We start from the raw sequence: 72089 nt of genomic DNA on the forward strand, positions 1-72089 counted from the left end.
TTGACAATTGACAGTATTAAATAAATTCAATAAATAAATAAATATACGAAAAATGAGAAAATCGCTCATTAACCCACTAATTTTTTTATTTTTAAATCTATATATGTTATTTGTCCGTTGTTTGCTATTGTTTTAACCCTTGCTTGCTTAAGGCCCAAGTCCAATGTTTGGCGCATGTGTTTGAATGCTAGTTTTTAGATTCAAAAATCGAATTCGATGAAGGCCCGAGATCAATTCTTATATGCATGCTTGAAAGATATCTTTGGACTCAAAAGCAAGGAATTTTTTTTCCAAACAACCTTAAATATCAAGCCATTTAGTTAGTTGTCACGTTTCAAAACAATGTGGAAAATTAGCATCTCGAGTGTCTAAAACTCGATTTTCAAGATAAAACTCGAGTTTCTAAGTCTCGATTTGTAAGTGGTGGGAGGTGACGTGGAAATAAAATCCATATGGAACTCGAGTTTTTAAGACTCTAGTTCCACCATTTGATTTCCCTTCTTCTTCCTTGTGTCCGTTCGTGTTCTTCTGTGTTCTTCGTCGCTGGTCGCTCCACCTAGCGTTCTTCTCCAGCTAGATCGCCCAACGTCGCTGGTGTTCTTCTTCATCGCTCCACCCAGCGTTCTTCTCTAGCCAAATCGCCCACCCCGCATCTCTTCGTTCTTTCTTCAGATCTTCTGTGGGTTCTTCTCTTCGTCTTCGTCTTCAAATTTCTTTAGAATCATCTTCATCGTGTTCTTTAGATTCATCTTCTTCTTCTATGGAACTCGAGTCTTTAAGACTCGGTTTTGCTTTTTAGAACTCAAGTATTATAGACTGGAGATCTATGTGGCTAAATTGGTACACGGCAGCAGTGGAAATCGAGGCTTTCAAACTCGAGTTTTGCCATCAATCTCGAGTTTTGGAAACTCAAGATGCTAGTTTCCAGTTTCTAGTTTCCTTTCCAGCGTATGTTAACTTATCATATATTTTCCCCTCACACTGCTACTCTGCAAATATCCTCCAAAAGCAAATAGCCTAAGTCCAACTCTTAAGGCCCTTATAACCAATGATTGTATAAGATTAGTTAGAACTACAACTTGATAATGCCTTAAAATGTATACTTGTTATATATTTATGTGGGTGTTATCTCCTTATTACTATGCTTAATTTGTATAATTAAGCCATAGTTTGCATTAGTCCCTATTATTTATCTTTACATAATTTCTTAAATAAAATATCATTCATTACATGTAATTTTCTACTTTCAGGAAATTATGTGAAAAAAGATGAGTTTACAAGAGTCTGTAAGAAAATGGAGGCCAAACTAGAATTAAAGAGGAGCTAAAGGATCATGCTTAAATGTCTAAGGAGGTGCAACTAAAGTGCTTGGATCGTCTACCATAATTGGTAGCTTCAAATAAGGAAAGAAATCAAAGAGGCAGAATTTGAAAAGGAAAAATCTGATTTGAGTACTGATCCGTATTTTGGTCTTATCTCTCTCCTTAAAATTCCAATTGACACAAGACCTTATGGGTTGGAACCGTGACTTAAATATCTACAACTTTACAGTTTTAAGTTTTTTGAAATTCACAATTTTTGAAGGCCGAAATTAACTCACAAGTCACTGTTGTAAATCTGGACGAAAATTAAAATAGTAAAAGTTTTATTTTCTTTGAACACTTGGATGTTAGGGTTTTGAAGGAAGGCCGTGTAGAACAAATTTGGAAGAGAAAACCTTGTATTTTCCTTTCTCAAATGGCAGCCTAAACTCTTTGCTAGGGCTAGGGGTTATGCTTTTTCTATACGGTATGAATATTCAATGTGATTCTCTCAAAGATTTTAGACAATAACATATTTGATTGTTCAATTAGATTTCTTTTGATGTATTAGTTCTTCCATGCTTTCAATAAGTTCAATCATGTTTTTCTTATTTTTTAGATGAATTTCTAGCAGTTTCAAATAGAAATCACATTTTAAAGTGAATGAATTTTTCTGAAAACTATTCTAACTGCATTATTAATCAAGGTTATCATCCGTTCTTGAATTGTTTCAATTCAACCAAATCATAAGTTGTTAATTATATAAGAACAATCAATTATGAAATATATATTTTCTTAGATCACAAAGAATCTCATATCGATATAGAGAAACACCCCAATACCCTGGTATTTACATTATTGATTTAAATCAGTTTTTATTATTTGTTCTTGTTAACAATCACCAAGCAAAGGTACTTTTTTTCTTCACCCAAATTGTTGTTTAATTATATTGTTTTTGAATTTATCCTGCTCCTTGTAGTTCGACCTTGGTACTCCGAGAATTATATTGCTATGAGCTCCTGCACTTGGGAGTGAGCAAGCACAGTTAAGAATCCATTTAAATATCAAAATCCAATGACATTGTACTTGACTCATTACACTCAAACATTTATATCATTCAACAATGGATAGAGTTGCATCATAGTAACATAAATACTGCGAAAAAACAAACAATTTATTGTCTGCTTCCTTTTTTACTTTTCAGCTTATGAATTAGGAAAGGGACTGTCCAAACTCAATAGGTTTCCTCAACTTTGGACTTGTCCAAGTTCAAGTTATATGATGCATTGTAATGCGGAAATTGATATTTGCTTAATAATAAAAGACTTTGCAGAATAGTATAAGAAGCATTATTCATTAGTTCCATTCTTTGCATTATCGACATTGAAGCTAAAGGACCTAAAAGTAATTGAAAATAATTTTGAGTCTAACATTTGCAAGCTATAAAGTCATAAGAGCATTCACATCAAGAATGCTAAAAAATATAACTTTTAACATCTCAAAACATTATTTTATCTATTTTAACACCCCACTTATAATACATCCAATATCAAAGGTTTTATTATTATTATTTTTTTACCACTTCAATAAAATATCATCTCTTTATACTATTAATTATTTTTAATTTTTGGCACCTAGTAGCTCACTGTAGCTAGGTGCCAAAAATTTCAACATTTAGCATGTTTGATGTAGTAGGCATTTTGGTGTCTTAGTTGTAAAATTAGCATTTTTAGCATTATAGCATTCTTGATGTGAATGCTCTAAGGTTGTTTTTTTTATTAATCCTGAAGATGCCAAATTAGTTGGGATTCTATTCACACCTCAGAGTACATGACTACAATGGACAGTTACTCATCCTTTGAATACTCTTAAGCCATTGAGATAATTTGAAGTTATTAAGCATTCATATATGAAATTAAATTTTGTAAGGATGTAGTGTAAAACTCATGTTTTACGCCTCCAATCCTAACATGTCAAATTACTCATCCTTTGAACACTCTTGAGCCATTGAGATAATTTGAAGTTGTTAAGCATTCATATATGAAATTAAATTTTGTAAGGATGTAGTGTAAAACCCATGTTTTACTCCTCCAATCCCAACATACCACATCATCTTATCACATATTTAAGAATAAGCACAACCACCTCCAATCAATTATAATACTCATATATAAATCCAAACAATTGAGAGTTTACTAAGATGTTATCAAGTGTGGTAGGATATATTGAATTTTAAGTAAAATTTTTGATGTGGTAATTTCTTATTAGATGGAATAAAACATAAGTTTTTACACCCATTCTTACCAAAGTTTGAACATACATAATGGGGGTAAAATTATTGAATTTTTTTTTTACTTTTTTTTTATTCTAAAAATTAAAAAGCAATATGTCTCTAACAATTTTCTTAGGTTTTTAAAAACTTCTATTAATAACTGAAGAAAACACTAGTCATATTTGTGCTATATTCCAAACGAATTATTCATGTTACAAGAAACCCTATTTGTAACTTGACTAGTTCTTCTGAAATATGGCACATATGTCACTAACAATTTTATCAGGTTAAGACAAAGAAAGAAGGAATTAAGGAAACTGCGAACTTAGTTCATAGCAAAATAACTTTGGAAATTTTTTGAATGAATTGGGCTACTACACTTCAACATGAACAACAATAAAGATCATAAAGATGAATAGAGAAAATTAAGATCATAAATTTATGAATTTATTGAGCAAAACCCAAGGGATTTAATGAGAATACACGCACTAAACCAAGTGAAAGTTTGACCATCTTAAGGCCCAGTATAACCACCCGGACCCCCAAACAGTACTAGGTGCTGAAACTTAGCATCACCTGTATCTCCTTCATCCTTAGCTTGATATTGGTTGACATTAGAAAACGCTTTTGTACTGATAGCATTCACAGCATAATCAGTCTCATTAATCGTTTTAATGAGTCTACAATATGCATCATAATGAACTGTTCCTAACATGGACGACCCAGAGCCCATGGGAGGACTAGGCAAATCAGGAGGACTATACACCTCTCCTCCCCATTCAACATAATTAGCACCATCACCTAAAGACGTAAATATATTTTTTGGCTAGAATCCGAGTTCTCTTGCATCATTATCAACTTTTAAACGCCAGTTTCCATTAGCAGAATCCTACATTTTGAGGGAAATTTGAAAAACACTAAAGGTTGTGATTTTCTTCATTATTCTTGATGCACAAACTGGTTAGTACCAAAAAAAAAAAACACACACACACACACACATTTATTTATTTACCCAAAAAAAAGCATGAAATTGTAGTCATATTTGTTGGATATTTTTATAAAAAATATCATATTTATTTTAATACTCATTTATGTGAATTGAGGAAATCAATTACCCCTTAATGTCAGATACATTAATTGCTAAATTTTGAAAATTTAAATATAATTCAAAATTTGAATAATTATTGTCAATGGTTTTAATTAGGAAATCTCTGAAAATTAATGTGAATTTTAATACCATATATTGTCAGCTTTTAGTATACTTTCCATTCGAAACGTTTTGTATTCAAACGTTCTTATTTAAATATGACATAATAACGTTATATATGCAAGAATCATCAGCACTTAAATGTACAGCTATTGCTAAATTATTTTATGTTATAATAAGTTACCATATATACACAAATGTTTACTATTTGGTTTAATGGAAAGTGATCAAACAGCTAGCAATTTTTTTTTTAGAGTAAACCGTAATAACAGCTAGCAATTTTTGTAACATAAATTCAGAAAGAAGACTTTTGAAAATTTATTGTAATAATGGGTCATTAAATGCTTGGCTTTATGATCCTTCCTTTTTTGTTTTTTTTTCTCAACGTACAAAAGGTTCTGACTCATTTAAAAGTTTTAAAAAGAGATAGCAAACATTTTATTTATTGGCTAAGGACAAGCACAAGTCTGGCCGTGTTATATATATATATATATATATATATATATATATATATATATATATATAGAGAGAGAGAGAGAGAGAGAGAGAGAGAGAGAGAGAGAGAGGAAAAAAAAGTTTAATAGATATACACATATTTTAATTTTTGAAATACAAAGTTACAAACTTTTCAAGAACAATTTTTTTTCCTTAAACACTTCTCATCTATTGCTTCTTACTACTCACAAAAATATTCTATCTTTTTACAAAAATTTTTGGGAAAAGAAAGTACTATAGAGAGCTTATATCCTACGAGCAGTGTAGGCTCGCAAGGAGAATCAGCAAAGGTAGCTGGGCTGTTGTATCTTGGGGAAAACGTGCAGAAACTATTTGTATAATTACATCAAATATATCGTAGACGGCACGATTTGTCTCAAGACAGTGACTTGGTCCACGCCTCATCTCCGCCACCTTTTTTGGTAAAATCAAATTGTGTAATTTCCAAGGAAAATTCAGGTATTATCTCTCATTTATTTCCAACAATATTTGTTGTCTATCGTTGAAACTGGCTCTTAGACAATGTCAAGAGGCATATCTGGACGCACAGGTTTTATTGAATTGCATAATGTATTGAAGCATGCAAAGTTAGCTGTCTGTGGATGGAGATTTCAGTAAAAACAAAAAAACAAAACAAAAACAGGTGAGTAAATAATATCGCTACCTATTTTAATTAATAGAACATATGAATAGAAGAAAAGATTAATTACTTTTGTAAATGTGTACAATCGAGTACGATTGTCTTTGTACAAGGTTGGATTTACCTAAGAAAAAAACTAATAAGTATTAGATTAAACAATTATTTATGGATAGACTAATACACACACACACACACACACACACATATATATATAATAAAGTTGCTTCCTATTCCACACTTACGCTCCGTTTGTTTCAATGGAAAACTTTGTGTAAAGATAGTTTTCCTTGTTTTTCAGTGTTTGGTAGCATAAAAAAAGATGAGTCAAAGGAAAACTATCTTTGGTCAACATAAAAATTATGGCTTATTTTTGGAGAGTGTTTTCCATTAAATTTTTTTGGAAAACAACTCTATCTCACAGCAAGCTAAATAAGAGAAGTTATGAGGTTGTTTTTTAACTCATTTAAAATTGCTACCAAACATTGGAAAACGAGATAGTTTTATAGAAAATATTTTTTAGAAAATAACTCATTTTCTAGAAAACATTATTGCTGAAACAAACGGAGCATAAACCTTTATGCGACTAGAATTGTATTGAGTTCCCACAACTGTTGGATGATAAATGCTAATGATCGCATAACCTCCATGGTACTTTGTCTTTGTGTTTGTATCTGTTGTACCCACTATGGCATACTGTAGAATAATATGGAACAATATTTAAATAAGCCAATTAAAAATTACGCTTAAAACCAAATGTATAGTTCTTAAAGGTGCTATTTCTCCAAAACAAAAACAGAAGCAACTACAACTACAACTACAACACACACCCAAAAAAAAAAATCATAGTTTAAGGGATAAATAAATAATAAAAGAGAGAACCAATGAGAACTCACATAAGTGCCATGTTTATCAGTAGTGAGTGGATTATATTTTGAGGCATGTATCTCTATAGCTAATTTTGCTCTTTTGAGATCATCTTTCGTTGTTCACCTAATGGGAACCAAACCATCTAGACAACCTTAACCATGTAGCCAAAAATTAGATGGGTTATGTTAAATATTAGCATTGATACACCATGTTGAATATGCTAGTATAGATGCGGAAGCGAAAGCATAAAGTATAGAACACAATAACACACGAGGGTTACATGGTTCAGCCAAACGGCCTACATCCACGGAGGAAACCCTAAAGGGCTACATCAATAATATATTAGAGTGTAGTACAAATCCTGTGTTACAATGAATCATAACATGTGTATATATAGTAGACTAAACCCTAGACTAATAGACTTCTAGTACAAGTAGGAGACTTGGCTTGCACACAAAGTAGAATTAGGCTTGGGCTTATGCTAATGGGCTAATATATCTCTAACACCCCCTCTCAAACTCAAGATGGAAGCTTGATGAAATTTTGAGATTTGATAAGGTTGAGAAGATCCCTTGAATGAAGTTTGGCTCTGTGACGGTGGTTTGAGGAAGGCGATGGTCTTACAGTGTTGATGCGACTTCTATCGGTGGCATGACTATACCAGAGAGATTTGACGGCAACAGTAGGAAGCCAAAGAAGATGAACGCAGTGAAGAAACACCGAGGAAGACAAAGATTGCTCTTAATACACCGTAAGGACAGAAAACCATGGTCATAGAAAGGTGGCTCTGATACCATGTTAAATATTAGTGTGATGCCCTAATTTGATTGATTGTGTGATGTGTGTGGGTGTGTGATGAGTCCCACATCAGGTATTTACTGGGTAGATCTGAGCTTTATTAACAACTACAAGGAGTCTTAATTATGACTAGTCCTTTTGAGGTATAGGGAAGATATGGCTAGCACTTTTCCTTGGGTCGTTACATATGGTATCAGAGCCGGCTCGGTAACCTTGTGTGGGTTCAGAGATACTACTCCACAAAGTGGGCCTAACAAGGATGTTAGGGATTTAAGTGGAGGAGATTGTGATGCCCCAATTTGATTGATTGTGTGATAAGTCCCGCATCGGGTATTTACTGGGTAAATCTGGGCTTTATTAACAACTACAAGGAATCTCAATTGTGACTAGTCCTTTTAAGGTATAATGCAGATGTGGCTAGTGTTTTTCCTTGGGTCGTTATATATGGTATTAGAGCTAGCCTAGTAACCTTGTGTGGGCTCAGAGACACTCCCCCACAAAGTGAGCCCTAACGAAGACGTTAGGGATTTAAGTGGGGGAGATTGTGATGCCCCAATTTGATTGATTGTGTGATGGGTATGGGTGTGTGATGAGTCACACATCGGGTATTTACTAGATAGATCTGAGCTTTATTAACAACTGTAAGGAGTCTCAAATATGACTAGTCCTTTTGAGGTATAGTGTAGATGTGGCTAATACTTTTCCTTGGGTCGTTACAATTAGCATTGATACACCATGTTGAATATGTCAGTATAGATGCGGAAGCGAAAGCATAAAGTGTAGAACACAATAACACACAAGGGTTGTGTGGTTCAGCATAACGGCCTACATCCACGGAGGAAACTCTAAAGGGCTACATCAATAATATACTTGAGTGTAGTACAAATCCTGTGTTACAATAAACCATAACATGTGTATATATAGTAGACTAAAACCTGGACTAATAGACTTCTAGTACAAGTAGAAAACTTTGCTTGTACACAAAGTAAAATTAGGCTTGGGCTTATGCTAATGGGCTAATATATCTCTAACAAGTTAAATTGGGGTGAAGACTTTTGGTCTATGCTTCCTTTAGGTTGGGAGGGACAAATCACCTATATATTAAATACAATATTGAAGTAAGTATTACATACTTTTCTTTATAAAGAAAGCTAAAAACTTAGAAAAATTTGACATAGTAATGAAGGTTTACCGGCAAATCATAAGTATAGCTCATGCAATCATACGTATCCCCATACTTTGTCTACAAATCACAAAATATTTATTTTCATTATAATAACCGAAACATGATTTGTTAAACATAAATATACACACAAAAATAAATATAATGGTCGTCTCACCTGAATAGTTTTCTTTGCCAGCTTATTAATATGTATACCTCTATTGCCAAAAACTCCATTACAGCTAAAAGAGAGAAACAGTGTGAACAGAACCTGTAGGACAACGCTTCTAGTTCTAGCCATAGATATGTGATATGTATTCCGCTATACCACATTATGCCTATATATATATATATATATATATATATATATATGTATATGTATGTATGTATCAATCTAATTTTGTCAGGTTATGAAATTAATCTAATTTGAAAAGTCTACAACAAATATATACCTTAACAGTATTGAATAAATAAAATTTTAAAATCCCAAAATAAGAAAATCGATCATAATTACATATGATTTGTTTCCATAAAGTGCATGTTTTGGCTATTCAAAATCAAAAAGAAGTAATGAAGCCGTAAATTCTAATTTAAAAATAAAATCATAATTAGTGCATAAATTAATTGTTAGCATTTCTTAATTTTCTGTAATCTACATATATATATATATATATATATATATATATATATATATATATAAAATCTGTGGGGGCCCGAGGACCGAGGATGAAGATCAAGGAACGAAAGAGATCTTATTTATGATGATGGCCGAGGACCCAAAGACCAAAGGACGAGGTTGCTTGGAGAAGTACAAAGGGTAGATTGGTGATATATGGCCGAGAGAGTGAAAATATCTGGGTTGAGGGTAGATAGCATGTGGACTCTGCATTGATTGCTCTGTACCTAGTTTCCTGGCCACATTAAATGAGAAACGACAACTTTTATCAACCACATTAATGTGGAGGTGACCTGAACAGTGCAAAATCACAGCTAGCCAGTTCCTTTCTACTGCCTTCTACAAGCAATCGGACGAGTGTCAACATGAGAAAGGGGTTAGGTGGAAGATGAACGTTGGAGATGCAAGGAAGAGGGAGTATATATAAAGATGAAGGGGGCTAGAAATAGGAGGAGGACGAAGTAAAGAGAAAGAAAAAGAACTCTGAAAACAGTAGGAATAGTGATAGTTGAATGTAATATATTATCCTCGGGCAAGCTTGTTGGGGGGGTTTTTTTTTATTCCTTATATATTGAATGGTATCCTCGGGACATATCTGTCGGTTATTGTGTTGTTCTTTCTCTATAAATTCTTTGTTTTGGGCCTAGGGTGATTGGATCCACTTGCAGTTTTTGAAGTGAGCTTAATACCTGGTTGGAAATTTTGGTCCTTACAATTGGCGCCGTCTGTGGGAACAATAAAGCGGGAGGTTTTGTCTTGAGGATAAATGACAAGCGCAAGCCAAGATAGGGAAGAATTGGTTGGTTCAAAGAGGGAGAACCAATCTTTAAGCATGCAGCGGGGAGGTAATAGACTGCGCACCCCAAGTGTGGTTGTGGAGTCGTATCATAGTGATCGTCCAAGTAGAAGTCATTCTCACACTAGGAATCGTGTTTCTTGTGATGAAGAGTTGCAAAAGATGCAGTCAGAAATAGATCATTTGCGCAGAAAGCTGAAACAAAGGCGGAGTAATAGAAGGAGTCCTTCCTATTCATCTAGTGATGGCTCGGAGGTTGGAAAGGGTTGGGATGATCACCATGGGTCCAAATCCCCCCCTAGCGAATCCCATTCTATTTTTGCTTCTTTAGACAAGTTTAAGAAAGGTAGGGGTAAACAAGTAGGGGGATGGTCATATCAAGGCACGAGGAATGATGCTATGAGTAAGGCCTTGAGGCAAATTTCTAAATCATCTTTCGTAAGAAGGATAAACAAGGCAAAGCTTCCTCATCATTTCTCTCAACCTACTTTTACCATCTATAACGGGAGGACTGATCCCGTGGAGCATGTTAGCCATTTTAATCAGAAAATGGCAATTCATTCAAATAATGAAGCTTTGATGTGTAAAATTTTTTCTTCTAGCCTTAGGCCGGTAGCCATGCGTTGGTTTGATGCTTTAGAAGAAGACTCTTTAGCATCTTTTGAGGAGCTAACAAGAGCGTTCGGGGCTCGGTTCATAACATGCAGTAGGGTCCCTAAGCCTTTAGATTCGTTGTTATCTATGGCAATGAGGGAAGGAGAGACTCTTAAAACTTACTCAGATAGGTACTGAGAAACCTATAATGAGATTGATGGCGATGTCGAAGATGTGGCTGTGAGGACTTTTAAGGTGGGGCTCCCTACTGAACATGGTCTAAGAAAATCGTTGATGATGAAAGTTGCCTTAAATATACGCCAGCTCATGGATCACATAGATAAGTATAAACGAGTTGAGGAGGATCAAATTTAGGGTAAAGGTAAAACAAAAATGTTCCCGGAGAGAAAAGATCCTCGGGGAGTGGGTTAGTAAGGCAATCGCCCCAGAAGAGAGCCTCTAGGTCATTCATCGCCGATAGGGACTCCTTTAGTTAATTCATTGTTCAAAGAGCCAGTGTATCAGATATTGGAGAAAATACAGAATGAGCCTTATTTTAGATGGCCTAATAAAATGAGTAGAGATGCATCCCTGAGAAATCAAAGCCTTCATTGCCATTATCATCAGGATAAGGGACATACCACAAAGGAATGTAGGACGTTACGTGATCATTTGAGCCAGCTGGCAAGAGTGAGGAAGCTTAACCATTTCTTATGTCAACCGAGAGGACAATTTGAGCATCATAGGGATGGATCGCACTGTGGCAATACTCCTCGACCAGAGTTGGGCACCATAAACATCATTTTAGCAAAGCCAGGGGGAGAGTTTGGGACATATTCCAGGGTCATGTCCGTGCGGAGTGGCCTTGGAGATCATGTCGTGGAGACGGGTAATCAAATTGCTAAGAAGGTTAAGTTGTCGGAAATTCCTACCTTAGCTTTTTTTGAGGAGGACAAGGAGGGAACATGCCAATCGCATGACGATGCTTTAGTAGTTACTGTTCGGATCGGGGGGTATGATGTGAAATGAGTTCTAGTTGACGAAGGAAGTGGAGCAGAAATTATGTATACCGATTTGTTTAATGGTTTAAATTTGAATGCTGAGGACCTTGAAAGGTATGACTCACCGTTGGTAGGCCTTGATGGAAAGCCGGTGATTCCGCAAGGGATGATTAGATTGCCCGTACAGGTTGAGGACGAGGAAGTACAAGTTAATTTCATAGTTGTAAAGGTCTATTCACCTTACACGACCATCTTGGCCAGACCATGGTTGCATGCCATGGCTACAGTATCGTCGACTTTGCATGTAAAGGTCAAGTATCCCACCAGTGGACAGGTAAAAGTGTTATTTGGTAGTCAGTCAGTGGCCAGGAAATGTTTGGTATCTGCAATCATTAGGACAACTGAGAATTTGGAGATAAGGGCAGATTAAAAAACAATATAGCAATTAAAGAACCCTACCTTGGGACATGGTGCCAAGATGGGTGGAGATTCAGCTGAAGACCTCGAGATGGTATTAATAGGGGAAGATGAGGAAAGGTATTTCCAGGTGGGATCCCATCTGCCTGTTTTGGAAAAAATAAAGTTGGTAAAGTTTTTGGAGGCCAACATTGATGTTTTTGCTTGGACGATGTATGACGTCCCGAGGGTCGACCCTGAGTTTATTTGTCATCAATTAAATGTCAATCCCAAGGCTGTGCCCCGCAAACAGCCTCATCGGCGTGCGTCTCAAGATCATGTCGAAGCTGTAAGGGTAGAAGTAAACAAGCTGAAACAAGCTGGAGCTACTAAAGAGATTTTTTACCCTGAGTGGCTTGCCAATAATGTGGTAGTTAAAAAGAAGAACAGGAAGTGGAGAGTTTGCATAGATTTTACTGATCTAAACAAGGTGTGCCCAAAAGACCCTTTCCCCATTCCAAGAATCGATCAGCTAGTAGATGCTACTATGGGACATCCTCGGATGAGTTTCGTGGATGCTTTTCAAGGTTATCATTATCATTATCTGATCAGGAGAAAACAACTTTCCGTGCCCCCAATGGCAATTATCATTATCGGGTAATGCCTTTTGGTCTCAAGAATGCAGGATCCACCTATCAGAGAATGGTGACTCGAATGTTATAGTCACAGTTAGGGCGGAATATGGAATCTTATATTGACGATATGGTGATTAAGAGCAAGAAGGTGGAAGAGCATTTGGCAGACTTGGAAGAAACATTCTCAATCCTGAGAAAGCACAAGCTGCGTCTGAATGCCTCCAAGTGCTCTTTTAGGGCCAGTTCAAGGAAGTTTCTTGGTTAAATGATAACGCATCGAGGAATCGAAGTTAATCCCGACCAAATTAAGGCCATAGTTGGCTTACATCCGCCTCGTAATCCCAAGGAGGTGCAGAGGTTGACTGGTATGGCAGTTGCATTAAACGGGTTCATCTCTTGATCCGCGAACAGGTGTCGTCCTTTTTATCAGCTCTTGCACAAATGGAAAGATTTTCAGTGGACTGAGGAATGCGCTCTAGCCTTTGAAGATCTAAAGCAATATTTAGCTAGTCCACGGATACTATCTAGGCTGGAGAAGGAGGAGGTGTTGTACGCCTACCTGGAGGTCATTGATTATGCTGTCAGCCTTGTCCTCGTATGGAATGATGATGGAATCCAAAAACCTGTGTATTACGTTAGTAAATCTCTACAAGAGGCTGAAATGCGTTACTTACCCTTGGAAAAGGCAGTGTTAGCTATTGTACATGCTACGAGAAAGCTTCCGTATTATTTTCAAGCCCACACGGTAGTAGTGCTCACCCAACTTCCTTTACAAGCTCTCCTAAGGAAATCAGATTATACAGGCCGAGTAGCAAAATGGGGAACAAGGCTTGGAGCTGATGATGTCAAGTATATGCCCCGAACAACCGTCAAAGGACTAGTCCTTGCTAATTTTGTGGAGGAGTTCACCAAGGATAACCTTGAGAAAGAAGAAGTAATCTTAGCGGTGACATCTACCTTACCCATCAATGCTCCCCCATGGGAAGTGTATACAGATGGGGCATCTAACCTAAAAGGAGCAAGAATTGGGATTGTGTTGATTACTCCCGAGAGGTTAATCATGGAAAAATCATTACGATTGGGTTTCATAGCCACCAAAAATGAGGCCGAGTATAAGGCTCTTCTGGCAAGAGCTTAAATGGTTAGAAAATTGGGGGGAGAAGTGGTAGAATTATATTGTGATTCTCAGTTAGTCTTTGGGCAAGTCAATAGGGAGTTTGAAGCTAGGGATGAGAGGGTGCAAGGGTATCTCAGTAGGGTGAAGTGTGCTTTAAACAGTTTCAAGAGTTTTATAGTGAAGCAAATCCCTAGGGGACATAATGCTCACGCCGATTCATTGGGTATGCTTGCCACATATTTGGGATCGAAGCTTCCTTGGGTGGTATTGGTAGAGGATATGATAAATTCCAGTCTCCCCAGCACATCGACAGTTGGTATTCACAGTATTCAGGTGGGACCGAGTTGGATGGACCCTATTGTAACCTTTTCAAAACAAGTTATACTGCCCGAAAACAAGACTGGGGTAGAAAGGTACACAAGAATGCTACTCGTTATTGGCTCTCCAAGGAGCAGAAGTTATACAAGCGTTCTTATTCGGGTCCGTATCTTTTGTGTGTACATCCTAAAGCAGTAGAGCCCATGTTAGAAGAATTACATAAAGGCATATGTGGGAGTCACACTGGTGGGAGCTCCCTAGCTCATCAGGCTCTAACCCAGGGATATTGGTGGCCAAATATGCAGAAAACCTCTTAAGATTACGCAAAAAAATGTGACTAGTGTCAAAGGAATGCGCCAAAACATTCATCAACTAGGGGGAGTCTTAAACCCATTATCCAGCCCATGGCCATTTTCTCGGTGGGGCTTGGACATCGTTGGACATCGAAGATGGCTCATCGTCGGCACAAATTACTTTACTAAGTGGGTAGAGGCTGAACCACTAGCTAACATTAGAGATGTAGATGCAAAGAGATTCATCTGGAAGAATATTGTTACTCATTTTGGAGTCCCACATACTTTGATATCTGATAATGGCTTTCAATTTGATAGTAAAGCCTTCAGAAGGTACTGTGGGGATTTGGGAATAAGGAATGGGTATTCGACACCAGCTTATCCTCAAGGAAACGGTCAAGTTGAGGCCACTAACAAGGTCATCTTGGCTAGACTGAAGAAGAGGCTAGATGATGCTAAAGAAAGATGGGTAGAAGAATTGGCTCATGTGTTATGGACGTATCGCATTACCCCCCGTAGATCGACCGGTGAGACGCCCTTCTCAATGACATGTAGGATGGAAGCAGTAATCCCTCTAGAGTTAGGATTTCCAACCTTGAAATCTAAACAGTATAGTTTTGAAGGCAATCATCGCATGCTCCTCGATAATTTTGATACTGTTGAGGAAAGAAGAGAAGTAGCAAGCGTGAAGATGGCCAACTATCAGCAAAAGCTCAAAAAAACATATGACAAGGGGGTGAAATTAAGGCCATTAATGCCAGGAGATCTTGTATTAAAAAAGATAGTGGGGACAGCAAAAAATCCTGCATGGGGTAAAATGTAAGGGCCTTATAGAGTCACGTCTGTAGCAGGTATGGAGGCTTATTACTTGGAAGACTTGGATGAAAATGTAATCCCTCGCCCTTGGAATGTAAACAATATGTGGCGTTACTATTATTAATAATATAATATCCTCTTTTGTTGAATACTTTGCTAATATGTCTTACTTTGCCATTCTTTGTTGGTGCATTAAAGTAATTATTATTACGGCAGAGTCTTCTAAGTGTTAAACTGAACCTAGGCCTTGTTCGGCCCCTCGGGCCACAAGCTTAGGGAAAATTAACATGTTGGCAAAATCTTCTAAGTGTTAAACTGAACCTAGGTCTTGTTCGGATCCTCGGCCACAAACCTAAGGAAAATTAACATGTTGGTAAAATCTTCTAAGTGTTAAACTGAATCTAAGCCTTGTTTGGCTATTTTGACCACAAGTTTAAGGCAAGTTAACATGCCACAAAAGCATTCTAGGAATAAGGTACAATTAGGTCTTAGCTTAATTTTTGGGGGTCATAGCCCTGGAGCGTAACAAAAAAGCATATTCTGCAGATTCTAAGTCTAGTTTCAGGTAAATGTTATGTACTAGTTTGCAAAAATTTTATAAGTTAATGTACTAGTAAAGTTGTGGTAATGTGATAAAACCCCACGAATCAATTACTGAGCAAGAAGGACAGGAACAAAATATGTGAAATAAAGAAAATGAAGTCCATGAAATAAAATGTATGTACAAAACTGTCTATAATAATAAATAGCGTAAATATAAAATAATAATAATAATAATAATTTCAACGGATTGTTTTTGTTGTTAAAACTAGAGACCGATACAACGCAACAAACAAGGCACCATTAATTCATTGGCCCATTATAAAAAATGTCATTAAGTTCCTCAGGCTAAAGATTCAAGCAGTTGATTGTTTTTCCTTAGTTTCTTTTTTCTCTTACTCTTTGTCTTTTTTCTTCCTTTTCGACTGCACAACCTTGACCACACCCTCTTCATTCTCCACGATTATCAAATCAGTTGTTGGTGGCATGTCTTCTCTTTTTCCTTTGCCTTCCTTTAGCAAAAGCGGAGGAAGGATGTTGATCTGGGGGAACCGTGAAAGAAGGAGGAATGGAGCTAGAGTCAGCTGGAAGCTTTGGAGGAGTGGGTGCTAGTTGTAATGCGGAAGGGTAATATACTTTGTCTGGAGCCCAAAGCTTAGACTCAGTAGATACTCCCGCAGCATCCAAGGCATGGCCCCACACTTCCAAGCAGAATGAACGAGCAACATCCCTGGGCTGAGCAACAAGGCTCTCTGCTGTTTTCTTCATGCTGGCATCATATGCTGCTTGCTCAGCCTCAGCTTTCTCTTGGTCTTTAGCCTCTAATTGTTTCTGCGTTTGTTTCAGCTCTACCATCGTAAGAGACAGTCTATTTTGGGCTTTTTTCTGGGCTTCCAGTGCATCGACCGCTTGTTTCTCATAGCTCTGGAGTGCAGACTCTGCATTCCTATGGGCCTTTTCAACCTCTGACAACTGGGCAAGGGTGTCCTTCAGTTCTTGCTCCGCCTCAGTTTGAGCCTTTACTGTAGCTTCCAGACTGTTTTCAGCCTTTCTTGCTGAGTCCAAGGAATGATCTACCCACTCCTCAACCATAAAAGCGGCTTGGACGGCCTACCAAGGACACAAGTTGTTAAAAAGAACAACAATGTGTATGTTACATCTAAAGAAATAAACTTGTGCTAGTACGGAGATATGATGTATTACCTTAGCTAGGTCTTGTTTCAAAAACAGGAAGACTTCTCTTTTCCGGAAAGACATTAATTCAGCCATATCCTCAGATAAGCATAGCGCTTTCTCCAGGCATTCTGCCACCAAACTTGAGCTACCCTTCTTAGGGTCCCTCAGGTTGGCATCATCAAGCACTGGATTACCTGAGCTCAAAGTGAAGATGGGTCTCCAAATTAAAGCCTTTCTAGATTGGTCTCCGCTCGTCTCTTTAGAAGTCCCAGTGTGTGCAGACTTCTTGGGCTGCCCTTTTTCATCTTAGATTTCCTTAGCGGGTGGCTTAACAGTCTCTTCTTCCTCGGTTTCTACGGAGCTTTTGCCTCCTTGACCTCTTTTCCTTTTCTTGTCTATGACCTTAGCAAGTGAGGCACGTGTCACAACCAGAGTGACTGGTCGGGGTAGTACTACTACAGCTGGGGAAGAGTCCCTAGCATGGGCTTTTAGCAGGGCAAGGAGATCTAGTTCTTTCTCTTGAAAACCCATGTCTCTCGAAGAGTGAGATGCGGAAGTACTAGGAGTATCTTCGCAATAAACGACTTTGAAATCTTTTTCTGTCACCTCAGGATGAATGGGCTCGGGTGCAGTCTTATTTTCCTCGTACTCAGAAGAGATGGGGGGTTCTTGGGAATAGAGGAGTCGGGCTGCTAGTGGTGCTGGAAGCTGGGCGTCTTGGGTCCCCTCTGAAAGAGGTTCGGTCAATAAAAAACCTGGTACAGTCACGTCAATTACCGCCAAGTGCAAATCCTTGGCTCTAACAACGTTTTTTGGGCTTTGAAAACACTTAGTAGAGGGCTTGTAGCCGAGAATAACGTGTGCCACTCTGAGTTGTCCGCCTGTATGCAAAAATATCTCCGACCTGAGGATTCTGTTTAGGTCTTGGAAGTTTACCAAATGTTTAGCTGAAGCAGTGTGATATTCGTCTGCCACAAAGGGTGAATACCGTTAGTGAAATTTATCGAGTACAGAATCATTATGTAATAAAAAATCCCAAGTCTTGCTTCGGTCTTTGGGAACCCTACCTGTCTCCCCTTCTTGGGTAGGGCAGTGTAATCCATCGTACCAATGCCCCGAGACAATAAGGAAATCCTCGTCCATGCCTTTGCTCGAATCAGGCAGTCAGGAGATTAGCCTAACGGTGGGAACCCTACACTTCATATAGTACTTAGTTTTCTCTCCCTTTTGGCAATTGTACACCCAGTTTACGTCGTGCCAAGTAAGGTTAGTCCCCATCTTACGGTTTATGGCATTTGCACACCCCAAAATCCTAAAGATATTGGAGGAACATTGGATTGGGGTTCATCTATAGTTTAGGAGGAAATCCCAAGTCACCCTCCCCATGGGAATTTCCATCCCACCTTCAATAAAGGCGATCATAGGAATTACTACAAACTCGGGAGGCCTTGGTAGGACTAACCACTCTCCTTCTTCACAGTGTTCAATTTCAACAGCATCAGGAATTCTATACTGAGCCTTAAAAATTGCCCTCGCCTCATTGGTATTTACTAGCTTAGCATATCTACCCATTAAATTTTATAGAAAGAATAAAGGAAAAAAAAGAAATCACAAAAGAAGAATCAACAAGAAAACCAACACACCTCTGAATGAACGCTAAAATTGCTCCTTGGGAGTTTCCTTTCCTTCAAAATGCTCAAAATGAATCTCAGCCAGCCCTAGGTCTTGTTTATATAGAGGCAAAAATAAGCGGTAATTTTCCCGCTCATAACTAAGGGGAAAATCAGAACGGTACAATTCTGATCGAGCCGTAGAACATGGGGAGACAAGGAGCCGCCTGACACCATAAATGACCGATCGTGAATTCCAAAGCGTCAAGAACATGTCACAAGAAGCGAAAGGACGTTACCACGTGAGAAAACAAGTGGCACATGGATAGCTTTTTTGCAAAGTTAAAACTTGGCTTTTAATCTAGAATAAATAGCACAAGTTTTAAGGGGCTATTGTGGGGGCCCAAGGACCGAGTATGAAGATCAAGGAACGAAAGAGATCTTATCTATGATGATGGCCGAGGACCCGAAGACCCGAAGACGAGGTTGCTTGGAGAAGTACAAAGGGTAGACTAGTGATATATGGCCAAGAGAGTGAAAATATTTGGGTTGAGGGTAGATAGCATGTGGACTCTACATTGATTACTCTGTACCTAGTTTCTTGGCCGCATTAAATGAGAAACAACAACTTTATCAACCACATTAATGTGGAGGTGACCTAAATAGTGCAAAATCACAACTAGCCAGTTCCTTTCTACTGCCTTCTACAAGCAATCGGACAAGTGTCAACATGAGAAAGGGGTTAGGTGGAAGATGGACGTTGGAGATGCAAGGAAGAGGGAGTATATATAAAGATGAAGGGGGCTAGAAATAGGAGGAGGACAAAGTGAAGAGAAAGAAAAAGAACTCTGAAAACAGTAGGAATAATGATAGTTGAATGTAATATATTATCCTCGGGCAAGCTTGTTGGGGGGGGGGGGGTTTCTAATTCCTTATATATTGAATGGTATCCTCGGGACATATCTGTCGGTTATTGTGTTGTTCCCTCTCTATAAATTCTTTGTTTTGGGCCTAGGGTGATTGGATCCACTTGCAGTTTTTGAAGTGGGCTTAATATCTGGTTGGAAATTTTGGTCCTTACAATAACAATAGGTAAAGCTGAGAGAAAATCAAATTAGATTTCAAATTGAAATTCAATTAGAGTCTAATTTTGCGCCACTTGTCCACCTAATCTAAGTTTTTAAATTTTTGTGCCAAGTAAGTTAATTCAATGTAAAAATTAGATTTCAATTAGAATTTCATTTTACGATATGTGTCCCATCTAATCTAAGTTTTTTAATTTTTGTACCAAATGGGTTAATTTAGTGTAAAAAACAAGGAGTCCAATATAAGTAAACCATAAAAAACATAAATTTTTGAATGATTTTATATTTATGAGTCTTTTTTATTTAGAACTAAAAACAATTCAAGTTTATAAATCATATATATATATATATGTATATATATATATATATATATAAGTAAAGACGAGAGAAAATCCAATTAGATTTTAAGATTTTAAATTAGAATTCAGTTAGAGTCTAATTTTATGCCACGTGTGCTATCTAATAAAAAATTTTAAAATTTTGAACCAAGTTAGTTAGTTCAGTGTAAAAATTAGATTTCAATTAGAATTTAATTTTATGGCACGTGTTCCATCTAATTGACGTTTTTTAATTTTTGTACCAAATAAGTTAATTTAGAGTAGAAAATGATGAGTCCAATATATATAAATTATTAAAAAAAACATAATTATATATCTAACACTATATATAAAATTAAAGGAAGAGAGAGTTTGAATTATTTTATATTTATGAGCATTTTTTTATAACTAAAAACAATTCATTTCGGCACAAAAATTATATATATATATATATGTAAAACTTAGAGAAAATCCAATTAAATTTTACAATTGAAGTCCAATTTTGCGCCATATGTCCCAAATTATTTATTTTTAGAGTGAGTTTTATTTCTTAATTTTGGAATCAAATGTTGGACCATATCATAAATATTCATTCAAGTGAGTTATTGTATAGAAAACCAAAGAGTCTAGAATTAATGAATATAAAAATATTTTATAAATGGACAATTTACATTTTCTACCTAATAACATTCATACAAGACTTTTTAAAGAGTTAAAAAATATATAAGAATGACTATAAATAATATTCAAATTATATATGTAAGATTATTATACTATACATCTTAATGTATATCTTTTAAGTATATCCATGCATATGCATGGGGTTACAAGCTAGTATAATAATAAACTCGGCCAAACTTATTTCACAATCCAAAACGAATTTGAATTCAAAACAGATATAGAGGCCACAAAGAAAAAATTATTAAACACATAGGCATTAATTGCCTTCAATTATGCCCCAAGATAATTGATATTAAATGCATAATGACTAATTAAAAAACAATATGAGTGCATTTGGATACCGCTTATTTTGCTGAAAATTAAAAATAATAAAAAAATAATTTTCGATTACTGTTTACACTAAAAAATATTGTTCATGTCCCATGAACAATGCACTAGGCGTTGGTTCAAAAAAAAAAAAAGGCTGAAAACGCAAAACGTGGCCATGAACGTGGGATCCAAACACTCACTACGTGTATCTCTCTCTCTCTCTCTCTCTCTCTCTCTCTCTCTCTCTCTCTCTATATATATATATATATATATATATATATATATATATAACACACTTCCTAATATATATACTTTAACAGTATTGAATAAATAAATTTTAAAAAATCCCAAAATGAGAAAATCGCTCATAATTGCATGCGATTTGTTTCCATAAAGTGCATGTTTTGACTATCCAAATTCAAAATGAAGTGCATTTTTTTTTCTAATAACAATAATAATATATATATATATATATAATAGACGAAGTTGAGAGAAAGTTGGTTCCTGCATTTAAGGACGTGTTGACAAATAGGATAACTGCCTACTTAAAATTCAAACACGTATATAGTTTTTAAAACATACAGCCGCCCGTTATAACGCTTGGCTTTTTAAACCCGACCACGTTTGCAATTAAAAAAAATGTGTAAATTAAATAACCGATTTGTTTTTTTTTTTTTTTAAAACACCGTTTGACTGCCTTTTTAGGTATGTTAAAAATAGAGAGGCAAAGAACGGAGAAGGAGAGAGAGATCGAGAAATCAAAAACTACACGCTCTAAAACTGAAACCCAAAACACACAATCATCCATTCTTTCCATTTGTTAACACAAACGGCCAAAAGAAAAGATTTTCCCTGCCGATGAAAAAAAAAATAGAAGCCCATTGAAATATTTCCACAGTTTGCAATCAAGAATGGAAAGATGTCTCTCACTTTCCTGACAAATTTCTTCATCTAACTGTCCGTTAATTTCTTTCACCAGTGAGTTTTTATCTTCGATTTAAGTTTGTTTATTAATTATGATTAGGTTTTGATATTTTGTTTGGATTGTTTTTTATTTTGGTATTCAAATTAAGTTTTTCTCTTCACTTTTCAGTTTGACATTTTCATCTGCACGCCCTCAAGTTCAACCAGGTAACAATTTCGAATCAATCAGATTCCAGATCGCTTAGATCTACTTTGATTTTTTTTCATTTTTGTCGGATCTAGGGTTTATCATTTGTTCTTTGGATGAATATTTTGCTTTTGTTTATTGGTGATGTTAGTACTCTACTTTGAGTGTTCCGATTTCTATGTATTTCTCCCTCAATTGTTCACATTCTAGATTTCGGAATCGGAAGAGCGATGAAACAAAGAGAGGCCGAGAAAGAGAGAGGCGATGAAATAAAATTGTGTGTGTGTGGGCCGTGCTTGCGTGCAAATTTGAGTAATAAAATTGCTTAACATAATTTCATCGTGTGGTTGTCTTAGTTTTAAAATATAGTCACCAAGTTGCAAGTTACAGGAAATTAGAAATATTTCTAATTGCTCCAGTATTTCTACAAAGTGAAAATTCGGATCTTATTCTAAGTTGCATGTTTAAGAGTGATTTGGGAGGGCAAAGAGTATTTGATCTCAATCGGTTTTGATTGTGTTTGTTTTGTTTGTGAATTTAATCTAGGTATATTAGATCGTGCTCCACTTATTTATTTGGGTGAGTTGAAGCATCCTTTCCAAGTGTGACTAAATGGTTGGTTGTCTCTACAAACGGTGGGTTGATTCCATTGAGTGCTTTTATTTTTCTATTGCATTTCAGTGACATTCAATTACAAACTTTTAGATTGATTTGCACTTACAGTTGATTTGCATTTGACTTTTTAAATTGATTTGCATTGCATTTAGGTGGTTTGAATTAGAATTCAACTAACATTTTATATATAAAGCTGTATTTATATGAAAACCATTATACTAAATTTAGGTTATATTCTAATTTAGAATTCAGATAGTTCAAATGTACATTTTTTAAAAATAAAAATTGTTCTTCTTAAATGTTGTTAGACAGTATATTTATATATTGGTTGCTGCATCATTATGTCATAGAAGTCTTTCCAATTGAATTTTTGGCAGCCAAATCTATTTCCCTAATTTTGAATATCACATGATAACATGTATAAGCTGCAATATCTATAATGTATGAATGGTGATTGAAGTCTGCAAGGTTTTTTATAGTTACCACAAAGTTAACAAAAAAAAAGTAGAAAAATTGTTGACATTTGCTTAGAAGTTGTGCAAACATGATTTTTTTGCAAAACTATAATATGGAAATTGGTTTAATTTGGTTTCTATTTAGAGGCTGTGCAAATTTATTTAATTTTTTTTAGTACTAGGTTGTTGCCTGCTATAATAATTTGATGTTAAGCAAGACTTTGTTGACGGTGGTTATGTAAGAAGGATTTGGTTCTAGAAAGACTGAAGCCAAAAATAGGTAAATAGCAAGCATGATCCTTATAGAATCCATCATGTAGAAAAACACATGCTACATCTAAGTTGAGTAATATACAGAAGCAGAGGTATACACATTCTCTCAATAAGAACCCACCTAAACTATCAAAGCCCCACAAGGTAATTAGAGTAGGCAAATAGAACGAAAGAGATCTTTATACCTTCGTCTATGCAGTTCCTTCAAAATCACTTCTCAATTATATTTACGATTGGATGAATCTTCTAGGAGTTCATTTTTTCTTTTTCTTTCTTCTTCTTCTTCTTCTTTTTCTTCTCTTTTTTTTTTTTTTTGGTAATTTTTGTCAGATATGAGTTTAGGCTAACCTTGGTTGTTTTCTTTTTGAATTGTTTTTATACTCCAGCATACTTCAGTCACCCCCGCTTTGATACTTTTTAGATTTTATGGATTTACTTTATCTTGGATAACAAATGCAAAGAAGGATTCTGATTTATAATATGTTTCTTTTCTCTAAATATACCAGTCCCAAGACTTGAGTACCCAAAACAATCCAAAGGCCCTATGGATTTAGGAAAAACACTAAAACAAAGTAGAAATCTAGGAAAAATGACTATTGTATATAATCTAAATAATCTCTACATGCTTCACTAGGATCATACTATGATAAAGTTGCCACAATTCTTCCCATTTGCCCAAAAGTAATTGTTTGTAAGATGCCCTAGAACACCTGCTGGAATAGGCTTATCAATTGGTTGTGAAGCAGTAGCATTAGTCTTCTGAGAAGGAACATTGTTTACTTCTGGTCTTTCAGTCTGACTCTTCTGAGCAAGTTGGGCATTGATATGTATTAATGTAATACTAGAAAAGGGTTTACCTGTCGAACAAATGGTTGATTTTCATCTCTCTTGCTTTGTCCTACTTATTACTAATGATTTTTATCAAGCTCATATACTTCTGTTAGTTCTCTTTCCAGCTTCAAAATTTTCGGGAATACTAATTGAAAATAAGTTTGATGTGTGTTGTTTCTGAACTGCAAGGTATTAAACATTTGTTTCTGTACTTGCCGTCATGCTAGCAAAAATAGGGGTTTCAGCCAGTTTTACCTATTATTGGATTTGAACCAATGACTTACCGCTTACTATTCAAGGGGGGGTGGAGCACTAAGAAAGAGAAAGCGTTCTCACTATTTGAAATGAAGCAGCAGCTAGCACGCTAAGATCAGAAGGAAAAATAGCAACTACAGAATTCAATTTAATTTTCAATTCCTGTTTTCCATCCTACCTGTTCTGCTGTTTTTGAAGAGTAATTGAAATTGTAGAATTTGAAATCTGAAAGTGTAATGTACATTGTGTGTGCAGCAGCCAATGTAGCATGACCACAAAGCAGAAGCTGCAAAGGGGTATCAAAGATTTGATTGATTTACAGATACTTCTTTTTATTATGGAGTGATTTATATATAGATACTTTATTAGTCATTATGAGAATGAAATAATACTTAAAAATTTGCTATAAATTCTACTGCACCAATAAAATATGGACATCTAATCCTGGTTAAAGACCATTTTAAAATCTGTCTATCAATGATCATATGGAATTTTCAACTTAGTGTTATTTTCACCATGTTTTTAACATGTGCAATTAATCAGTTGGATGGTGTGGAATGGTAAATGTGGGTACGGGTAGAGAGAATATGATATTTTGTATGTGTGTGTGTATATATATATGTGGCTTGCGGAAAATTGTGTTCATGCTTCTACCTGCACTTCAACTTTGTAGTTTCCCACAGGTTCAAAAGATTAAAATAATAGTGTGTTGAATGAATGGACCAAACTCCATATTTTGGGCAAAAATCCAGGTTGAAAGAAGGGTTATAAACATGGTATTAATTAGTAGTGCTTTATCATTAATAGTAATTTTTAAAGTTTGCAAAATGAACTATTTTGATTGCCATGCCAATCTAGACACTAATGTGTTATAAATTTGGCATATTAGCAACAAAAATATGGAATTTATGATTGGGCCTGTCGGGATAAATTGATTAAGCCCAAAGTTGATGAATCACCCATGGTCATGATTATAATTATTTTTTATTATATTAAAAATAGTTTTTTTTTTTTTTGAAAAACCCAAAAATACAATTTAAAACCTGTGAAACTTTCAGGAAAGAACCCGCAAAAAAAGAAAAAGAAAAAAACCACGAAAATGAACAACTAACTATTACATTTGTTGATGCTAAGTTACGTCTGTCTTTTAGAAGAACACCTACACATTAACATCATTATCTGAACAACTAACCATCAACCCCCTTCCCTATTTTATCATCACATTAAGTATAATATGCTAAGTTGATTGTTTTCTAATTCATAAAATGATCCCGCGCATTGCAAGGGTTAAACACTAGTAATAATAAAAAACGAAGTAGGTGCATGGAGCCATAAATTCACATGCTATAATTTAGTAAAAAAATCATAATTAGTGCATAAATCAATTGTTATGTCTTAATTGTTTTTGTAATATAACAAGATATTCGGCCAAAATTATTTCATAATTCAAAACGAGTTTGAATTCAAAACAGATATAGGGGCCACACGGGAAAAAAAATACACGCATAGGCATTAATTGCCTTCAATTATGCCCCGAAATAATTGTTATTAAATGCAAAAATAATAATTAAAAAAAAAAAAAAACCCTTCCAAACGTATACTTGTGACAGTATTGAATAAATTTAAAAAATTTCAAAATGAGAAAATCGCTCATTATGCCACAAGGTAATTGTTATTAAATGCATAATGACTATTTTTTTTTTTCATTTTTTCAAAACAAGCCTTTCAAAAATCTCTCTCTCTCTCTCTCTCTCTCTCTCTCTCTATATATATATATATTAACCCATTAATTTGGTCATTGTTTGCTATTGTTTTGAGGCGAAATTACAATATTGGTCCCTCAAGTTTACCTTGTGTGCGCAATTGGTCCTTTAAGTTTGAAACGTACGTAATTGGTCCCTCAAAATTATAAAATGAGCAATATACATTTTTTTACTAACTGCCATTAACGGTGTTACTTATGTGACTAACGGACAATAACTTAACATTTTATTTTAATGATGTATCATATTTTAATTAAAAAATTACAAATTAAAAGTACACATGATAAACTTTATTTTACAACAGTACCAAATTAAAAAACAAACTCTTTTTTTTTCTACCAATTGTAAATATATCAAAATTCGTGAGACCCACTGATGTGAACACAAACAACTTCTTCTCTTCTAAATGACTTTTTCTTTTCTTTCCTTTTTTTTTCTTTCGGCTCTTTGCACAAAACCCACATATTGTCTTCTTCTTTTTCTTTTTATTTCCTATCTCTCTTGCACGAACCCACACACTGGTGGTCTAAGGTCTTCTTCTTCATTTTTTGTTTTTTTGTTTTTTTGTTGGTGTTTACTATTTTGCTGTTTTTGTGGTCTTCTTGTTTCAAATAAAATAAAACCCAGTTGAATTTAACCCCACCAACAAAACAAAATTCATAAAAATAGAATCTCAAACCCAGAAAACAAAACCCATTTGAGTTTAACCCTCACCCACAAAACACAAACCAAATGAAACATTTAAAGAAAATAAAAGAAAGAAACAACAAAAGAGAAGCAAAGATGCTGCAAAGTGCTATATGAGACATGTCCTGCTTTTTTGCTGCTATGCCTCTACTGGGATTCCGTGGATTTTGTTTCATCCCGTGGAGTGTCTTCAAATGTTTAGCTATTTTAGTTTACTCTGTTTTTGTATTTTGCTGCCGTCTTGTGTAGTTGTTGTGTTAATATATGTCTTGTTAGTGTGTGTATCTTTATCAGCCCGGTCGGGCTGTGAAGTTCGTGGTGTTGTAAGACTTTTTAAGGTGTTTCTATTTACATTTAATAAAATTCCAATTTACGCAAAAAAAAAACAAAAATATAAACAAAAAAAAAAAAAAAATGTTGGAATCTGTTTCTGTAATTTTAATTTGTAATTTTTTAATTAGAATATGTCATATCATTAAAATAAAATTTCAAGTTATTGTTCGTTAGCCACATAAGTAACACCGTTAATAACAGTTAGTAAAATAACTTATATTGCTCATTTTGAAAACTTGAGGGACCAATTGCGCACCCTTCAAACTTGAGGGACCGATTACGTACACATTGTAAACTTAAGGGACCAATATCGTAATTTCGCCTTGTTTTAACCCTTGCTTGCTTAAGGCTCAAGTCCAACGTTTAGCGCATCTTTGAACATTGGTTTTAGAGTCCAATGTTAGGCGCATGTTTGAATACTGGCTTTCAGATTCTAAAATCGATTACAGTGAAAGCCCAAGTTCAATTCTTATGTGCATCCTTGAAATATATCTTTGGACCCAAAACCAATTAGGGTAATAGCCTAAGTCCAACTCTTGAGGCCCGTGTAATCAAAGAATTCAAAAGAGTCAAAATGATGTATGAACTCTAACTATAATATATATGATCATGCTTTGTCAAATTCACATAAAGTTTGCAGTTATTTTTCCTTCAACTTTACCTATAGTTCATAGGTACACTTATCCCCCATCAAAAAATCAAAATTCAAACCTAGTAGTCAGAGGATTAGCCCAAGAGTCAAGTCCACACCTTAGCCAAACTCTACAAACCCAACATCTAAGTCCGTTCCCTTTGTTTCTCCTAGCTTAGTCCAAACCCAACTAACCTACAAAATGTTAAGCCCATAATCCACTCTGTAAGCCCATTGTCCTCCTTTAAATAGTCAACTGTGCTAGTCAGCTTGGATAATCAGACAATGATCTCTACCATCTTTTTTTTTTTTTAGATAGTTTTTTATCATTAGATTAATACACCAATCAGTTTTTTGGTGTAGGCAGTAATAGAACTCCAAATCTCTTATTCAACTATTAGAGACTTTACCAGTTGAACTAACTGAAACTGACATGATTTCTACAATCTAAAAGACTGCTTGATTCACCTAGATTTCAAGAAATGCCTCAACATTAGTATAAGAACCTAAATGAGAAAGAAGAAACCACGACACCCAACAGTTGCAGTTCTTCAGGGACGGACCTAAACTAGGGCAGGGGGGCCATTGCCCCCCCCCCCCCCCCACAAAAAAGATAAGCTTTTTTTTTAGAAAAAAAAAAAGAAAAAAAAAAAAAAGAAGAAGAAGAAGCTAGTGTATATATATGTGATGAAATTTTAAATTTTGGTCCTAATAGCCCCCCAATTTAAAAAAAAAAAAAAAAAAAAAAAAACTGGTATACATATGTAACTTGAAAAATTAAGATTTATCCTTAAATATATATTTGGATCTCCTCTGAAATAGCGTCGAGTTCCATTTTGATAAATATGTTGAAATGTTTAAGAAACACTTATTTTATATGTTATACTTTGTTGACATTTTTATAATATCAAATATTTAAGAAACACTTATTTTATATGTAGTATTTTGTTGAATATGAAATAGATGTTAGTTTTTATTTTCATAAAAAAAAAAAATTTGTTTTAAACTCCCCCCCCCCCCCCCCCACTTTTGAATCCTTGTTCTGGCCCTGCAGTTCTTCAAAGCCAATACGGTTCATTCGATCACATTTATCTGTACAACAATCCTAAGCCATGAAGGAAGTTTGATGAGCTATATATGCCTTTGGACAAGGTTTTTGAACAACTCAAAGTCAAATCGTTATTGAGCCTATTGGAATCAAGACCCACACCAAACCCTTTGCCAGGAAACGCTAATCAATTTAGATGATTGGTCACAACACTAATAGATGCATCCACTTAAGATATGCCATTTAAGATCTCGTTGACAAAAACACTATCACTTCACCATTACTATGTCAATCTAACTAATGCTACAAATACAAACTTTTTTATAACAATTTTACAAAACTGCTAATGTGACAAATTTTTATTGGTTTTCAATTAGGCTTATCACTATCATCACTTTTTTTATTTTCCAATAAACATCCGTCATATCAGCTGTTTGTAAAATAATTCATAACTTTAATATTTTTCTTTAAGAAAATTAAGGATAAAGTGTTTGTAAAATAATTCTTAATTTTCCATATGTATTGATGTTCTCTAATATATATAATACTCTAATTTCAGTAATTTGTGGAAACTTGCCCAATGAACAATCCGCTTTCTTTAAAATACTACCTTTTATCATAAAAATTGAAAATTAAAAGATTAAGAAAAAATTGGGCTGAATTCTGTTTTTTAATATATAGAATGTATATATTTTTTAGAGAGTATAGAACATTTATATATATATATACATATATATATATATATATATATATATCTTAAAATAAAAGCAAGTGGAAAAAAACTACCACATTACCTCGTAATAATACAAACTAAATAAACATCTTATTATTCTTAGTCACTTTCTTTCTTTCCTTATTCTTCTTCTTTTTTTCTTTTTCTTTTTTTCTATTTTTAATGGGGTTGAAAGTTGACATTTTGCAATTTCCGATGAAATATGGAGAAACAGAAAGATCATGAGATGGTCATTCTTTACATTAGGATTTGTGTGTCTATTTCTTAATTGGCAAGTTCCGAAAACAGCATTGAAACCCATATATTAAATAAATAATAAAAAAAGACTTTGATTTTGTTAAGTTCTAAGTACTTAGGAACTAATGTATTAAAACTCTTGTAGGGACATTGGACCCAATAATTTATAAAGGATGGCCCAAAAAAGTCTATTGGGCTAAAAACCCAATCCGAGGACATCACATGATCTAGGAGTACATGAATGTACCTCATAAAAAAAATGTGAGGTAAAGATGTGATAAACGAGTGAACAATTATGTCCGAGGAAGATATTAGTTCTCGGATATTAAAGCCGAGGTCATAGGAAGAGAGGTTTAATATCCCCAAACTATGTTATAAAAAAAACCTATGGCTACGGGAAGACACGGTACACGTGGAGGACAATAAAAGAGCAGTGGAATATCTAAGGTAAAGCTGCTACCACCGCCCACACATTAAAAATTCTGCAATTGATATACTGACTGCATTAATGGAAGAAGGAGACCTGAGCATGAGGTTTGGAACTTGGTCCCTGACCCTAGAGGATTTCGGAGAAATTTGATGGGACAAGTATCCAAAGCCAGCGTTACAACCATGAGGTGGAAGATGATAAAGAGAAGAAGAGGAAGTATAAATAAGGGAAAAGACCATCGGAAGAGGAAAGGCTTTTTCTTGGGGGAGAAGAAAGAAGAGCATATGATAATCTAGCGATCTATAATTGTAATCAACCTTGAGAAACAATACTATAAACTATCCTTGGATTATGTCCGAGGAAGAGCTTTCATTTAAATTCTTATAGTTAAATTCCTTGTTTGTGCCATCGGGCCCAAGACCCATGCTTTCTTTGTTGTTTGAATCACCCTCAAAATCTAGATTTCAAGCCCACTCTCTACAAAATTTATTGTAAAAGGCCTTTCAAGCCCATTCCCTTTGATTGTGGATTGGAAGTTCGAATTGTGTCCTTACAACTCTAATATGTATTGTTGGCATATCATGATCAAAACAAGTGTCTAGTTATGTTTTAGACTTGCTCAAAGTATGTGATTTATGTAAAGTTGGAATCGAGTTAACTACAGAAGTTACTGTGCATTTCTGCCTGACTCGATCGATCGAGAATTAGACTCGACCGATCGAAAGTCGTGCAGATTGTTATTTCTGCAGAATTCCCAACTCAACCCTAAGCTCATATGACGTGTAGAGTTTTATGTTTTGCCCTAGGTATAAAAGGCAAACCCTAGTCACGTTTTTGATGTTGTCCATATTGCTGTTTGTGTGAATCTCTTGTGAGATTAGAGAGGTGCTTACCTTCACACAAGCTTAGGATTATCAAGAAGGAGATTTCTTCGAGAGCTTGATGATCATTCAGTTGCTGCCATAAGAGCTTAAAGATACACAAGCGGGAGTGCTTGTATTTGCTAGAGAATCCAAGAAAGAAGGAGTCCGTGGTCTCGGAGCTTGCACGTGGTCCTGTCAGTAACTTTTTACTGGTGGATAGCAATAGGATGTTAGTGGTCTAAGTCGCTATTGTACAACTTCAATTCTTTCATAGTAGATTCAGGTTTACCTTGAGGATAACTGGGTTAAATCCTCCCCATATTTTTTACCGGTTTGGTTTTCCTGGGTCATCATATCTTTGTGTTTTTATATTCCACACTTTACATTGATATGATTATATGATTGTGTTAACCTAGATCTGGAATTTGGACTAAGTAATAACTTGGCTTGTTAACTAGGTTAATCCAATTGTGGTTTAAGGGGGTCTAAATAACTCTACAAGTGGTATAAAGAAGGCCTTTATACCCCCTTCTTTTGCATTTTATTTCATGTTTCATGCATAAATTCATGCATTTAAGAGAGCTTTTCAAATCTAAGCATTTTTGGAGTTTTTTGATGATTCAAGTCATATTCTCTGAAATTGATCAATGGGTTTTTGTCATACAATGCTATAATCATGATCTATGGTGTTTAATTTGATCAATTTGGTGTTTTGTGAAGAATTGAAAATTCTAGGGCTTGTTTTGATCCGAATTGGGGATATTGTTCAAATTGAGTTTAATTGATGAAATTGGCTTATTGGTTTGATGTAATTGATCATTCTAAACTGCTATCTAACTTGTGTGATGATCAATTGGTCAATCGAGTAACATTTCAACAAGTGGTTTTTCAAAATTTTGGAGTTTTTGTTTTAAACCCTATGCTCAAGCCAATTTTGTGATTCTAAACTCAAAAATTTGAACTTGTTGTCACTGCATTAGAACATGCATCATGACATTTATCTGTTCATGCATCATATAGATTTTTTTATTGTGCTAACTTGCAGTCTGCTCTTGTGTTTTTGTTTTTGTTCTTTCTCTTGTGTCTCTGTTTCTTACTCTAGCACCATGCCTAGGAAGACTAGAGCCAATAGGTCATCCACCTCTACTTCTGACCCTTCCTTTGAGAGTGACAGATTCTTGAGTGCGAAGCACCAAGAGACTTTTGAGACCTTTAACACTAAGAGAAAAATTTGGGCTGAGCGTAGAGTTCTGTTAGATGAGATTAATCCTGCCATTAGGGCAAACTTTGAGCGTCGAGGCTGGTTGTCTCTTTTGGATTTTGATTCTCCTCCTCCAGTCATATTGATTGGAGAGTTCTATTCGAATCTCTCTATTCACCCCTATAATTCCGGCACTCTTGTGAGGAGTTGGATTCGTGGTGATGAGTACACCATTACCCCTTCGGTAGTGGCTAATGCTCTTGGGGTGCCTCTTGTTCAGCATCCTGTTCACCCCTATGATGTGTCTCCTCCCCTAGGCGACATCATGTCATACATCACTGGTACTTCTATCTGGTGGGGTTCTGATCCTCGGATCACTTCTGCTGAGCTCACTAAGTCTACCTATCTTTTCTTTAGGATAGCATGTCATTCCTTGTGGCCTATTTCGCATCTGCACACCATTCCTTTGAAGCGATGTGCATTTTTGCATGCTCTTGTTACGGATGCTCCTATTAGTTTTCCTCATTTGTTTCTTCGTTCTTTGAACAAAGTTTATAGGAGTTCCTTTACTGCTCATGCTCTTTTTCATCCTATTTTAATTCATAGGATTTTGTTGTTTTTAGAATTGTCTGACTTCCCTGTTTCTGAACCCGTCCATGTTATTGCTCCCATAGGTGCCACTTTTCTTAGGCAGAGCGCTACTCAGATGAGAGAGCGCTCTAAACGTCCTAGAGTTGAGTCTTCTGGTACCGTACCCCCTTCTTCTTCTACAGGTGTTCCTTCCGATGAGGAGTCTGCTGATCTTGTAGGAGATGCTGCTGCTGATGTTCCTCCACCATCGACTTCGGATGACTTTGACATTCGTCGTACGCTGGTGTCGTGACCGTTTAGGCGGCTCATGGTCAGATTTGGGTAGACATTCTAGACGAGATCTGTGCTTTGCGAGCAGACATGGCACTTCTTAGACGTTCCTCTTCACCACCTCCTTTTGATGATGGATTTTGATTTGTCCTTTGGCATTCCGCCACAAAAAGGGGGAGTTGATTGTATATCTTGTTAGGGGGAGTTTTGGAGAGGTTGGGACTTTGTTCTTTAAGAGCCTATGGAGATTAGATTGTATCTAGGTGCTTCACTGTGTACTTATTGTTTTTGGCTCTTGTAGTATTCTTGTTAGGGGGAGTTTCTTTTTATTTTTGGATATGTTTCTTGTTTCACTGTTTATAGACTTATGATTATGAGTTATTCATTGATATTTGTCTATATTTTGTGTTTTGTAAAATCAAGATTTTTATGTTTATTTACTTGTATTTTCCATACATACGTTTATGCGTTTTGTTTAGTGTTTCAGGAAATATACAAGTTGATTCAATTGAGCTGCTGTCTAAACTTGCAACTGATGGATAGTAGTTAGGATGAGATTTGTTAAGATGAGCATATTTTGTAAAAGGCTTTTCTTTGTAAACTTTGAGCTTTTATTTGTGTTTTGTCACGGATTGCCAAAGGGAGAGTTTGTTAGGTTCTAAGTACTTAGGAACTAATGTATTAGAACTCTAATATGTATTGTTGGCAAACCATGATCAAAACAGGTGTCTAGTTATGTTTTAGACTTTCTCAAAGTATGTGATTTATGTAAAGTTTGAATCGAGTTAACTGCAAAAGTTACTGTGCATTTCTGCTTGACTCGATCGATCGAGAATTAGACTCGACCGATCGAAAGTCGTGCAGATTGTTTTTTCTGCAAAATTTTCAACTCAGCCCTATGCCCATATGACGTGTAGGGCTTTATGTTTTGCCTTAGGTATAAAAGGCAAACCCTAGTTACGTTTTTTATGTTGTCCATATTGCTGTTTGTGTGAATCTCTTGTGAGATCAGAGAGGTGCTTACCTTCACACAAGCTTAGGATTATCAAGAATGAGATTTTTTCGAGAGCTTGATGATCATTCAGTTGCTGCCATAAGAGGTTAAAGATACACAAGCGGGAGTGCTTGTATTTGCTGGAGAATCCAAGAAAGAAAGAGTCTGTGGTCTCGGAACCTGCATGTGGTCGTGTCAGTAAGTTTTTACTAGTGGGTAGCAATAGAATATTAGTGGTCTAAGTCGCTATTGTACAACTTCGATTTATTCATAGTGGATTCAGATTTACCTTGAGGATAACTCGGTTAAATCCTCCCCAGGTTTTTTACCGGTTTGGTTTTCCTGGGTCATCATATCTTTGTATTTTTATATTCCGCACTTTACATTGATATGATTATATGATTGTGTTAACCTAGATCTGGAATTCGGACTAAATAATAACTTGGCTTATTAACTAGGTTAATCCAATTGTGGTTTAAGGGGTCTAAATAACTCTACAGATTTTATATTAGTCTTATTCGTACTCTAGTTGCCATCATAAAACTTTCTAGAAAAATATCAAGGAAACAAGGACTTGGTATGAGATTGATTAAAGTCTTTATTTATACCTTCCATTCCTCCAAATTTAATTAAAAATTCAACGTGCTTAGCTTTACTCATTTAGTCATTTATAGATATTGCAACATATTTGATTAAATTGTAAATTATATTAACCTCTAGATTTATTGAAATAACACTCCTTTCAATCATTTGTATTCTTTTTAGAAGATTCCAAACATTTGTTTAAAACTATAAATGACACTTCCTCTGTTAGGTTCTAAAAGTTTAGAACAATTAGCAAATTGTAAACACAAATTTGTCTAGATATAGATCTTAAAGTCTATAGGTATTTTTAGACAATGCTCAAAGTGATTCAAGTCAAGATTCAAGAACAAGTAAGCTACAGAAAGAGGATCTCAAAATTTGCCTAGTTCGACCGATCAAGAGATAAGCTCGACCAATCGAGAGTCGTATCTGCAGAATTTTAATTAAGTCCAAACAGCAGTTCAAGCCCATTAAGGATTAGGGTTTCTTCTAGTGTATAAAGGAAACTTTAGACACATTTTATTTTGACTTGGGAGGTGCTCTTGTGAGATCTAAAAGGTTCTGTGCCTTCCTCTATCAAAGTCACCACCGGATATCACTCACATCTTTAGAACCGGTAGATCTGAAGTTGCTGCATCAAGATCAGCAATAATTAAAGATCTAAACCTTCAAGGGTGGTCTTGGAGTCACAAAAATGAGAGTTTGTGTTTTTTATCACAAGTGTGGGTGCTTGTGTTGCAAAGGCCTAATAAAGAAGGAGTCCGTGGATTCGGAGCTTACACGTGGTCATGTCAGTAAGTTCTACATGTGGTAGTAATAGGATGTTAGTGGTCTAAGTTCTATTGTAAAAACTTCAATTCTTTATAATGGATTTGCTTTTTACCTTGAGGATAGTTGGGTTAAATTCTCCCCAGGTTTTTCACCGGTTTGGTTTTCCTAGATCATCATATCGTTTTGTTATTTATTTTTCCGTTACTTTACATGATATAATTGTTTTGTTTTAATATAGATCTGAATAATAAACCTAAGTATTCACTTGATTAATTAATTAAGTTAAACAATCTAGTTTTTACAGGAATCTAAAACTAACATCCTCCTTAAAGTTTCTATATATAATTGTGACAAATAAATAATCATTTTAAAAAAAATATTCCAACCTTAATTATGGACTAAAATCATGACACTTTCCCATTGAGTTTTTTTTTTTTTTTTTAATAACAATTCGATAATCTATATTGAAATAAAATTTGTTATGAGTTTCACGAAGGAGATAATATGATAAAGTTTTTTATATTAAAAATCATCATTAGACATAATTCGTTGAACATAACTTTGATTGAAGATGTGCTAAGTTATTTATTTATATATTTATTTTGTATATGTCTATAGCAAATTAGATAATTTAGTATACTTATTAGTGTTTAGGAAGTTGGTAAGTTCTATATAATATATATATATATCTTGTATAGATATTTATATTAGAGTTGATAATTTATGTTTATAAATTTTGAGTAGTATTAGAAATTAAAATATATGAAATATATGAATAAACATATAATAATAATAATAATAATAATAATAATAATAATAATAATAATAATAATTATTATTATTATTATTATTATTATTATTATTATAAGGAGAATTCTAATCGAAAAATATTGAAAAGGAGAATTGAAAAAAGGGGGAAAAATTAATATTCTATTTTGAATGTTTTGAAGGAGAGATGAAAATTGGATGTAAAAAAGTATTTGATATTATATTTCTAGTATATCCTTATATTGAATTATTTTAATAAATTTTGAAATGATAAAAAATTTAAAATTATTGGATTAAAATGATAGGCCCAAATAAAAATAATAATCAACTCTCTCTTACTTTTTTTTTTTTTTTCAATTCCATCTTTTTCTATTTTCACTTCAAAGTTTAAACAAACGACAATATCAATCTATTTTCCATTTCAAACCATTATTTTCATCTCTCTCTCTCTCTCAAATGCACTTTTAATTATATATTATAAACAAATACTAAGATGTGTATACCAAGAATCTTGTAACTCAATTAGTTGGTATATCCTGATATTTTCAATAAAAATATCTAGAGTTCAAACCTCTCATTCCCATTATAAGTTGTAACTATCAAGTAGTAAAAAAAAAAAAAATTTACCAAGATGCGCATATATAGGCTTTTTAACATATATATTGACTAAAAAGTTATTCCTATTGTAAATATGAAACTAATCACAAAGTAAACTAAGCAAATTATATAATAAGAGGATGAATCAAAGTCAATCTCTAATGCAGAAAGATAAAAAGGATAAAAAATTAATTGTGAGCTTATGTGTGATTCTATAATTAAGTTTTAATAATCGACTAAGTTGCAGTCTATAAGAAACCCCAAATATCATCAAAATTAAATATTTTAATATCATTGTAGTCATATTAGTCTCTTTTATCTACCACTTAATGGTGGTGACAATTATGACACAAAATCAATATATTATGGATAAAACTGGCATATTTGAAACATGTGGGACTATTTTAACACATAAGGCAAATGTTAGGGATCAAGGTAATAATTAACCTTAATTAAATTTAAATATTTTTCCCTTTTTGACTTTAACAAATATGTACGACTGAGTCAAGACTGTCAAGTTTACTTATGCTTGTCAGTAAACTTAAAATATATTTTATTTTCTTTTGTTTATTTTATTTTTATAAGAAAAAAAGATATAAAAAAAAGTGTGTATATATATATATATATAAATTAAAATTTTAATAAAATTTTACTAATTAAACTAATTACAACTCACTGCAAGTTTCAAATCAACCTAGCTTAAATTGATTGTTAGCTACATCCTACGTAGACAGAGTCAGACCTGGAAGAGACCTCTAGTATAGGAGTCATCATCCGAGATTGCAAAGGTGAAACTGTTGCAGCCCTCTGCAAACCTCTCCAGGCCCACTACTCGGCTGAGCTTGTGGAAGTCCTGGCCATGGAACAAGGTGTTTTGCTTGCTCAAGAACTGCAGCACCACCGTGTGATGTTTGAGAGTGATGCTACCACAGTGATCAATGCAATTCATGATTCTGCCTTTGGAACTCCTGTTGGGGCCATTGGGCATATCATTCAGGACATTTCCCAAGCCCAAGCATCCTTTGTTTTCAGCTCTTTTAGGCACCTCAACAGGGCTTTCAATTATGCAGCCCATGAGCTTGCCCAGTTTGCTCAAAGGACCGGCACATCTGATGTATGGAAAGGAGTTTACCCCCCCCCCCCCCCCCGCCCCTTTCTTAGAATCAATTGTACAAGCAGATATGCTGCTCTGATGTACTTCTCTTTCTGTTTGAAATGAAATTTTACATTCCCTCTCAAAAAAAAAGACAGAGTCAGACCCATGAAGAGATCAATGAATGCAATAGTCCCCTAAATATTTTTTTTTAAGTCGTATGCGTCTCTATGTGTGTGTCTGTGTGCCCTCTTTAGATGGTGTCTAATCTCCATTGAGGTTTCCAGTCCAATTATCATTGTGTTCCACTGTTGCAAAGCTCATCAATGCCTTATGTAGTACCAAATTCAGCAACTCACTCAGCAAGGCTATTAGGCTAGTCTAGATGGTTTCTACAACTACCAAGGAAGTGGTATTACATAGGGTTATTGACAGGTGTATTTTATTCTTTCAAACAAATGTATTGCAAAGATTCTTATAACTTATATAAAATTAAAAATAAAAAACTTGGTAATGTTTTGAATTGAGACATCTATGGATTAAATCCTATCTAGCCCCTCCAATTATAAAATTATATATAAAAAAAAATAATATTCATATATCAATACCACATGTTCCCTAGACTTGTGTTTGTATAAAACTCATAATAGATTTTTCTTAAAAAAAAAATTAACGTATAACATTAACTTCTAGTGATTACTCTTTATTATCAGATTAAAACACTCATAATATAAATTTAAAGAATAAATTTTTATGAAATTGTATGTTAAAATTAGGTGGCTATCGTTTGATGTTCTTTGTGTTTATTTTTCTGATTTAATCTCAAAAATAAATTAATTTCGTAATCAATCTTTTTTTGATACAAGATATAATTTCTACTCTAACTTAATCTAAGTGTATGTGTGTGTGAAGTTTCTTTCAAGAGACTTGAACCCCGGCTCTTGGCCCCCACACCCTACAAGTACTTATACTTGTGAAATGACCACCGCACCAAGGATACGCAGTGGTTATTATAATCAATCTTTAATAACTATTATATTAGTATGTTATTAATTAATCTCATTAACATTTTATTAAATCTTCTCATAACTCATAAGTAATACTTTGCTCTTCCAATGAGTCAATTATCTCTTTCAATAGTTTTCCTTATTACGGATATATTAAAATTTCCTCATACTTATTAGTTTGATAAAAGTACATAATAATGTTTTTTTATGGACAAAATTTAGTTACAAAATTGGTTGTAGTTTTAAGGTACAATCTTACTCAATATTTTTTTATTGGAGATGAATTTTAACAAATCTAACATTAGAGTACATTTTCTTCTTATATATTCCATACTTGCAAAATTTCTAAAAAATTAAAGATCAATAGTTTTGTCAGCAATAAATTGTTTAAATTGCAAGTTTTTGTAATCTAAAATTATGCATAAAATATAAGCTGATAGATCATATAGTAAATAATATTCAATTGACACAAAATTTGATATGTGTATTAAGAGCATAAAGAACATGTATCTCAACGGTTAGATTTTCAAAATATGTAATAATGTTTATTTTATTAAGTTACAGTTAATTTTGTAGTTAAACTTTGTCATCTTTTTAATTATTTTTTTAAATGTAAAAAAAGTAATTGTAAAAAGTACATATGATATATCTACCTACTTCAATTCAAAATGAAAATTACAAGTGACTTGATAATTGATGTGTAAGAAAGAAAAATCCCTCTAAACAGGACCTAGACATTAAGGCCCCCCATAAAGAGAGAAGGGGGGGGGGGAAGCTCCTCCCAACAACGTTTCTAAAATCCCTATATGATCATAAAAGATTTTTAAAAATATATAATAATAATAATAAAATTTACATTTTTTTCCCTGCCTCTAAGTAAGAAAGACCTCAAATTAAATATTGAGACAATAGAAGTCCAACCTAATTAAAACCCTAAAATACAAATGTTATGAGTGCATAAAATAACATTAACAACCAATAATGTTATATATAATTAGTCTTCCATGGAGTAGATTATATATAATTAAGTAAAATTTCAATAATGTTAAATTAGTTATAATTTAGTGATTTACCCACCTATAGTGAAACCTATAATCAACTTGTCACCTATAGTTCAAAAATGACATTTTACTCACGTAAGGTCAACTTAAAGCTCTGTTACCCACCTCATCACTGAATTGTTAAAAAAATCACAGAATTGTTTTAAAAAGAAATCATAGAAATCAAGATCCAGGGTTTTGTAATAATTCAGAACAACTTTAATTGTTCAACAATCCATCTCACATATATATTCAATACCTCTTGTAATCAAGATAAAAAAGCCATGGTGACCATAAGCTTCATGGAAAGGAAACCGACACACACGAGTATAGTTAGAGCCGAGAGAAGTGTGTAGTGGAAATGAAAATCTCTCTCTCTCTTTTTGTAGGGAGAGAGAGCTACTTAAACTTACCCAGGCCTATTGGCTGCCTTGTAAACCAAAATAATGTGGTATTGTTTTGTTAGTCTGGCTTAGTGTGGTGGTATAAGCAATACCTATGAAATAAATTTAATTTTTTTTCTCTATATCTTTTGTATATTTGTTGGTATCTACTCTCAATATTTATTGCAATATCCTACATTGCAAGATCTTTCTCATGGACACCAAGAGTAGCCAAATTGGAGTCTGGCAAGGCTTTCAAATTAGTGTAAAAAATTAGAACTTTTTTTTTTTGGGGAGATAATATAGACAGAAGACACAGGGGATGGGATATGAGGGAGTGGGAAGACAAGACTTACAACACTTGAGAATAATAAAACCAAAATCAGAGCTAAAAAAAAATGCAATTTTTTTCATGTCTAAGAGTTGAAGCTTCAATCTTCTATACTCTTGGACATCAAACCTTGTTTCTATATGTTTTTGTTATGTTTATTTAAATATCTCTGTGTTTACTATATGTTTTTGTTATGTTAATATTATTTATCACGTTCTATGTTATATCCATGCTAGACACCATGCATGTTCTACCATTGGCAAAGCTAGAAGCTTTGAACAAAAAAATGCATTTGAACTTAAAAGTCTCCATTTTTCTTATCAAAACTCTTTCCTTTGATTAAAAGCTTCTAGCTTTATGTTTTATTTAAAACCTTGGATATCAAAGGAGCATTTTTTTATGTCTAGAAGCATTAAACCCCATGAAAGTTTAACTTCTTTCCATTAAAAATGTCTCTTTGATATGGAAACTTCAATCTTTGTTCTTGACTGATGACAATGGTATCATTGCATGGGAAGCTTGCATTTTTATTGCACCTCTTGCTTGGTTATTCTCCCATGTTCATGAAAGGTTGCACTATTGCTTTGTTTTTTACTTATATGCATGAAAGGTTGCACCTTTGGTAAGTGAAATTATTGTGTATTCTCAGAGTACTATAAATGCTTATTCCCTTCTTTCACATGAATGTTGAGTCTTACTAATTAAATTTATGGTAGGACCCATCATTTTTGTGAGAGGAAGGAGTACGTATTTATGGTACTCTAGGAATACCTAATAATTTTCCCCTTTGGTAATTACTTCACTGATTATCTGATCATATTACTTTCCACAAAGGGATTAACTTCCTAAATTGCATAATGTTTGCGCTCAGAGCAGGAAATGAAGAGTCTATCACACATTTTAATTACAAATAATACAATAGTGTCAACAAAAAGAATAAACAAATTTAACAAGCATTCTAATATTTTTTGAAGTTTGAACATACATGATGGATTAACATTTTATTCGTTTTAAGTTTGATATGAGCCCGCAAACTATCAAACTGATGAGAATTAAATTATTTAGAATATGAGCTAGAAATTATCCTAAGTAGAAGGTCAAATATTTTTGGTCAAAGATAAGTTGACTTATCATTGGGATGAAACTAGGACTCAATCTAGCCGTCAATCAACAAGTGCATTTTGAACTTAAACATGAAAAATGAGGTAATTTAACGTTGACTTGTATATTGCACGATAATTACATTAATGGGTCTGGTTAATGTGGTAAATTTTTTTAGAAAATTGAAAAAGATATTAATACTTTTTCAAAAGCTGTTAATACTTTTTCAATTTTTAAAATTTTTTTTTCTAAAAATGAATAATTATTATGTTATTTAAGGCTACACATTAACAAATTCCTACATTAATATATATTTGGACGGGTCATCACTTTTTTTTTATAGAAAATTTTAATTTATGACGTTGCTTTTTAATAATAACTTTTTATTATTAGAGTAAGATAATAACCAGTTTTTAGTATAAGTGACGATTGCGTGTCTTCCCATTTAAAACATGCATACAACAATAGGTAATAAACTATGTGGTTACTATTATATTGGCAGAACCACTACCAATATACGAGACATCTAAGATTTTGTCCGCATTATACGAGACAGGACAAGACAAGCCAAAAGCTCCATTGCCTTTTCTTTTTCCTCTGTACATTAACGCACAGAGAGAAAGAGAAGATCATCTTCTTCTTCTTCTTCACCGGATGATATCTTGCTAAGAGTGTTATCACACTCTTTCTCTCTCTCTATTTGAAGTGGTTGTTTGTGTTTTAAACTTCACTCTATGTTCTCTATTTGCTTGCCTTATAGTATAAGAATGTGATTTGTGACCAAGTTTTCAATTTTACATATATTTTGCATTTCTTCGCTTGGAAGTTTCTGGATTGTTCTATATCAAAGGCCAGTGATATTGCCTTTCTCTTTTTTCCTTTATGCTCGCACTAAATCGTTTTACTTTTTTTTTTTTTTTTTGGTTTTTCAACACCTTTTACTGTTTTAAAGAGTTACGGCTAATCTAAAACTAATCTGCTTGGAAGCTTGCTATAATTAGTGGTTAGAGAATTTTTTTTATTTTTGGGCCTTGAATCCTCCAATTAACTATACATTACTGCACGGACTGTAATTGATCAAACTTATATAGTGTGATTCTGAATTTTTTTTTTTCACTCTTTTTCTTAATTGATGCTCAATGCCCTAAATAATAAATTCACTTTCAGGTTAATTTTTGAAGTGGTCTTCTATTTGCCTACATGCTTTTAATAATGTAAACTGTAATTATTGAGACCCATGTTTTCAATTTTACTTGTTGCAAATGCTATTAGGATGTTAGCTACTTTTGCTTCTCATATATAACTCTGCTAAAATTTTCTTTAAATTTTTATTCTAGATCAGAATTACCCATGTTAGTTATTTAGTTTTTCTTTTTGGCTTGCTGTAATCTTTATTTAAAATGGTCTCACTGTAAAATCCTTATGCCATATTTGATACTTTTGTAGTACTGTTTGTGCAGGTATAGTTCTTTGTCTTGGTTTTTATTTTATTTTTTAAGTAATTACTTTGATTGCATGCTGGATCAAAGTTGCATTCAGGATATAGTAATAGGCATTGGTTTCAATGTAATTTGGATCTTCTCATGAGCTCCACTCTGTGCAGGTGTCAAAATATTTTTCCTTACAACTATCTATGCTCTACTTGGATGCCCCCTTGGGTATGTGCTGTGGTACCGGCCTCTCTATCATGCTATGGCCTATGAGCTTAGTATTTCTTAATGTAGAGAAACAGAAGGATTTCTTGTAGGCTGTCTAAGTTGTAGAGAAATAAGTATTTCAGTCCTTTCTTCTTTGTTGGGGACGGAGATGCCATTTATTCTAAGGACTAGTGGCAATATTGCTTTGTCTTGACGCTGTTGTTTTTAATTTGATTTTCATTTATCAACATTTTCCATCTCTTTGTGTTCCTGTGTGCATCTCAGTGTTTTTGTGCACGTGTGCCTTTGCATGTTTATGTATATTGCATATCTAGTGGTTTGAGCTGCGAACCAGCATTAATGTATTGATGTTTGTGTTTAATTTATTGTAATTTATCATTTTTAGTGAAGATTAACTTTGAAATTTCTTGAAATAAGAGGTTTTGTTCTAGGAATTTTCAAATTATTTTATTATCAGGAAGATTCTTTTAGTTCTGTAAACAGTAATTCAGTTTCCAACATATTGGTGTCTACTGATAATATTTTTTGATTGTGGAAGTAATAGGATAGAGTAGTTTGGTTATCTTAATCCAAGTAAGGAAAAAAGGGAGATACTGTCTTGCAACTTGTCCATTAGTGTTCCAGGCCATTTACAGAAAGTAGGTGCTTTAAATACTCCTTACTTGAAGTTAGCAGCTGCATGTACTCCCTCCAATTGATTTTAAGGGGAGATGGCTGTCCAGTTGCCCTACGAATCTCTCAAGACAGATATGGGTCCCAAGACTTATGTTGCATATGGAGTTGCTCAGGAGATTGGCCATGGAGACTGCCACTAAACTTCATTGCAACATGTCTGATTTGGCATGGTTGGTCATGTTGAAACTCCTGCTAATCACTTTGTTTTGTTTGTCAAAGGAACACTTCTGTCTGATTGAGGTACAGCATGAAAATGTGTATTTTGTTGAAAGGGGAATGGGGGTTGGATTTTGGTGGGGCTCGGATGTTTTATCCCTGGGCCCACCAAGAACAAATCCCCCAAATTGGGCAGAAAAAAGGGAGAAAGAGGGGTGTTAGTGTGAAATGACATTTGTACCCGCATTTGCTATTAATCCTGCATTCCTGCTGTGTGGTGCCTCTTTTTACTTGCTTTTGTCTTAATTTTTCATTCTCATTGTTTGTCTAATTAATTGTTGCTGCCACTTTGTGGAATGTATAAGTATAAATAACACAGTTAACTTTTTCTTTTTCTTTGGTTCTTTTTAGTTGTTAGATTTTTTATTAAAAAAGAAGATGGCAAAACATACTTTGCTGCATATATGTATATATTTTATAATTGATAACATTATGTATGAAAGCTTATGTGTCTCATGCTCAAATTTTGGAGTCCATTGTGATGTTTTAAATTGATTTTAAATATATATATATATATATATATATATTTGTTTCCCTATTCATATAAATAAAGTTAATAATTTTCTTTTCTTTTCTATTCAGTCATGCATAAAGGTTGCACTCAATTTTGTCTCTCCGGAAAATGTTGGTGTGTGCATCTGCCGTTCATCGTTAGCTTATTTGTTTCACCTTACACCTTTTCATTCCTGCACCTCAGTGATTGCTGGTGACAATGTGAGCTTTCTTTGTAGTGGCATCATCATGGTTTTGTTTCTAGGAATTTTCAAATTATTTTATTATCAGGAAGATTGCTTTTAGTTCTGTAACCAGTAATTTAATTCCATCATATTGGTTCCTTTGTATTCGAAAGAGTATCTGTAGTGATAGCATAGAAACAAATGTCACATTTGGTGTGCTAATGAAGCTTCATATTGGCACAATGAAGCTTCATATTGGTTTTTTTTATTTTTACTGCTATTGCACCCCCAATCATCTTTCATGGGAAGTCATTGACTTCAGTTCTTGTTTCTTGAACGATTAAACTGGCTGGTTGCCATTAATAAAGCCTACAAATATATTTGCTATGTAGTATGTTTTGAAAGAGCATTGAGTGAATGAGAAAATAATTCAAGCACTTTAGTTATTGTCTCGCACATGTTAGTGAACAGTGAACATATGTGTACTTGTAGTCAAAAGGTATAATGGTATAATTTTGTTTAATTTTAACTGTGAAAAAGTAAATAAGTAGTCAACTCGTTTTTGCTGAGAAATGAGAATAAGATCCTTTACACTGACCATTAGGTAAGGCAAATAGTATGGGAACAGGATTCTGCTATGGCATTTTAAGGGTCTCAGTCATCTTTCTTTGTATAGGGAATTGGATTATTTTGTTGAAGTTGCTTTCATCAGATTATTGATTTATAAAAAGCATGCTGAGACATCCTGCTGATGCAGTGAACTAATTTCAATCATTAAGAAATTGTAGCATCTAGAGTGTACAATGTTTCGTTACTTTTCATTAGTATCTTTCTAAATCAATTTAGGCTTGTTGATGAGCATAGGGCTTGCAACAGTTGTTACGATCACATTTCAGTTGTTTCTGGCCTATATACATCACAATTTACCAATATAAATTTTTTTCATTCTTATTTTCGCAATTCAAGGGAATCCTTGCAGCAATTGATGTCTTCTTTGACCATGCCTTGGTTGGGGTAAGTTGTTTAATGTATTTATGGCATTATGGCTTTTGCTTTTTGCCACTGAAATTGCAGTCATGAAGATGTTCTTATGGTTTAGTAGGACAATAGTCAATGAATTGTTTTGTTTACTCTGTTCAAAAATATGATGTAGGAATAGAAGTTTTCTCTTTTGTTGAGGTCCATATTTTCAAGTGCTATGTAGTTTGAAAAGGATATAATACGTCAGCCTTATATTTTATCGAAAGTACTGGGGCCTTGCTCTTATTTCTAAAAATTATTTAGATTTCCCATATGTATAGTAAGTATTGCTTTATGAGAGCTTTGTAAACTTTTTCTCTAATTTTGACACACTCAAATTCGTACTCTCTGTCCCCTACATGTACCACACATTCTTTCCCCTCCCCCCAAAATGAACCATAATGCTAATATCCAACTTAACAAGTTGTGTTAATTTAAGTTGGATATTAGCATTATGGTTCATTTTGGGGGGAGGGGAAAGAATGTGTGGTACTTAATAAAGTTTTTATGTTACTTATCAAAAAAAAAACTTCATAAATTATCCAACACACTCAACTCAACTCCAACCTGGAACTTGCTGCTAGGCTGTTAAAGCTTTGATCCTTTCCTTCATTTTAAAATTCTAAATGGAACTTGTTCATGTAAATTTTCAAATCATTGTGAAAAAATATTTGCGTGGTATGAAAACAGACTCAGCCATGCATTTGAAGATGTTACAACCAAGGGAGGCAATTCCATACAGTACTGGCACCTGGACTGGTGCAGAAACAGGGATGAAGTGTACCGCACTAGATACCGGAGCGTATCGGGTCTTTTCAATCATACCGGGATAATTATAGGATTTTGGCTGGTAAATGCATACCACACTGAAATTCTATTTTTGTTTGAAGAATGAAACCATAAATTTAATTTTTTTTTGGTTCCTATTGTTTCATCCAGGACCTTGTTCATTGGATCACGATTGGTCTGGATAGGGAATCAAGAGGTCTCTACTTGTTGCAGCAGCACTCTTTCAACTAAACCTCATTCTGTTTTAGCTACTTCTTTTGATTCACTGTCTTTTAATAACTCCAACTTGGGGCATTTTAGACCAGGTCATCCTTCTCTGCCAATTTGAATTTGTTGAATAATGTTGTACCTGATGAACATATTAATAGAACACAGTGCTGTGATGTATGCCATTTTTCGAAGCAAAAGAGATTGCCATTTGCTTCCAGTCTTCATCTTACTAAATTTCCTTTTGAGCTTATTCATTGTGATCTATGGGGGCCTTTTTCCACCCCCGCCACTGAAGGCTTTAGGTTCTTTCTTACTATTGTGGATGATTTTTCAAAATGTACTTGGGTTTACTTGTTAAAATCCAAAGCTGAAACATCTGTTTTATTTAAACAATTTTCAGCTATGATTGAGACAATTTGATTCCAAAATCAGATGTGTTAGGAGTGATAAGGGGACTGAGTTCATAATGAAATTTTTTTTTTAAAACTAAGGGCATTCTTCATCTGTTAACCTGTGTTGATACTCCTCAACAAAATGCTATTGTTGAAAGGAAGCATCAACACATCTTAAATATGGCTAGAGCCCTAAAATTTCAATCCTCTTTGCCTTTTACTTTATGGGGGGATTGTATTTTGACAGCTGTTTATCTTATAAACAGGTTGCCTTCCAAAACTCTTAATGAGTCCTTATGAACTTCTTTTCAACAAGGTACCATCCTATAATCTCATCTTAGAACTTTTGGGTGTTTGTGCTTCGTTTAAACACTTTCCCGCAATAGAAATAAGTTTGCTCCTAGGACCAAGAAGCGTGTCTTCCTTGGTTACCCCTCTGCTATAGAAGGTTATAAAGTTTTGAATTTGGAAACAAATGCTATTTTTGTTTCCAGAGATTTTTTTTTCTATGAGTCCATTTTTCCTTTTGCTTCAATTTATCCTTTGTCTAAACTAGACACTTTTGTTTTTCCTCATTCCATTCCTGATTAAGATGCTACTCTTCCATATATTCCTAGTTCTGAATCTTTAGATATTGTTGATTCTTCACCCGTCCCAGATATCCTTCATCACATAATTCACCACTGCATGATTTTGATAGTGTTGATGTTTCTGTTGAGCCTGTCTTGGTTCCTTTACCTATTTCTAGGCCTCCTCCACCACCACAACCCACAAGAAAATCCAGTAGACCACATAAACCACCCTCATACCTGCAAGATTATTCTTGCTCAGCTGTCACCTCTAAGCCAATGTCAGCTTCTCCTTATGACATTTCAGATTATCTTACCTATTCTAATCTCCATAAAGCTTACAAACACTTTGTTCTAGTTGTACAAGCTACTCCTTCAGAACCTACATCCTTCAACCAAGCTGATCAATCTCTAGATTGGAGAGCTACAATGGATAAGGAAATTGCAGCCTTAGAACTCAATAATACCTGGTCCATTACCTCTTTACCTCTAGGATCAAATATCACTCTGATGGTTCTATTGAGAGATTTAAAACAAGATTGGTTGCCAAGGGTTATAATCAAAGGGAGGGTCCTGATTACATAGACACTTTCAGTCCTGTGGCAAAATCTATTTCAGTAAGGATTGTTTTGTCCTTGGCTGCTTTGAAAGGGTGGAAACTTCATCAAATGGGTGTGAATAATGCCTTCCTCCATAGTGGCTTGGATGAAGAGGTGTACATGTCACTACCACCTGGTTTTCACAGCAAGGGGGAGAGTGTTTCAGGCAATAGCAGTGGCTGCATTGGTGTTTCAAGGTATGGTTCTATGGTTTGTAAGCTCAATAAGAGTCTATATGGTCTGAAACAAGCTTCCAGGCAATGGTTTGCTAAATTCTCATATACAGTCTTGAATTTTGGATTCGTACAATCCAAGTTTGGTTACTCTCTTTACACTTTTACAAGAGGGTCCTCTTTTAGCATTTTTTTGGTGTATGTTGATGATATTTTGCTTACAGGCAATGACCACAGTTGCATTGCTGAATTGAAGGAAGTTTTAGACAAGAAATTTGGTTTGAAAGATCTGGGTTCTTTGAGGTACTTTCTAGGCCTTGAAGTGGCAAGAAATGAGAATGGCATTACCTCAAATCAGAGGAAGTATACCCTTTAAATTCTGAAAGACAGAGGTCAATTGGGTTGTAGGCCAGTGAAGACACCTATGGAGCAGAATTTACATCTATCCAAGAGTGAAGGCAAGCTGAAACCTGTCCCAGTGAATATAGAAGGCTTATTGGAAGATTGCTTTATCTAACACTGACTAGGCCAGATATTACCAATGCAGTGCATAGATTGAGTCAATTCTTAGCTGAACCAAGGGAACCGCATATGCTAGCAGCTTGTAGAGTCTTGCAATACATCAAAGGATCACCTGGTAAAGGGATTTTCTTTTTAAAGAATTCAGAATTGCATGTTAAGGCTTACTGTGATGCTGATTGGGCATCTGCCCAGATACTAGAAGATATTTAACAGGCTATAGTGTGTATTTGGGTGATTCCCTAATCTCTTGGAGGTCCAAGAAACAAAGTGTCAAGATCATCAGCAGAGGCTGAGTACAGGGCAATGGCAACAACCACACGTGAGATTGTGTGGGTTCTTCAATTGCTCAAGGATTTGAAAGTTCATCATCCTCAAAGTGCATTGCTTTTCTGTAATAATCAGGCTGCATTACATATTGCAGCTAATCCAGTATTCCATAAAACGACAAAGCATATGGAGGTGGATTGCCACCTGGTGCGAGACAAAATTCTGGAAGGTGTGATAAAAAAATTCCACGTTTCAAGCAACTTACAACAGATATATTCACTAAAGCCTTGGGTTTACCTGCCTTTTCCAGATTGGTAAATAGTGTGTTTAGTGGATATCTTTGCACCAAGTTTGAATGTTCCTTTTAGCTCTACTTCCACATCAGTTCCAAGTCTCAGAACCATCAGTTCAGGACTTGAGGGGGAGTGTGAAGATTCAAGATAACCAAGAGCAAAGGACTGTGTCATTTAACAGAAGAAAGTGAAGCCAGAGATGAAGAAGAAGAACAACAGTGTTTTTTTAATTGAAAAGAAGAAATTAAAGGAAACGGTGTCATTCCATTTGAATCAAGAAGATACAAGACATGGGTTGGAGAGTTTAAACACGTGACTAGTTTGTTAGTCTGTCATTGCTTGTATAGATGTCAGTCACTGATTGGTGTGTTTAGAAATTAGTTAGTTTATTTTGTTTTGGCTCCAACTTAATGCTCTGGTAATTGTGTGTATATATATATATAGCAGAGCTTAGTGTAATTATTTCTTACGCTTTGTAATTCATTTTCTCAGCAATAAAATATCAGATTCATATTTAGAAAGATCTTTCAATTATACAGGCTGGAATAAGTTTGGCCATTTATTTTTGGTGGGGGTGGGGTATGTAAGGCTGGGCTCGTTGCAAGTGATGTTTAGCACTCAAATTGAGGTTTAGGTGCTTAGATGTGCAAGGCAGTATGTATTTTTTAGCTTAGCACTATTATTTGAAATTGTTGGATGTTCTATTTTGGCTGGAATTTATTGTTTCTGGTGTCAAAAGTGAGCTACTCCAGTAGAGTGAAGAGCAAAAAACTGTTGAGTATTGACTACTTATCTCTATAACATACTTCTGAAACTGGTCAGCTATAAAATGATTTTGAAAACCTTAGCACAGTCTGATACTATATAACGTACAAAGGTCAAGTTCTAAATAAATTGTAAATAAAGCTAGAGACAGAGAGAAATATAGGAAATATTTGAATTTATATTATAATTAATTATATATTCAAATACAATGCAATTAAATTAAGACATTCTTTGAACTAGCTAGATCACTAAACATCCAAGGGATCCCAGCCTACCCTACAAATGGGACAAGGAGTAGCATGGTTGCTCTAACTCAACCATGTCTGGATGCACTCTGCATGGAATGCATGGCTGCATGCAGGAATCTCAGCAACCCTGTCACCCTCCTCAAAGTCTCCAAGGTAGATAATGCACTCTGTGGTGATGAATCCAGCACCGGCATCAGCGTGGAAAGGTCGTAGTGGGAGTTCCGGTGGAGGACCAAGCTCTAGGTTGGGGTTGGAGTTGGTGTTGTTGGCATGTTGATCAGGTTGTGCAGGGTGGCACCACCTCCAGCAAAAGTGGACGATCCCAATGAAGAGAAAAGCTCCAATAACAGCACCCACATACCCCACAACCTCAATGGCACTAGAGCTCCACTGCTGTGATGGCTCAAAGGAGTCAATTGCTCCTACTACATGGAGGAAACAACAGAGGCAAAAGAGAAAAAATGGGGGTCCCTTGGCCTTGAGAGAGAGAGAGGAAGGAGAGTAAGAGATTGAGAGATCGAGAGAGAGAGAGAAAGGGCGAGAGGAAGATATTGAGAAAATGAAAAAGATCGAGGGAGGGATGAGAGGTTAAGAGATAGAGTTGATAAAAATCTGTGGTCTCCACTGGTTATGCTTAAGGAACTGTAACTTAGCCAACTGGTTCTTCGTAAGTCATCTTCGAAGACAACCTTCGAATGTCGTCTTCGAAGGTCGCTTTCGAATATCGTCTTCGAATATTGGTACTGCCATTTCCGGTAATAAGCCGAAATAGTTATATTTGGAAAAAATAAAATGAATGAGAAAGAAGAGGAAGAAGACCAGAACTGCAAAGAAGAAGAAGATACGCGGCAGAAGAAGTTTTTCAGTCACAGTATGAAAGAGATTCAATTTAATGCTTATTAGTTATTTTTGTTTTTCTTTTAATGCGGTGGCTGAGGATTTGCCCTGTACTCCTCTATTTTCTTATGAATGTGGTTATGTATATCACTCATGTTGCCATGTAGAGAACAACATTGTTTTTAAAATCCCTAAGTTTCTTTTTTTTATGAATTATTCATACGGTTCACTAATCACTAACTAAAAAAAAATCATTTAATTAAATTAAGTATATAAAAAACCCAAATTTTTAGGCCCTAAAATCCCTTGAGCTGGCCCTTTGGGAGTTGTATCTTTGTAGGGGGAGTTTATCTACTTCGCTTAGGGCTAGCATAGCGTTTTGGGGGGAGATTTTTCTACTTGCTTTGAGTAGCCATCTATATTTTTGGTCTGTACTTATGGGTTTCGTGCTTGTCCTTGACATCAATCTTAATTTTACGATTATATCTTTAATTGATATCTTTAATTGATATCTTTAGTAGGTTACACATTGCTATACTAATTGATCAAATACTTGCAAGTATGTTCTTTGTTTTTTGTGTGCATGTCTTGAATTGTAATTAACTATTACTGGTCATAAATTTCATATGATGTGCATGATGTGCCTGTTTACTGTTTTTGGAAAAGATACGTACGTACACTACATCAAAAAATGTGTATTACATCAAGTATTAATACAACAAAATATGTATATAGTAGTTTTAGACAAAATATCGCATTTACAAGTTAAAATGGTTGTAATAGTAACTTAAAATTGTTAAATTATTACATCAACAATAATAAATTGCAATAAATTATAATTTTCAGCTACAATAGAAGCTTTAATATATTAGGAAAAATTGTTGCAATAACTTAAAATGAAAGAATCGTTGCAATAAATTGATACCAATTATTTTTGCAATGTATTGCAACGAAAATTTCGAATTAATGGGTTATTGCAACAAAGTTACTATTGCAATAATTTGATATTAATTCGTTGCAATCAATTGCAATGACAAACACGTAGCTGCAATGAATATATCGTTGTAATAATTTAGTATCAATTATTTCATAGTCAATCGCAGTGACAAAATGAATTAATTATCTTTTACAATGAAGATATCATTACAGTAATTTAATCCGACTTATTTTGTTCAATTATTTGCAATCTATTACAATAAGTTTCGTGAAGTAATAACTTATATTTAAAAGATATTTGAAATAGTAAATTGTTTATTGCAATAGTATATATATCATTGCATCAAAGTTATTATTAAAATATTTGGAGTTTATTGCAACAAAAATTTTTGTTGCATAAACCTATTACTTCAAATTTTATTACAACATCTTGTATCAATTATTGCAATGACTCTAATGCTATTGCAATGGTTTTTTTCGTTGCAATAAACATTTTTTCCTGTTGCGGTAGCACTTATTAAGTCAGTTATCTTAGTTCAATATTTGGCTAATGGGGACTATTTGAGTTTGATAAGTTTATATTTTAATTGACCAATTGATCATTTTGTAATCTTGAGTCATAATTTTTCCTTTTTCTTTTTTGGTATTGGGTTTTGCCAATAATTGCCAAATGAAGAGGTTATTAGGTTTAATAGTTTAAGTGTTAGCAAATTAGGACAAATCGTGAGCCTTGTTATGTTCAAATGCCCTTATTCAAGTTTAAGATGATAACTCCATATTAGTTCAATGAAATAGGAGTTTCTTGTTTCTCATCACATAGCTTGATACCTTTAAGCACACCTCTAGATAAATCGATAATCACACAACAAGATTCTCAATAGGCCCATTAAGTTGGTTTTCAGTTCTAATTTATGCCCTATTTGACATACTATATATATATTAAAAAAAAATTAAGTCCACTAAAATGCATGAGAGAGAAAGAGAAAGCACTTTGTTGTACATAAAAAGTCCAAATCCTAATTTTCTCTAGTTCACCATCTTGTGAACAGATAAGCAAGGGGTTGAATCTTTAATTTGAATTGATTATAAAGCTTTTTGCAGCCAAGGGGAAATTAATTGAATATGCATCTTTATTAAATCTGAAATTCCTTTCCGAGTTAAACTGAATACTTTAATTCAAATGTGCTTTGGATTCATTATGGATGATTTTCAATGCTTAATTAATCATTAATGTTCCTTGACTTCAACCTTATTTAAATTCGAGCCCTTAATTCTTTTAGGGAAAGATATTATCTTCATGAATAATTGCTTAGTATAAGAATTCTATCTGATTAATTGAATATTAGTTAAAACTGCAGCAATAACTAGTATTAGGGTGTGGATGTCTAATTCCATCGTCTTATGGTTTTCCTAAGTTAAATGTTTGCCCTGTCTCATCTAATCCTTGGATCTAAAAATGAAGTCATGTTAGGTATTAGTTGAAGTAGTCTGACAAGGAGAAGATGATTTCTAGCCTTCCAATTGAATCCTTAATTAGTTCCACCACCCTACCATTAAAAATAATAAAATGTGCTAATTTGGCATGAGTTGTAACATTTTTGAAACTTTGATTTAACATGTAATAAATGGGGCTAATTTTTTGGGTAATTTATGCAACCAATTGAGTAGTATGTAGAAATGGATGTTTCATACATCATAGGCTTTATTTAGTGGAACTTCTAGTTGAAATAGATGACTTTTACAGTTTTACGATTCTCTAAAGTCCAAAAACTTATATATTTCAACATTTGCTTTGTCAAGTGACACTATTGTGCCAACTTGTTCCCATAGATGTTTGTTTGGTTACCAGGACCTTGTGATGTATGAATACTTACAGCTTGGTTGACCAAGCAATTTGTTGGTTTACCAATCTGAACGCAGGATAATTCCTTTTGGTAATTGTTGATGCTGTTAACATGTATAGTATTGTGGGCTTTAGGCCCAAACTAGTTTACTTGTATAGCACTCATATTTACTTGTACTGCACTCATATGCCTACTATATAAAGGCACTCATGTATATTCTTTCAGTGTGAAATACAATAATATTGAATTCAGTATTTCTAACATGGTATCAGAGCCACTGCTCTGACCTTTTCTTAGCAGTCTTGTCTTTATTGGTGTAACTCCATTCTCAATATTGCTTCCGCTGTCACAACAACTGTCACAGCCTTTCGCCGTTGAACCTTTGAGTCTTCCAGACATCGTCCTCAGGTTCCGGACCTGTAGCAGCTGCTGTTGGGGAGTTCGAACACTACAAAGACCACTGCCCCTTTCGGCACCGCCGTGAATATTGCTCCGAAAAATTTTCCAAAGATACCACGAAGATCGTCTTGCTCCGATCTACCTTTTCGTGAAAACCTCACAGTCATCGGAGCCTCCACGCGCCCTCACACGCCACCCAAAGTTTCTGCACTGAAGGTCACACTGCCACGCGCCGATTAGTGCTGCCACGCGCCACCACGCGCCGAACAGAGCCTTCACGTGCTTCCACGCGCCTCACGCACTAGACTACTCTTGCTGACGTCAGCCCTAGCCATGTCATCCCGCCACGTCATCCTGCCACGTCAGCCTGCAGCGCGCTGCTGACGTCACTCGCCACATCATCGTTCACTGACCGTTGACCGTTGACTTCTGTTGACCGTTGACCAGCCGTTGACCGTTGACTTTTTGCAGCCCAGGTGCTCCTTACCCAGTTTTCAGCGTAGATTTCATTTTTGCAATCTGTTTTCGCATATTTTGCTTCTAAATGAAGAATAAGGACAGGTCTTCTTCCTTTTGCAACAATCGTCGCCGACAATCTAGCAAACACTTTTGTAATTTTTGCAAACGTTTTGGCCATAACATTGAGACTTGCTTTCAGCGCAATAAATCAGCTGTTTCAGGTTCTTCTGCCACTATTGCTAACATTGAAAGTGTCCAACCAATGGCTCCCGTCTTTGCACAATCTAAGTCTTCAAGTAGCACTTTCACCATGACCACAGATGACCTTAAAAACATCATCGCCAATGTCATTCGTATGGTTGGTAATGCATCTTATTCCTCTTCTCTCTCAGCTTTGTCCAGTATGTCTCCTTCCTCTTGGCTTATGGATTCTGTTTGTTGCAATCACATGACACCTCACTCGTCCTTATTTTCTAAACTTAAACCTGCACCACACCCTCTTACTATTCGCACAGCAAATGGTTCCACAATGTCTGGTCATAATATAGGTTCCGTTTCAACCTCCAACCTCTTCGTTTCTAGGGTCTTTCATGTTCCTGACCTTTCTTACAATTTGTTTTCTGTGGGACAATTAGCTGAGTTGGGTTATCGAATCATATTTGATTATTCTGGGTGTATTGTGCAGGATCCAAGGACGGGATAGGAGCTAGGGACCGGTCCCAGAGTTGGGCGTATGTTTCCCGTGGACAACCTTCGTCTTCCACTTGTTGCTCCTGTTTCTATTGCCGCAGCTGCTGCAGTTTCTTTTATTCCTTCTCTTGCTCTTTGGCATGCTCGACTTGGTCACGCATCTTCTTCCCGTGTACAACAATTGGCTTCTAGAGGTTTGCTAGGTTCAGTGTCTACAGAAAATTTTGATTGTGTTTCATGTCAATTAGGAAAACAACCAGCTTTGCCTTTCAATTCTAGTGAATCTATATCCACTGATATCTTTGACCTTATTCATTCTGATGTTTGGGGACCTTCCTCTGTCTCTAGTATTGGTGGATCTCGATATTTTGTTGTCTTTGTTGATGATTACTCTCGCTATAGCTGGATCTTTAATATGAAACATCGTTCTGAATTATTGCAAGTGTATTCTAATTTTGCAAAAATGGTTGAAACTCAATTTTCTAAACGTATCAAAATTTTTCGATCTGATAATGCTCTTGAGTACACTCAATATGCTTTCCAAGCTGTTTTGCATTCCTATGGCACTGTTCATCAACTAACTTGTCCAGGTACCTCTCAGCAAAATGGTAGAGCCGAACGAAAACTTCGTCATATTCTTGACACTGTTCGTGCTCTCCTTCTCTCTGCCAAAGTTCCTGCTCCTTTTTGGGGCGAAGCTGCTCTTCATGCTGTTAATACTATTAATCGCATTCCCAGTCCTGTCATCCAAAATCAAACTCCATGTGAGCACCTTTTTGGGTCACCTCCAGACTATCACTACCTACGCTCATTCGGCTCTACTTGTTTCATTCTTCTTCAGCCACATGAGCATAACAAACTTGAACCTAGGTCAAGATTTTGTTGTTTTCTTGGTTATGGCGAAACTTAAAAGGGGTATCGGTGTTATGATCGTATTTCTCATCGTTTTCGTGTCTCCCGCAATGTTGTCTTTTGGGAACAGCGCCTCTTTGTCGAGCTCTCTCACTTCCGTGCTTCTTTATCTTCCTCTTCAGTCTTAGATCTATTTCCAGATGAGACGCAAATTCCTTCTGTAGCTGCTCCTGACCCTCCTATAGCTAATCCTGATCCTCCTGTAGCTGCTCCTGATTCTCCTATTAACTTCTCTGTCCAACCACCAGAAATCCTTGATCCCTTTCCTAGTTCCCCTTTTAATGAACAGGTGGAAGATGAACAGGTCGAAGACGAGCTACCCAACCTTGATCTTGGTTCCCCTGCTCCTGCTCCACCTGAAGATCATGTACAAGACATTCCACCTCGTCACTCAACTCGGGTAAGGTCCATTCCTGCACATTTACTTGACTATCATTGTTACACTGCCCTTGCTACATTGCACGAGCCTCACACCTATCGTGAGGCTTCCACTGACCCTTTATGGCAGATTGCAATGAAAGAGGAACTTGATGCATTATCTAAAAACCATACTTGGGACTTGGTCACTCTCCCCCCTGGGAAATCTGTGGTTGGTTGTAAGTGGATCTACAAGATTAAGACTCGCTCTGATGGGTCCATTGAGCGCTACAAAGCTCGTCTTGTTGCAAAAGGTTTTACACAGGAGTATGAGATTGATTATGAAGAGACCTTTGCTCTGGTTGCTCGTATCTCATCTGTTCGTGCCCTTTTAGCTGTTGCTGCTGCCAGTAAATGGGATCTTTTCCAGATGGATGTAAAAAATGCATTCCTTAATGGGGATTTGAGTGAAGAAGTCTATATGCAACCTCCTCCTGGTCTCTCTGTTGAATCAAACAAGGTTTATCACCTTCGACGTGCACTTTATGGCCTTAAACAAGCTCCACGTGCTTGGTTTGCCAAGTTCAGCTCTACCATCTCTCATTTGGGTTACATGGCCAGTCATTATGATTCTGCCTTATTTCTTCGTCGCACTGATAAAGGCACTATTTTACTTCTCCTGTATGTGGATGATATGATCATAACTGGTGATGACCTCAGTGGCATTCAAGAACTCAAGAATTTTCTCAGTCAGCAGTTTGAGATGAAAGATCTTGGACATCTCAGCTACTTCTTGGGTCTTGAAATCACTCATTCTACAGATGGACTTTACATTACTCAAGCCAAGTATGCCTCTGAACTCTTGTCTAGAGCTGGACTCACTGATAGCAAAACTGTTGACACTCCAGTCAAGTTTAATGCGCATCTGACTCCTTCAGGGGGGAAACCATTGTCTAATCCCTCTCTTTACAGACGCTTAGTTGGCAGCCTAGTTTATCTTACTGTTAGTCGTCCAGACATTTCCTATGCTGTTTTCCAGGTGAGCCAGTATCTGTCTGCTCCACGATCGACTCACTATGCTACTGTTCTGCGCATTCTTCGGTACCTAAAGGGCACTCTCTTCCATGATCTTTTCTACTCTGCTCGGTCTCCTCTTGTTCTCCGTGCATTTTCTGATGCCGATTGGGCAGGAGATCCAACTGATCGCAGGTCCACCACTGGTTATTGCTTTCTTCTTGGTTCTTCTCTGATTTCTTGGCGAAGTAAGAAATAAACTCATGTGGCCCGTTCTAGTACTGAAGCAGAATATCATGCCCTTGCTGATACCACATCTGAGCTTCTTTGGCTACGATGGCTTCTCAAAGACTTAGATGTGTCTACATCCTCTGCTACTCCTCTTTATTGTGACAACAAGAGTGCCATTCATATTGCTCACAATGATGTCTTCCATGAACGGACCAAACACATCGAGATCGATTGTCATTTTATCCGTTATCATCTTGTCCATGGTGCTCTCAAGCTAATCTCAGTCTCCTCTACAGATCAACTTGCAGATATCTTCACCAAGTCACATCCTAAGGGACGCCTTCGTACTTTGGCTGACAACCTCAAGTTGGTCTCACATCCACCTTGAGTTTGAGGGGGGCTGTTAACATGTATAGTGTTGTGGGCTTTAGGCCCAAACTAGTTTACTTGTATAGCACTCATATTTACTTGTACTGCACTCATATGCCTACTATATAAAGGCACTCACGTATATTCTTTCAGTGTGAAATACAATAATATTGAATTCAGTATTTCTAACAGATGCAATGTTATCAAAAACGAAAAAAAAAAAAAAAAAGTTATGAGATTGGTTGCATTGTGGTGTGGACATTCAATTGTGTTTGTTGTGACATAGCTATGTCATGTACAGACAATTAGACTATTAGAAAAAAAGAGAATCAATAAAGAAATATTGCATATAAGAAAGAAAATGCTCAACCATCGTATCGAACCCTCAGCTCGGAGGTCTTCATCAACTTGCCTTACCAAATTTGCATTTTTAATGCAAAATTTTTTATTTTGTAACTAGTAACAACTATGAGGTAGTCAATCAGTTTGGTGCCTAGCACTTAGTGGTTATATCAGCAAAACAATTGATACTAACATTACCTCCTTGAGTTACAAAGATGATTAATTACTTGTACTTTATTAAAATGTAGGCCATTTTCAAGCCCCCAGAAGCAATGCCGGGAGGGATACCCATTTGTTTTCCCCTAGGTACTTTTGGTCATTCTTGTCTACATGCATGATTTGAAATTTCTTACTGATGCATCTAATTTTAATTCCCTTTAAGTTTGGAAACTGCGGATCACTTGAACAACATTGATTTGCAAGGAACAAGATTTAGTCAAGGAACATGATTGATTTGCAAGGAAACCGCGGATCACTTGAACAACATTGATTTGAAGCTGCTATCTTTGGGCTTTTTGGTTTTGACCCAGACAAACATATTCACATACGGTTTACATGCGGTATAAAGATTATAGGAGTTAAAAGATATGGAAGGCTGTCCCTTTATGTATATGGACAATTTGGTGGGAGCAAAATAGTAGAACGTTGATGGTGTCAAATGCCCTAATCATGTTATGAAATAGTTTAGGTTGAGATGTTTGTATGAATATAGATGACTACCTTAGGTAGCATCCCTTCGTATTCTATCTTGTTTATGGCTTTTAGATCTTTTGTGTTTGAGATCCTAATTCTTTTGGAGAAGTTTGATTCACAATCTTTTGTGTGAACAATCTCTTTTTTGTTTATATGTATGTTTAAAAAAAAAAAATACCAAAATTCCTCCATATGAACTATAGGTAATGTATCGGCACCTAAAAGGCTCACAAAATAGCTTACTCACATAAGGTAAAAATAAGGGAAACTTGCCATTGTTAGATAAAATAAAAGTCTAGTGTGCATGGATTTTGAAGCTACAAATTGTAATTGCAGCTTCATAGTTTAATTTGAAATCAAGGTCAGGATTTTTTTTATCATCTAATTACTCCTTCAAAGAACTGCAACAAATTTTTTGTCAAGATGGAGTTAAGAACGTTATTAGTATTTCAATATGGCTTGCATTAAGGGGTGTCAAATGGGTGGGTTTGGGTGGGTTTGAAGTGGGCATAATTGCGTTAGATACATAAAATTCATTTATCCATTTATTGCCCATTTAACTAATTACCTCTAACCCAAATCCAACCCAACCCAACCCAATTATTATGGGTAAATCCCAACCCACCCAATTACTCAATAATCATAATTACCAAAATGCCCCTAAAACTTGAAAATGACCTAAGTACTCTTAAAACCCTTTAAAATTACCAAAATACTCCCTAAACCTAAAAAAAGACCAAATATGATAAAAAAAAAATCACTAAAAGTTAATAAAATACCCTTGAAATCTAAAAAATGACCAAAATACCCCAAAAAACCTAAAAAATGACCAAAGTACCCCTGAAACTAAAAAAATGACCGAAGTACCCCTAAAAAATTATCAAAATAACCTTAAACCTATAAAATGACGAAAATAACCCTACCTTTAAAATGACCAAAATAACCCAAAACCTCAAAAATTACCAAAAATATCCTAAAACCTCTAAAACGAACAAAATAGCTCTAAACCTATAAAACGACCAAAATACCCCTCAAAATATCTAAAATGACCAAAGTGCCACTAATCCTATAAGATGAATAAAATACACCCGAAGCCTTTAAAATTACCAAACTAGAGGTTTGGGGCATTTAGGATGTTTAGAGGGTATTTTCACCAATTTAAAGGTTTTAAGAGTATTTCAATAATTTTGTAGGTTTTGAGGGAATGTCACTAATTTTTTATGTTTTACGGGTGCTTCGTTAATTTTTAGATTTTAGGGCTATTTTAGTAATTTTATAGGTTTTGGAGGTCTTTTAGTCATTTTTTAGGTTTTTGGGATATTTCGGTCAATTTTTTTAGGTTTTGGGGGTATTTTAGTCATTTTTTAGGTTTAGGGGTTATTTTGGTCATTTTTTTTTAGTTTTAGGAGGGATTTTGGTCATTTTTTAGGCTTCAGGGGTATTTCGGTTAATTTTTAGGTTTCAAGGGTATTTCAATCATTTTTTAGGTTTAAGGGGTATTTCGGTGATTTTTTAAGTTTTAGGGGGTATTTTGGTAAATTTTATATTTCGAGAGTATTTTGGTCATTTTTTAGGGTTAGGGAGTATTTCGGTCAAATTTTAGGTTTTGGAGTTATTTTAGTCATTTTAGGTTTTGGGGATATTTCAGTCATTTTTCAAGTTTAGGGGTATTTTGGTAATTTTATGTTTGGGGATATTTTGGTCATTTTTTAGGTTTAGGGGATATTTTTGTCTTTTTTAGGTTTTAGGGCTATTTTGATCATTTTTAAGTTTAAGGGGGTATTTTGGTAATTTTTTTATTGGTTTTGGGGTTATTTTAGAGTTGGGTGATTTGTAGAAATGATACTTGAATCATAATTGGGTCTAATTGGGTACCTAGTTAAAACCCAATAAATATTAATATTAATTAGATTAATACCCATTTAACACAATTAATAATTAGGTGGGTTTGGATCTTATTTAAGTGAGTGGATTTGGGCGGACAAATGAGTTTGGGTTGATTTTGTCATCCCTTCCTGCATCGACACATCGTTGTGCATCATAGTTAATTTAGTATTTTTATTGCATTTCAAACTTTATTTGGATTATTATGAGGTATTCGATAAATTTTTTTTCTCATGTACAGATGTTCTCAATTTCAGGTCTTGAGCTGTAGTTCTATATTTTATTTGTTTTTGGAGTGTTTCCATATGCATTTTGTGTACTTAGGATATGTCCCCTTTTAATACTTTTATTAATTATCCCCCTTCCCCCTCCAAAAAATAAAAATAAAAATGAAGAACTAAAGAAACATATTCAACATTCAAGGACTGAGCCTTATTTGCTATTTTTTTTTTTTTCATAAGCAACGCTATTAAAAGATTTACATAAAAATAAAGTATCACTAAAACGCATGGCTCCAACTACTTATAAATGGCATCCAAAATATGACCATATAATATGTAGTGATAGAGTTCCGTCTAGACTGAATCAGTTTGACTGAAACCAAATCATCGCATTCAAAGATTACATCAAGGAGTCCAAGATCAGGACAAAACCCAACCTCATCCACTCCGTTAATCACCACAGTATATCTTTATATTCCATTTTGAAATAGCTAAAAATGAAGTCCTCATTAAAAATTTAATATATAAATTTCCTTATATACTCTTACTTTATTTTCAATATTCTTCTTTGACTAAAGTTTTAGGATAATAGTTTTTAAAACTTTTACATTTTTTTTTGACAATGTGTAATGATATTACTTTACCAATTTGGATTTTTTAAAGAATAATACCAGAAATACAAATTTTTTTACAAATTATTGATGTGGTGAGTGGTTGTTAGTAAATGAAAAAATGATGTTAATGGTGGGGCCTAGTTGAAAACCAATAAAAAGCTGATCACATCAACAATTTGTAAAAATATTATAAAATAATTTGTAACTTTAGCATTACTCTTTTTTAATAGACCCAACAAAATGGGACGGAAGAAATATCATATTACAAGAAACAATTCCCTTACCTTAGCTAGGAGAGCATATCATTCTTATAGTTTTTATAGTTTGGATGAAGGATATTTCATTGGTCATTTCAGTCTTAATTCTCTATAATAAAATAAAGTCTCTTATAAAAATAAATAAATAAAACACTTGAGAGCAACAAACGTGAATGCAAAAATTACACCAATCTATCTGATCTCTTACTCACAAGGTGAATCAGGAGAATTTGATCAATACATAATTTTTACGCAAATTAACGGCCAAGATTATACCTATATAATTGATCAAGATACTACTAGTCTCTATATAATCTCTATATTTTAAGAGGATTTAGAAAATTAGTTATGCCTTTAGAAAATGTCAAAAATACCCCTAAGCTAATTCTATTCATAAAAAATAAAAAAATATGGTTAAAATTATAATTCAAAAAAAAAAAGTTAACAAAAACTACCAAAGAAATTTTTTTCCTAAAAATTAGCACACTCTATATTTAAATAAATATATCTCATGCACGTTTGATAATATTTCCTAAAAATAAGCACACACTAAACTCAACAGTTTACTCTATTTCAAATCCTAAATTTTAGTTTCTTAAAAATTCGCTCATATGTAACCTCACTAACAATATATAAATTCAAATTGAAAAATTATATTAAATTTAAAATAAGGACTTAGAAAGTTATTTATGCCTTTAAAAAATGTCAAAAATACCCCAAAGCTGATTAGATAATCCTATTATTAAAAAATAAAAAATAGGGTTAAAATTGTAATTCAACAAAAAAATTTTAAAAAAACTATTAGAGAAATTTTTTTTTAAAAAAAAATTAGCACACTCTCTATATAAATAAATATATCTCACGCACGTTTGATAAATTTTTTTTAAAAATTAGCACATACTAAACCCAACAATTCACTCTATTTCAAATCCTAAATTTTAGTTTCTTAAAAAGTCATTTATATGTAACCTCACTAATAATAAAGAAATTCAAATTAAAAAATTACATTAAACTTAAAATAAGGATTCAGAAAGTTAGTTATATCTTTAAAAAATATCAAAAATACCCCTAAACTGATTAGATAATCATATTCTTAAAAAAATAAAAAATAGGGTTAAAAATGTAATTCAAAGAAAGTTTTTTTAAAAAAAAACTATTAGAGAAAATTAGCACACTCTCTATTTAAATAAAGAGTGTGCTAATTTTTTCCTTTTTGAGTAAATATATCTCATACATGCTAGATAATTTTTTCCTAAAAGTTTACTCTATTTTTAGCAATTTACTCTATTTTAAATTTTAAATTTTAGTTTCATAAAAATTCATTCATATATAACCTCACTAACAATAAATAAATTTAAATTAAAAAATTTAATTAAACTTAAAATAAATAAATAAAAAAGGAGCTCAATTGCGCGTGGATAGAAAATAAGTAAAAACACAAAAGATAATGCCGTGGTTTGCCACCGCCAAAGACACGTGTCATAGCCTGGTGACCTTAAAAAAATAAAAATAAAACTCACAGATACAGTACCCATGATCTTTCCCTAAAATAACGAATCTGCCACTCTTGCGCACGTGGAGTTAATAACATACCCGTCTCTGGTTGTACCGTGTGGGCAGAATTCCTAGCCATCAACGGTAAAAAGGCATTAAAACAAAGATTAAAAAGGAATATTGGCACATATTGTAGATTAATTGCTTGCAAATAATAACCTCTGCCATAATATTAAATTAAATTCAAAGTTTATTAATTGCTTTCACATTTAATTTTCTTCTTTATGGTGATTATTTCTGTTGTAATTAGGTCTATCTCTATTTTTATAACTAGACTAGATTTATGTCATTTATTCTTTCTCAACCAAAAAAAAAGAAAAAAAAGAAAAAAATTTATGTCATTTATTTGAGTATATATTTAAAAAAAGTTATCTTTATATTTCTTGATATATATACATATATCAAATTTTAGGATGTCTACGTTTACTCAACATAAGGTTTTTTTTTTTTTTAGTTTCTAAAAAAAAACATAAGACTTTTTAATATTTTGTGTACATATACCGTTAAAACAAAAAGTACCAAACTTGAAATTTATCTCCGTATATATGATATATCTTGAAACTTAAATTTTGATTTGGATTTTTTTAAATACAAGTTTTTTTTTTTTTTATAAACTATTGAATACAAATTAAAACACTCATTGTAGCCCACATTTTTTCAAATAAATAAATGCAGATAATAAGAAATTAATACTACATCAAAATCAAATTTAATAGATTACTGATTTTTTTTTTTTTTTTTGGGGAGGTAATAATACTGAGCTGACTCAACATGTTGATTTGTCGGAGCATCCTTGCAGTCCACACTCTCTCCCTCGCTGAACTAACTAAATCTCCACACTCTCTCCCTCGCTGACACGATAGATACATTCCCATCTCTTTCTCTCTCTCTCTTTACTGTAGAATGTTAGTGGTACCATACTTCTCTATGTAACTTCCTTCTTCACGGTTCCAAATAGAAACTCGTATTGCATTTCTTTGTCTTTCGTTCCTTTTCACAAATTCTCTTCTTCTTTTTTTCTTTTCTTTTTTTAAAGAAAATCATAAAGTTTCTTTTTTGTTTCTTACTTATACCAAAAATTTGTGCATTCCAACATTGAATCAAGGATCTTAGAGTGTAAGCCATTAGACCCACATGCAGATTCTGAGCCATTTTTGCTTATTGGTTGTCATTTGCACCGTTCTAAATTTGCATAAGAGGTTTTTGCAAAGCTTTTTGGGGTTTCTGGTTATGGACTGCGCTTCCTGTTTGACGTTTTTGAGTCAGGGAAATGGTTTTGGCTGTGGGTTTTTTGTGTTTGGGTATTTCTCACATGTTTTCAAATTTTTGGGGTTGTTTTTTATATTTGGTTTGTGTTTGAAGTTTATGCAAATTGGTTGTCATGGTAAGGGTTTGATGCAATTTTTGTGTAAATTCAGAGGGAAATCAAGTGGTTTTAGAAATGGGGTTCCTCTAAAAAATTGTGCGGGTAAAGAATCTGATTCAAAGATTATGCCTTGTGAGCGTGAATCGTTGAAATTGTTGGAGAATTCAAAGTCACAGAAACAGGTTGTGAATTCAAATGGTGATGCTTTGGAAGAGAATGATGAAGACAAAAAAGAATGCCATGGTGAAGATGAAGAATGTGATGTAATGGCATTGAGAAAATTGGTGAAGATAGAAAGGCAGCGAGCAAATGGCTCTTATGCAGAGCTTGAGAAGGAAAGAATGGCGGCTGCATCGGCAGCAGAGGAGGCAATGGCCATGATTTTGCGGCTTCAACGAGAGAAAAGTTCAATAGAAATTCAAGCCAATCAATACCGCAGATTGGCTGAGCAGAAGCAGCAATATGACCAAGAAGTGATACAATCTTTGCGATGGATTGTGATGAAACACGAGTCTAATAGTAGTTTGTTGGAAGATCAATTGAGGTTTTGTAGGCAGAAGTTGAAGCTTTGTACTATGAAGGGAAATGAAGTGGATCACGGACCTGAAGGAGTCGATGCAAGTATGAGATTTTTGAATTCCAGTACAGAACATGGTTTTGATGATGTGCTAATTAGTTCTCTTGACATGGATTCCTCAATGTTTTAAGTTTTTTTGAGAGAGAGCATATCTTGAATAATACGCTGATGTAGCCTTTCTTCCTATATACTATTTTAGTTTATAAAAGTAAAATTAGCCTTCTTTTTGTTTTGCCTTTGATTCGATAATTTAAAATTTAAAATTATGACTAAATGTTTAGGAATATATTGATGATTGATTTATTTTTGAACATTCTGAACAATTACTTTGTTATTTAATACTTAGTAAATACTGAAAATGAAAGTATATTATAACCTTGAAGATAGTCAGATAGATAGAATGCAGATAGGTAGAATGCCATCAATTAGGTCCAATGGTCATTTACAATTTTTTCTCTCCTTTTCTTTCAAATAAATTTGATATATTTTTTATTTGAGAGGGAGTTTCAACTTATAGCGTCCGCTCATGATAATAGTTCTTTATCATCAGACCAAGATAGAAATTAGTTTTTGGTGTAGGCGGGGATTGAACCCCAGAACTCTTATTCAACCATCATGTGGCGTTTGGTACGGGAGAATCCACATTACTCCTGGCATCTAGATTCCTAGGAATGTAGCTATTTCTATGTTTTGTTTCATTAGGAATCTGAGATGATAATGTTTGCTTTATCCCCAGGAATCTTAAATGAATTATTTATTTTTCTCATTTTATCCTTAGATTTGAATGTGAACTACCATTTATTTTTAAAAAAGTTTAATCTATAACAAAACAACCTGACAACTTTTTTTTTTTCACACATGAAACCTAAATAAAACTTTGTTAAAGAATATATCAACATAGTTGTCTATCCTGTTTATATTATTTTGGTGGGAAAAGATAAAGACAAGGGAAAAGATATTGATGATTTTTTTTATATTTTATCTTAATTGCTTAAATGATAGGGAAAAATTGTTAAAATTGTTAATTTATAAAAAAATACAATTTCCTTTAAGCTTGGGAATCTAGATTCCCACCTATTTTAAAGGGAATCCACATTTCTACTGAGAGGGGTTTAAGAGAGGAATCCAGATTCCCCTAGCATTTGATTCCTTAGCATGATTTGCAACCAAACATGGAAATTTTTAAACATTTTTAGGAATCCTAAAATATTACTCCGTACCAAACGCCACATCAGATATTTTACTAGTTGAATTAACTGGAACCCATAAATAAATTTGATATATTGATACCGTTTATTTACACAATCATTTTATCTTAAACAAATCAGAGGTCTTAGAATCATTACTCTTTTTCCTTTTTTTTTTCTTTTTTTTGCGGAAACACTATTTTAGTCTCTACATTTTGGTAGCAGTCAATTTGGTCCCTGCTATTTTTAACTTACAGTCAATTTGGTCCATACCATTAACTCACTAACGGTGTGCACATTTGATATTGACGTGGCAAATAAATTAATAAAAATAATGTTTAATACATATTTAAAATGCCATGTTGGCATTTTCCCAATTTTAATAAAATAAAAATAATTTCAATTTTAAAAATAAAAAATTATAATTAAAATCTCAGATTTTCTTTGCATCTTTGTGCGCTTTCTTGGCAACCAAACACAAAAATACAAATATCAGATTAACAAATCAACCCAAAGACCTAGTTCATTAGAGACACAACAACAGTCATAAACCTTTTAAGGTAGTTTATCCTTCACAATCTTAATTACAAATGTAAACAACCACACCACAGCCAATAGACCCACTTTGTTGTCATCAAACCAATTTTGAAACCCAAAAATTCTCACACTCTGATATCACCAAACAAACTTTGAACCAAAAAGGCCCACACGCCGGCTAGAGCCATTTTCTGTAATGGCTATGATAGGAATAGTTTTCTAAGTTACCAGATAATCAATGAGAAAGCATGGACGGTGATATTTTTCATTGTAAGCAGTTTTCCTAAAGAAAATGAATCTTTCGGTAAGAAAAACCAAGTGTGCAACGGCACCTTTTGCAGAATTATCAAATTGAAAAAACATGGTGGCTAAGATAAATCCCTTGATTATCACCATGCCCAATTGATGAGAAAGGCTCCATCATTGGATACGAATTCGTTATCTGGGTTTGCATCGGGCCGCCACCAACCACGTCGTGACACCAACCGAAGCTCCACGCGTGCTCTTACCCAGGACAATTCGATCGTTTGTGCCTTGAACTGCTGTCACCATTCCTGCCTTGAGTCGTCACCAGCCATCAAATCCCAGGGGCGAACGGTGTTCTCATTGCTTTCCTTTGTAATGGATTTTCTTCTATGTGTTAAAGGTTTGGAAAATGGGTTTTGAGGTTGATTTTAGGTTCGTGGGTTTGGTGTTTTGATTTGATTTTTTGAGGTTTCAAGGGCAAATTTGGCCACCAGATTATCTGGGTTTTTTGTAAACAAATTTAGTTGGATTTGTCCCTATCAAAGCCATTGGATCTGACTTAACACAAATATTCCAACCCGAAATGAGAGGGTCTCCATCTGGGTTTGTTCTTGTTCTTGTTCTTTTTCTTTTTTGGTTTTTGTTTGGTTACCAAGAAAGTTTGTTGGGGAAAATTTGTTGAGTTTTTTTGTATTTTGAAATTTCAATTTCTTATTGGTTATAACTAATGAGGATGTTTCTCAATTGTATAGATGTGAGATGCTGTGGAATATATTTATGAATTCAAGGATTTAAGATAGAAAAATCAAGAAGGTGATTTTGTGTTTGGTAGCCAGGAAAATGGAAGAAAATCAAAGAAAATCTGGGCTTCCTAATTTTGTTTTCCAATTTTAAAATTACAAAGTTAAAATTAAAATTATTTGTATTTGTATTAAAATTGGAGAAATGCCAAAGTGGCATTTTAAAATATTTATTAAATATTATTTTTATTATTTTATTTGCCACGTTAATGTCAAATGTGCTAACTGTTCACACCGTTAGCTACTTAAGTATTTTCCATTGGTGAGTTAACGATAGGGGACTAAATTGACTGCAAGTTGAAAATAGCAAGGACCAAATTGATTGCTACTAAAATGTAAAGACTAAATTGAATGCGACTCCAAAATATAAGGACTAAAATAGTGTTTTCACCTATCTTTTTATTAGCTTATAAACCATGAACTGTTTATTTGAACAATTAATTTCCTAAACTTTTCATTTTTTTTTTTTTTTTTTTTGAGAAGGGTCCTGAACTTTTCATTTGAACAATTAATTTCAAAGATACCAGCCTAGTCACAAATCAAACATTTTGTTCATATTTCTAGTAAAGTCTTAACGGATTTAACTTCATGATGTGCAATCTTTTTGTTTTGATAGATAGTGAGGGAGGGAGAGGCGGGTTTCAAACCCGATACATGGAACACCATCAAGCATGTCATTACCATTACATTATCACTTAAACTCCCACATTAGTGGGCACTTATTTTTACCTCACTGTCAATAACTTCAAATACCATTATCACCAAGTCGAGATAAATACTCTTTTGAAGCGTTTGGAAATTCTTTGGGGGCTAAATCAAGGTTTTCAGGAAAAGCATGTTATTCCAGTTTGATATTCTTCATCATGTTAATAATGATGAGTATCCTTGTGCTTATACCAGCCCATTTGAATTTCAAATAGCACTAGATGGCTACATTAATGTGGAAAGAAGTAGAGCTCTACTAGTACATCGAACCTAAATCAAGTTTTACCATGAGCATATTGTATTCATTGGGCAAATATAGATTTAATCAAGATATGTTTCTCCATAGTACTAGAACCAGAAGCAAGCAAGAGGGATCAACTCAAGAAAATTTGTGTTTTAACTATTTTAACAGTTTTTCACTTTGTAAGAAGTTTGATATAGGAAATTAACCCTTCTTTGCTGAAAGTCATAAATCTTTTTTTCTTTTTCTTTTTTTGGTCTGAAAGTGTACATATAACTCATTAATTAACTATTAACTTTTAAATGATAAAGAAAGAAGGCGTGGAAATGAAAAGAATATAATCGTCAAAAAACATAATGTTTGATTTGTGACAATGGGTTAACTATTTAATCATTCGTATCATAGGACCACCATTAATATCACTTTTATTATGCATGGATTATAACTTGTCACCTTATATAATTGTGGGTTAGTAAAAAATTGCTTACCTAACTTCAAATAGATTGATCTAAAGTAGGATGCATCCTAAGAAACCATTATAAATAGAGGCACCCCTAGCTCATTCAAATGAGATTTTCAAAAAAGCATTGAAGCTCTAACAAATTTAAGCATCAAAGTTCTAAAGTAGGAGTTTCAACACATTTGAAGAGCATTCATTTGAAATGTTCTTCTAAGCCTCAAAGTTCTAGTGGAATCAAGTTCCAAAAGCCTCCAGAAATGTCAAAATACTTAAATTATTAAAACCATATCGGATCCAATTCTCCAAAGCCTTAAAATCTCCACCTATAAGCCTTTGAATATGAAGAAAATTCAAAAAAACACAAACATCAAGGAGCCTCTAACAAATGTATAGCTAAAGATTCATCATACTTTCATTGTAAAGTCTATCAAATTCATTCTTTAATCAAAGAGGAAAGGATTTTAATTTCAAATGGGATTTTGGAAAAAGAATTGAAGCTCAAACTAATTGAAGCATCAAAGTTCTAAAGAGTAGTAGGAGTTTCCACACATTTGAAGAGCATTAATTATAATATTCTTCTCGGCCTCAAAGTTCTAGTGGAATCAAGTTCCAAAAGCCTATAGAAAACTTAAGGGGAAGTTTGGTATACTGAAAATCAACACTAATATCTCAATATTCATAACTCTTTACTTAAAAATTGTGGACCACACCGGTACAGATTTTGTTTGGTTTGATTCTCATTACTCTATATTCATCCCTCATTGCTCAAAATATTGAGCATGAGTAGTGAGAATTGAAAACTTTTTGGTGTTTTCTTATACTTGAGTAATGAGTTAAATGATAATTTGGTAATAAAACACAACTAGTGGGACCTAATGGCAAGACTTGTCTCACTCAAACTCAAAGCCATGGCTAGCTCTCTTTTTTTTCTTTTTTCTTTTTTCTTTTTTTCTTTTCTCTTTCTTTCTTTCTTTCTTGGCCTATTTCTTCTTTCTACTTCTTCTTCTATTGATTTAGAAATTAAAATACAAATCCAAATTAAGTATCCAAACAATGAAATTTCAAATCCTTTATTGTATAAAAATACCCAAACAAATTTTAAAATCAATGAATTTAAAATCAAGGTATTTAAGATTGTGGTGGGCCTTTTGTGATCTTGGGCTGGACTGTCTCCTGCTGTATTGA

General features: G+C 34.3%; 4 protein-coding genes across 4 annotated transcripts; 3 read left to right on the forward strand and 1 right to left on the reverse strand.

Annotated features, from left to right (window-relative positions):
- The first annotated feature begins 11381 nt into the window (after positions 1-11381).
- Positions 11382-12239, forward strand: LOC142644138 (uncharacterized). Its single transcript, XM_075818816.1, has 2 exons — positions 11382-11821; positions 11924-12239. Exons 1-2 carry the CDS (start codon positions 11382-11384, stop codon positions 12237-12239), a joined length of 756 nt encoding a protein of 251 aa, XP_075674931.1.
- A 1739-nt stretch (positions 12240-13978) lies between these two features.
- LOC142644139 (uncharacterized) lies at positions 13979-15391 on the forward strand. Its single transcript, XM_075818817.1, has 2 exons — positions 13979-14370; positions 14581-15391. The coding sequence occupies exons 1-2, from the start codon at positions 13979-13981 to the stop codon at positions 15389-15391; spliced, it is 1203 nt and encodes a 400-aa protein (XP_075674932.1).
- Positions 15392-51232: 35841 nt separating this feature from the next.
- LOC142644140 (RING-H2 finger protein ATL52-like) lies at positions 51233-51922 on the reverse strand. The gene is made up of 2 exons (XM_075818818.1): positions 51862-51922; positions 51233-51597 (listed from the first exon to the last, which is right to left on the reverse strand). Exons 1-2 carry the CDS (start codon positions 51920-51922, stop codon positions 51233-51235), a joined length of 426 nt encoding a protein of 141 aa, XP_075674933.1.
- Positions 51923-65916: 13994 nt separating this feature from the next.
- On the forward strand, positions 65917-66858 carry LOC142644141 (protein FLOURY 1-like). Its single transcript, XM_075818819.1, has one exon. The coding sequence runs from the start codon at positions 65920-65922 to the stop codon at positions 66856-66858; it is 939 nt and encodes a 312-aa protein (XP_075674934.1). The 5' UTR covers positions 65917-65919.
- Positions 66859-72089: the final 5231 nt, after the last annotated feature.

This window comes from Castanea sativa, chromosome 7 (assembly GCF_040712315.1).
Source record: "Castanea sativa cultivar Marrone di Chiusa Pesio chromosome 7, ASM4071231v1".
NCBI classification, from domain to species: domain Eukaryota; kingdom Viridiplantae; phylum Streptophyta; class Magnoliopsida; order Fagales; family Fagaceae; genus Castanea; species Castanea sativa.

Excerpts from the sequence above, each read along its gene's own strand:
- LOC142644141 (XM_075818819.1), top strand. The coding sequence starts at position 65,920 with ATGCAGATTCTGAGCCATTTTTGCTTATTGGTTGTCATTTGCACCGTT.
- LOC142644140 (XM_075818818.1), bottom strand. The coding sequence starts at position 51,922 with ATGGCAGTACCAATATTCGAAGACGATATTCGAAAGCGACCTTCGAAG. Across the intron at positions 51,598-51,861 it reads TTCGAAGACGACATTCGAAG|TAGGAGCAATTGACTCCTTT; the intron begins GTTGTCTTCGAA and ends TCCTCCATGTAG.
- LOC142644139 (XM_075818817.1), top strand. The coding sequence starts at position 13,979 with ATGGTTAGAAAATTGGGGGGAGAAGTGGTAGAATTATATTGTGATTCT. Across the intron at positions 14,371-14,580 it reads AACAAGACTGGGGTAGAAAG|AAAACCTCTTAAGATTACGC; the intron begins GTACACAAGAAT and ends CCAAATATGCAG.
- LOC142644138 (XM_075818816.1), top strand. The coding sequence starts at position 11,382 with ATGAGTAGAGATGCATCCCTGAGAAATCAAAGCCTTCATTGCCATTAT. Across the intron at positions 11,822-11,923 it reads GTTACTGTTCGGATCGGGGG|GTATGACTCACCGTTGGTAG; the intron begins GTATGATGTGAA and ends GGACCTTGAAAG.